Below are 72,089 nucleotides of genomic sequence, written 5' to 3' on the forward strand. Positions count from 1 at the left end.
TTGGGCTAGAACTTGGAACATTTGAGAAGGATTTATCACTCCACTAGTCTACTAATTACTAGATGACAAAAGAAATTTAAGTCTGGAATTGCAGAAGGTGGGCAATCATGAATCACGCATAAAAAAAATGGTGATTAGACTGGAAAAGGAAAATGCTAAGAAACTCTAAAGTAATGACTAAGACAAAATATTCAGCACAGTGGTGCTGTCCACAGCTCACAGGCAAAAAGGTTGAGGAACTAGAGTCAGATGTGAACTAGCAACAATTAATAAGGATTAACCAGTCCAATAATCTATTACATGACTAGAGAGTGAACCAGTAATAGCATTAAGTGGAAAATCAATCATCAATAATGACGATTAGATTAGAAAAGAGAACACTTACTACGACAAAAAAATACATCCACTAATCTCTTTTAGCAGTGGACTTGTCCACAACTTGCTGCCAAAATTGTTGAGCAACTTACATTATGTTGTCCGAAAGCTTACTGCCAAAATTGTACAGGAACTACATTATGTTTTTCAATGAGTCAGTATGAGAAGGAATTGGAAATTAATAAGAGGTGATCTAAGCTCCGCTGCGCCAGAGTTCCTTTACAGAAGAATCCGGCATTCATTTCATTTGAAATGCTGAAACTAAATAATAACTAAAAATAAATATGACTGATGTCAGTTATCCAAAATAAGTTTAATTCTAGCAGTCACGATAAAGCATCTCAATTAGCAGAGTCAGCCATTCACTTTAGGCCTAAGGCTTCACCCGTGACTTGGGGCAGAAATGACCACCGGCAGCCTATGGAAGAAATGTCGGTCTTAGGGGGAAAGGTAAAACTTTATAAGGGAAAAAACGATACTTTGAGGTTTAGCAACCGATCAAAGCTTCTAAATATCTTGGGTCGGTCCATGGAATTCGTCTTTACTTTTAGGGGCCGTTGGATATCAGTATTTTAAAATCTTGGATTTCCTCAAAATCCTAGAAGGGAGACGAGAGAAGGAGACTGTCCGTCGTTCTGATTTCTCGCCCTTCTTTTCATCTAGCGAGAGAGTAGGAAATCAGCCCGTGTTTCCAGGTTTAAGAAATCTCAGCATGGGGGAGATATTTCTAAAACCTGGATTTCTTACTTAAATCCAGGATAGTGGGTTGTAAAATTCAGAATTTTACACCGCTTTCAAACTAAAACCGGGATTCAAAAAACCACTTATATAAACAGCCCCTTAATCTTTCCAATATTCTCCATTTTTTTATGTTCTCATCTTCAACATTTTACTAGCCCATGTTGGGATCTCCATTTTTCTTCACTTGGATTCATTAGGGTTTACATCAAAACCACTGTTTTCAATACACAATGTCCAGAAAACACTCTTATGGGTCTAGGACTAGGACAAGACGACTGGGTCTAGACATTCAACTGAAAGATAGTTCAAGATAATGCGGAGACTGGCATAACAAAAAAAGCTTCTTTACTTACAAATATGCAGATAACACACGCACAAAAGAAAAAAAAAGAGAGAATGACCAAATATAATCAAAACATGATTAACCATTCAGAATAACATAGAAATTACAAGACACTGGAACTCGAGTTCTCCCCATTTTTCTGAATGAGATTACAAGACCTAGATGGTAGGAAAGAAAATGAACTTTCAGAAACTTCAAATGCTGGTGGAGGAAACTCAGGAATTCCGGCAAAGTTACATGCATCGAAGTTCATTGGTGAGAAATAACCATTATCATCATCGCTTTTCACGTTCAAAACAGGAGCTTCACTAGATGCATTCAAGCTGAAATCGAAACCCTTAAATCTCAAACTAGTTGTTGCTTCATTGTTCTGACCTTGATCTGATGCTCCTGAGCCTCTGATATCGTCCGTGGGAAGCACGGGAGTGTGACCTTGGAACAGTGCGACATGCCCAAATAACTTGTCCTTCCTCGAGAAAGTCGTACCACACGAACACAGCCACTTATCGCGGCCACAGTGTTTTTCATGAGTTTTCAGGTCAGCAATAACAGAGAACTTCTTGCAATTGCACCGACTGCAAGTATAGCTTTTATCACAGTGGCTTCTCTTGTAATGGTTTTTCACACACAGAATAGTCTTCAAAGGTTGAAATTTCTTGTGATCCTTGTTCCGCTTACAACCCACATAAGGACACGAATACCTTCTTATAACAACGGGCTCTGAATTTGATTCCTTACTAGGCTTTGCAAGGGCAGCTGGGGTCTTGTATTCATCACCATGGCCTCGCATATGCATCCGCAAATTCGCATCTCTCTTAAATCCCTTACCACAGATCGAACAAAAGTGGGTATGTGGTGCAAGAATTTCCTCCCTTTCAAGTTGTAAAACCTCATATGAACCAGGTGGGAGGTTTTCTCCTTCGGCCGCATCTTCATAGTCCTTCATATCATAGTCTTCAACATTGCCAAGAGGTTCCGACCCTTCAACAATGAAACTACACAGTTCAGATTGGTCAACATGATCAACATTTTTCTGTTCATCCTCACAATTATTCATAGCCTTGATATGATCCTCATAGTCAGAACCATTGCTTCCGCCCGTAACCGTATTCATACTCTGTTGAAAGCCGATGTTCATGCCTAAGCTAGTGGGACCACCAAAGAGGCTACCCAACTGCCCCACAAAAGGACTAGTTGCCGAGGGTGTATGTTTCGCAGATGGAAGTAGACTACCCGCGGTTGACATCAACTGAATTATGATCGATGTGAGATCGGCCGATACAATCTGTTGCTTAGCCAAAAGTTCACTAGAACGTCCCAAAATGCGACCTTCTTGACCAGCAATTGAACATACTACATCTTGAAGTTGGTGGATTTTTTGCTCCAAGAAAGAAAGGTTGCTTAACATCAATCGCGGGTCCCAATCTGGAGTAGGATTGTTAATTTGGGTTTTTGAATCTAGTTGAACAGGTCCTTCCCAATCTGGAGTAGTATTGTTAAGTTGGGTTTTTGAATCTAATTGAACTGGTCTTTTGATCTCAATTTCAGAATCTGAAGGTGGGTATAATTCAGGGAACGGTTGTTCGATCCTAACGCCATAAGCTAGACTTGAAGAAACATCCCATTTCTGAGTTTGATGTGAATCAAAATGATTGAACGATTGACCGACAATGAAATTTTTTGATGGGTCATTTGCCATGGAGGATCTAGTGAAAGTTTCAGAAGATTGCCTTTGTTTCAAATCCATTTTCAAGTTGGTTTCGAAGGCAACAAAGGCAAATGATGATAATCAAATCCAAAAAAAAAAACCCAAATATTAGTAGATATTTTTTCAGAGTTCCACCCTCCTCACCCAAATATCATATTTCATTTCATAAATACCATGAAACCTTAACTTTCATTATAAAACCCTAACCCTAAATTTCAGTCAAAACCATCTTTTAATCTCTAACTCTAAAACCACCCTAAAATCCAATTGTTAACCCCAAAAAATACCCAAAACTCCCCTACTTCATTTCAAAAAATACCCCAAAATCCTAACTTTCTCTTCAACAAATACCCCAATATCATATTTTTTCACAATACAACACAAAACCAAAAAAAAAAAAAATAAGAAGAAGAGAGAAACCCAACCTTTCTCTCAATCCCCACAAGCTAAAACCAAAACGGGTCCTAAAGAAAATGACATTTCTGACATGGGCTTTCTTCAGAAGCTCTGATTGATAACGTTTCAAAGATGAAATTTCAAAAAGAAGGGGAAGGAAACTTACAGATTGAACAGTGTGTTTGGCTATGTGGACTGGGTCTAGGGAAAAGAGAGAGGGAGCTCGAAAAGATAGACTCGACCCAAATCACAATTATATTGAGAATATAATATCAAGAAAAAACATGTGTTCACATCTATGGCCTCACTTTCCCATTGACTTCCTTTGTTTATATCCAAATTTGAAGAAAACTAGGGTTCGAGGAAGCTGCACAATGTTAACCCACGACTCTAGCATCCCACCGCCAAATCTCGACCGTCCACCTGGTGTGGGGACCCCTAATTTGGATGGGTTCGAGGAAGCTGCACGATTCTAGCATCCCACAGCCAAATCTCGACCGTCCACCTGGTGTGGGGACCCCCAATTTGGATGGCTGCTCTGTCCCATACTCTGGACTGTAATAGATATGATCTCAATGGTCGATTTTTAGAGGTTATGTGGGGCCCGCCTAGGACCTAGTCTGGCATGGAACAGGTCTAAAGGGCTTAGCCTAACGCGTTCCATAAGCTCATGAGTTTTTGGCATATTGGTTAAGTACCTAACATTTTGTATGAGAGCAGTCACCACGTTAAAAGGACGATATGTGCAGAGGGCTACCTAGGGAAAACAAAAAGGGGGGCCGAGTGAAAGTCCCAAGGACGGCAGATGTAGAAGTGTGGTGGAATTTTATGATCCTGCTACGTATGGGACTAGATGGGACTCAGTTTGGAGCCTGTCTAGGTATGGGACAAGGTGAGGCCCAAGTTGGTATGGAACAGGTTTAAAGGGCATAGCCTAATGCATTTCATCTGCTATCGAGCTTTTGGAGTATTGGTTAGGTCCCTAACATTTGGTATCACAGCAGCCACCACCAAGTTTTGTGTTCGAGTCACACAGGGGATGACCTGTGGTAAAGGTTACCTGGGGAAAAAATGCAACGGTGAAAAAAAAATCACAACGTAGGCCGGATAGGCGTGGCAAAATATTACGATTTTTGAGTGGGGACCTTCCTAGGTAAGGAACTAGGTGGGACTCCTGCATGAGGGCTTGCCTAGGTATGAGACTAGATGGGACCCAACCTGGTATCGGACAGGTTTAAAGGTCCTAGCCTTGCGTGTTCCATTACTTTTGGTGTATTGCCTCGGTATCTAACAATACAAGAGACGAAGAGATTACATAAGACCACTAATGTAAACGTGCGATTAAACAATAGTGGTGGAGTCATTAGTCAATGTCATTTTCACGCAGCCACAAGAGAAAAAGGAAAAAAGGTATCTTTATGTTGCTGTAATGTGTCGACATAGAAGAAGCGAATTTGGCCAAATAAAGACCATGCGAATAAGCAAAAGATGGAAGATATGAAGAAATAAGATCCTCTTTCCTCCTTTCTGGCATTGAAAGACAGAGAGAAGAGGCTCTACTCTTATTATCTTTTGATGCAAAGTTCTCTGCATTCTCTGACCATGTGGCCATAGTTGAATTTAAAAGGAGACAAAGTTATGATTGCTGTTTATTTTGCTATCTAGCCATTGGATGATGGAGAAATGGTGGGACCCAGCTGACTATCATGGTGATGCAATGGGCTTTAGATAGAAACTTTCTCTATGATGACGACAGAGATGATGATGTGGGCTGTGTTATTTTGTATGGGAAAAATCTCCTCTTAAGTGTTTCTTGATAGGATGGTGGAAAAAGATGAGTGGGTAATTGTACTTTTTTATGGAAGAAAAAGAAAAGTGGTATAAGGCACCATGATTAGGTCCCCCTCTAAGTTGTAGTGGGACTTACCTTGCAAATTTCATAACTTGAAAGGCACTCCCAATGGCAAAATGCTAAGCACTTTATTAGAGTATTTAAATGTGGAACAACTGCTTAATTTGTTCTTTCCATCTATTTAAGGGCCAGTGATTGAGTAGTTTGAATTGTCTTATCAAAAGAATGACTTATAGACCATAACATCAATATATTGGAGACCATGGAATGAAGAGTCTGCATCATGTTGAAGTTTCTGTTGAAAATAATAAGGCCATGTTTGTTTTGGCTTTTGAGAACTGATTGTGTCTAAAACTGATTATTGGACTCAAAATTAAGGCACTGCCCGTTGTAGATTTTGACAACCAATTGTGAGTCTGAAACCAGTTATCGGACTCAAAATCATGTTTAATTTTGTGTTCAATAATCGGTCTTGGACTCACAATCGGTTGTCAAAATCTATGAATAGGGCCTAAATGTAAATTTGAGTCCAATAATCAGTTTTGGACTCACAATCGGTTCTCAAAATCCAAAACAAACAGAGCCTTTGGATTTCGAGAATTGATTTTGAATCCAAGACTGATTATTGAACTCAAAATTCCGTGATTTTGTGTATGCAGTAACGACCACTAGGATTTTAGGTGGGTTTTGGATTACCGTCCACATCTTTTGTCCAGATTGTGGCTTGCATTATTGAATGAGGTTACATATGCCTTGAGTAAAAATTGAAAGAAAAACCAAATTAGGGGGCACGGACTGTGAAAATATAAATGAAAAAATTTAAAACGTTGAATGTAAATTACTCAAATAAAATAAAATGAATCCAACAAGGCTATAACATGTGAAGGAGCTGCATAGTAGTAACTACAATACTTAAGACAATCTCTTCTAATAATCTTGTTGGTGCGGGCTTACGTCTCTAAACCACTCTGGTCCACAGTGTTGGCGATTTTCAAAATAAAGTAGTTTAGAAAATAAAAGGTTTTAATTATGGAAAATGAGTGCTTTTGAAAGATGAGTGAAAGCCTTGTGAGAACAGAGGGCTAAAAGTTTAGCCATACATTGGAAGAAGTGAAAAGTAGAAAAGTAGAGAGGGGTTAATAAGTATCCTTCACTTTTGCCTCTTTTTTAAAATTCAACTATTTTGCAAATGGTGGATCAATGGAAGTGCAATACGAGCATGGCGTGAGCTGTGGGCGGTAGGGCACTAGTGACATTTTTTGACGCACTTTGCACTTCATAGATACACTTCATCGCAAAGAGTGATTGGAGTGCGGATGGGGTTTTTACTAAAGCCAAAAGTCACTCAAGAACTGATCTAGACCGTAGAATTATGATCGGGCGCGATATAATGGTCAGATAAGCAACCTATGTTGATAAGGTGCCTTGAAAGGTTGCATTTCAACTTGAAAAGACACCAGAAGGTCTACAAATAGACCAGAAACTCACCATTTGGGATGTAGTACGAGATTCCATTATGGAAATCACATTCTAGTGATTTCTAAAGCCTTCTTCTCCCTCTTTAGAGATTTCTAAATTCTCTTTTTCTGTTTTCATTTTCTTTCTCTCTGGTTATCTATTTTCTCTCGGAAACAGAAATCAGCATCTTATAGGCTTGCCAAAATTCAAGAATCTTTCAGGTCTGATTTTGTTTGTGCGTAACTTCAATAGACCTCGGCAGATTTGGTCTACTGGGCTTCAATGTATCTTGGAGGCAAATTCTTGGATCCCAACGCACATCAATCATTCAAGTGGTGGGGGCGAATATTGTCTTAAAGAAAGCAACATCAATAACGCGTCTTGAAGCATCAATCATGCTTTACATATCCACAAAAAGTTCATCATCCTCTACCAAGATTTTTTTCATCAACAGACAATGTGTATGCGCCATAGTGCCAAAACCAGTTGTAATTCAACGAGTTTGGTCATTTTCGACCCGTAGCACGAAACCAACATTGTAATCGATCATAGCTTAGGTCCGTCGACCGCTCATCACTTTTCCAAATGGAGTACAATCGACGGGGCAACCGTTTTAAGAAAGAGAGTAAATAGGCGGAGAGAAGAGTACAGCGAGAAAGAGAGAATGCAATGAAAAAAGTGGAGAACAAGCCTCTGTTTTCTCTTGGGTGGGGTGAGAGAGAGAGAGAGAGAGAAAGAGAGAGAGAAAGGTTTTGTCTCGGATTTTCTCTTGTGTTTTTTCTTTCGGGTACTCTTGTACTCTTGTGCACAGTCTTGGTTAACCAAGAGGACAAAGAAAGGATTGTGGTTTGCAGGTTTGCGGGTTAATCTGTTGTTCTTGCCTATGGACGTAGGCATCTTAGCCGAACCACATAAAATCTCGATGTGCATCTTGTGTTTTGCTTCTTGTTTTACGTTTTCGCTTATTTGTGCACAATCGAACTAATTTATCCGGGAGTGTTCTCAACAAGTCCCCATCCAATTTAATACCTGAATTAATAATGATGGATGGTGGGCAAATTGTCAATCCCACTTAATTATTCCCTTCATTTTCATTCCATTATGCATTTGATTGTAGCTTATGAAGTAAATGTTTTCATCTTTAGGAGCATCATTTTATTTACAAAAACAGAGTTCCATCTTATAAGTGTTTTAAGAAAGGAAAATGAAATCATGACCTAGAGTAAGACCAATGGGAGAGGCCCGCGATGAGAATGTGCTATGTGTGCGGAAAAAATCTACTTTATGTTGATTTTCCTAAACCTAATGGATGTCTTACCTCACTTGTAATGTTGTGGCAAGAACCCATTAGGATTCGGGCCCTGCTCGGTCTTACTCTCGGTCTCCCTAGCATTACTCATTAGGATTCGGGCCCTGCTCGGTCTTCCTCTCGGTCGGATTTGGCCCCTGCTCGGTCTTACTCTCGGTCTCCCTAGCAGTGAACCCATTAAGTTTTAAAGGCAAAGAAAAACATTACAGGGGGTGAATTTATCCTCAAGCAGTGAACCATTCTCACGGCACGGAAACCCGATAAAGGGGGGGATTTTATCCAACTGATCTTTGTTAAAGATACAATATAGTTGTCAACCCTAGGTCCCACAAAGAGCACGTGTGACTAAGACCATTGATTTGATGGATCCACAACCTAGTCCCATGCCACATGCGCGCCTTATCTGTAAGGTCAACACTGACAAAAATCAACGTGCATGAATCAATCCATGTGGTAGGCCCAACCGCACACCACATGCATGTCTTATCTGTAAGGTCAATGCAGACAAAAATCAACAGCTCAGGATCATCCATGTGGTGGGCCCAACCGCACTCCATTTGACTCAATCAACCAATTGAATGTATTTGATTATATGTACACGCTACATGCATCAATCTTAAAGCCGTTTTTCTTCTTTCTTCTCTTTATTTTTTTTTGGATTTAGTCAGAGGGTCAGTTAGGTTTATTAATATTTTTATTTTATTTTCATTTTACATAGCTATGTTTTCTTCTTAGTTGAATTTGCTGCCACGTGTCAGATTATTTACATATATTTAAAACTTCATTTAATTAAACAATATAAGAACGGAGGAAAGTGTTTCTAGTCGTATTATCGGCCAAAACACAGTGAGCCCACATTGTTTGGATGATCCGAAGCGAATCATTTGATAGGCCCTGACATGGATAGGGTGTGCCCAAAAAATCAGCTCCATAGGATCATCCTAACCGTTCGATTTGTGGAGCTAAAACATAGACAGATTTGTCGAGTTTTATACCAATCCGTTTTAACTACAAATCGTAGGGTTAGGATGATCCTATGGAGCTGATATTTTGGGCACACCCTATCATGTCAGGGCCTATCAAATGATTCGCTTCGGATCACCCCAAACAATGTGGACCCCACTGTGTTTTTGGCCGACGGACTAGATTACTTTTCTAGTCAGCCTACTAGAAACACTTGTCCCGAATAGAATATTCATTGATTCCTTCAATGTGGTTGTTTCTTATGTAAGGTTTTTAATATAAATAAAGAAATTTACAACCCTTACAAAATATGTAATAGCTATTAAGAAATTTACAATTATTACGTATTTAATAGTTAAAGTTGACTTATACAAGGTTTTAAATAACAATGGGGCTTGTCTACAGTCACCCAAGTGTTCCATAACCCTAGCACATGCCGTCAATAATATACATAACCAGCAAAGAGTTCTTTACCTTTTGAGCCATGCTGCAGGTAGAACATCTGTGAGCTTCTTTTTAAAGGCTATAAGAAGTGCGGGACCGACCATCGGCCAAGTTGTAACCACGGCAATGTATGCAAGTAACCACATTGATCTCTTGTTATGTCTCGTAAGCTGATTAATGCATTTTCTCATAGGGGTGGTTATATCACTGAGATCCTTTACATTCTGTTCCTTTTGTGTATTTTGTTTCGAGGATTGGGTGATCTCATGGCCGGAATCAGTGGCTGTTTCTGGTTCTTGTTCCCTCTGATCTGAATTTCCGGCATTCGGGTCTGGAATGATCTGGTCATTGGGCAAGTGTTCTAACTCATTGTTGACCATTTGATCATTACCAGTTGCCGTTACCATGCCATCTTCCATAACATTTACATATGGGGCCTTATCAATTGAAGACTCAAGCGTAGAATAATGGCCTGAATTCTGAATCTGCAATACAAGACAATGAACTTTAGATAAATCGTGGGTAAATACAGTCTGGCGTGCAGATTTAGACTTTAATGTTGTTTCCAATTGTTAATTTTCATTAAAATTGATAATGTATTGTTAATAAGACAAGTCATAAACAATTAAGGCACCTTCTTTTGTTTATGCATGAATGGACTAGAGTGCAGAGCAGTGAGGAATTCATCAGCAGCTCTTACCCACCTGCAACAGTAATCATTTTTATTGCAGATAAAAAGAATATCTAAATTATATCTTGCTACAAAATCTGTTGAAAAAAGCATGCTAATGAAATTAATGGGTGTCACATATGAGAACCCTACAGAAAAAGCAAAGTTGACCTTCTATACACTGTCTCACATATGCATGTAAATGCATGCACCCGCATAATGAATGCGAGTAGTTATGCACATACATATGCATATGTGCGTCTATGTTACATGTATTGTTTTGAAAGGCCAAAATATCCATGTTGGACACGTGTCAGGGTCCCATGGATTTGTTGCGGCATTTCTGGATCACTTTCATCTGTCTTTTTTTTTAAATATTCATGACACAAATTTATAGTTGCCACAAGTTTTGAGTTTATCCATTCTGATAATAAGCTTTTTTTTTTATGGTAAATATAATAATAAGCTCTTTATATGGAAATAAACACTAAATTTACTTAATATATTAAAGTTCCTTATATTGTTAAACAGTATTAAAATTTAAGTCGATTAAAATATATTTTCAAATCCGATCCATGTCATATTCTGACACTTGTACTCATACCCACTCAATATTTGATGTGCATGTGCATGCAAAAATGGAAAAATAAAAAACTAAACAACCTTCCATTTGTGCTCATATGAATCAACATGAAGCGTGGTGTAGGTATGCAAACAAGGCAGTTGACAAGGCACATTGGACACTAAGATATACAATTCCAGTCTCAGCATTTGCTTTCTTCACAAAGAATAAAATCTCAGCATTTGCATCTACTATAGAAAATGGAAAATGGATAATTAAATACCATAAGCTGTTTGCAGTTATCCCTTCAAAAAATGCCAGATGTCCTCCATGAGCTGTGGTCGCCAGAACAATGTTTTTGTTTGCCCTATGTAAAAAGTAAATATTAGGTATGATAAACACACGGAATTTTGAAGAAAGAAAAATTCCATAATTAAAACTACTTTTTGAAGAAAGTAAATATTTTTTTTCTACAAAAAAAGCTACATTTTTGTGGGTAGAACATAACAGGATGGCAGTCACCTGCACTCATCCAAAGGAATAGCTTCCCTTGTACAGAGTGGATCATCTAAAGCACTGATACAAAGCAATGGCACTGATACATTTTCCACAAAACTAGCACTGCTACAATGCCGGTAGTATGCATCAACAGTCTGAGAAAACAGGAATGCCCCTTTTCATAACCATAAGAAAAATCAAATAATATTAAATCAGAAGTATGTCATATATTGATACCTCAAACTTTCCAACTAGGCATGTGGCATAGTGGTCAAAATCCCGAACAGACCGTGACTGCCATAATACCAAAAAGGTGATCAAGTAAACAGGCCAGAAACGATATAAATCTGAATTTCTGATTGCACATCAAACTAAACAAATTATGGATCTTTCAGATTTTTAATGCAGATAAAGATGATCAAGTAAAATTGGCTAGAGAGATGCTCCAAACCTGAATTTTATCCAAAATTACACATTAATTTAAAAAGGGAAATGATAAATGCACCCCTTTTCATCACTTGGGACACCCAGCTGCACTTTATCTATGACTGCAAAAGGCTGGTGTTCATCACATGCGATGGATTTAAGGGAGACCTGATTGCATCATACACTGCAGTTTGGTGTCCCAAAAATAATGAAAAGGGGCGCACATTTCCCTTTAAAAACCCTATAATGAAATCCAAACCCAAAAAGGCAATGACTCTAAAGCCACTGAAGGAAAGAGAAGAAGTCCCTAGTCAGAGAGAAAGATTTGATATGAATGTGATAAGCACCCTCGTAGAACTTTTTTTCTCCCGAGGAGCATCTATGATATTTTCATTGACTCTTAAAAACATTTGGGTTCTCTTGGGTCAAGTAAAAAGCCCATTGAGACTTTAATCATACCATCTACCTCGCATTTGCTCTCACTTTTTATAAGGTAAATCAAGTTAATTACTCAACAACATTCCAAGAAATACTTATAAGCGCAAGGGTTCCCATGGGTTCAACTAATCATCTTTACCTTGTGGTTTTAATGCTAGCAAACCCAAATTGATTAGTCTTTATGGACTAATGTGTTGCTCTATAGTGTTGTGCCTTAGACAGGGAAGTCAAATGTCAAACCAAGTTCAGCACAATACAACTCAACACATGGCTTGCGGATCAACATGCACAAAGGAACCAAATGAGCTTGTACATACATTGGAGACATCATCATTGGAAGATGTTCAAGTTAAGAGCTCAAGTCAAAGATCCCACAAGCATGCATTGCAAAGTGCCAAAAGAAGCTTGGAGATGAACTAGCATTGGTGACCCCCCACGTACCATTGAAGACGTTCAAAGAATGGAGGAAGTCACAAGATCCAAAGAAAGTTGAAGATGTCCACTCACAAGTTGAAGATGTCCAAAAAAGTGCTAAGGAGCCAAGACAATCCAAGAAGACTCAAGATTCTACATTTTATAAATTGTATAGGAGTCCTCTTGTTAAATGATTTTGCACTTCAAAAAGGTTTTCAAATGGTTTTCATAACAAAATTGACATCTTTGAAAACCATCCACACACCCTAAAATGTGTTAGAAAACTTTGGACAAAAGCCCAAAGACCATGGCCCAAAGCCCTAAAGTTTCAATATGTAAAACCAAGTTTTCAAAATAGGGCCGGTCGACCGGAGTCTCCCGGGCGACCGCGGGAAGTCTGCTGGAACTCCAGCACCTACCCAAACTTAGAGGACCGGTCGACCGAGGCACCCAGGTCAACCGCGGATGGGCTTCTGGAAATCTAGAGGACATTCAATATGGTTGCGCTGGTCAACCGCCATAGGGTCGGGCAACCGCTGATAGGGTTCTAGACCAAATAAAATATCCAGATTGCTCACGGCGGGCGACTACGAGACCCCCGGTCGACCGCGGAGGTTTAAAAATTCAAAATAAAAAAAATGAGCGCCCAAAAGGGCGGGCGACCGGGGTGTGACTGCGACACCCCGGTCGACCGCTCCCATCTGGAAAAATAGTCGTTGGGGCTCGAGCGACTTTGATTTTCTTGACCAGTTATTTACGGTTTTGCCCTCAAACGGTCATATTACTACTTGGGCTATTTATACCCTATCATTGACCATCTAAACAACCTTTTGCAAGATCATTTCACATCTTTTTGAGCTTACACTTTCAAATCTAAGGTTTTTAGGTTTATCCTCTCTTATGCTTTGATTTGTGTATTTTACATTCAACAAGAGGATCTCCATAGGGCTTTATTGGTGTAATATTTTGGAGAGATTGTGAGCTATTGATTATTTGTATTAGCCTATCAAGAGACATTGAGTGAGCTTTCATCTTCTTCATATTCATTGTAATCGGAGTCTATGATTCGGCCCAACAACAAAGGTGAATCCGGCGCGAAGAGGAGCTTTTTCCTTTGAGGCGGTTTGCAAAGAGGGATCACTACCTTGGAGGCGGTTTGCAAAGAGGGATCACTACCTTGGAGGCGGTTTGCGAAGATGAGTGATTTCCTTGGAGGTTGTTTTGCGAAGAAGGATTGTTCCTTGGAGGCGGTTCGCAAAGAGAAGTGATTCCCTTGGAGGCGATATGCGGAGAGGGTTGATCTTCTTAGAGGCGCTTTTGCAAAGAGGGTTTGTTCCCTTGGAGGCAGTGTTCATTTTAAAGTTTGGGGATTCGGCATTTGAAGAATCCCATCATAATGAAGGAAAATCCTAAGGAAAGACCAAGTACTTGCGTAGTGGAGTAGGTCCGTTTGTGACTGAACCACTATAAATCTTTGTGTGGTCTCCTTGCTGTCCTTCTTGCCTCCTTTGGGTGTTTTGGTAATAAAACCTTTCCTTATGTTTATAATTATTTGAACAAGGGTTAGATTTAAATTTGTAATGCTTTCTAGATCTATAATTGCTAATTGTCAAAATTGGTTTTAACATTACACTTAAGTAGGGCAAAATTTTTAATTACCCAATGTACCCCCCCTCCCCCTCTCTCGGGTTGCCACTTGGGATTTCAATACTACTAAGACCTTTAGAGAGATTCTCTGAGGAAATATTGGAACAACCCAACGTACTACTTTCTCAAACATATGGCAAAGGTTAATCTAGGAAGACAACTCACAACATAACTGGACCCCACTTCGGATTCTGCTTATTACAGATACAATCTGTCATGTTACATTTTTTTTTGTTTTGTTTACTTTTTAACAACTTCACTATCTTGTCACGTCATTCCTTCAAGTGCTTTAAGCTGTGAGACAGAAGTCAATATCACCTAGTTTCTCTTTGATATGACACCTAGCATGTTGGTGAAGTTTTAAGCAATTCTTAGAAAAGTCTCTCTAAAGGTCTTAGAGAGACCATTAGAGAGACTTGCTAAGGAAATATTAGAACAGCCCAACATATTACTTTCTCAAACATATGACAAAGGCTAATCTTGGAAGACAACCCACAACATGACAGGACCCTACTGTGGATTCTCAAAAAAATTGAAGGGAAAAATACACTTAGACCCCCTGTGGTTTCTGACACATTCAACTTAACCCCTAATGTATAAAAAAGTTACAAATAGACTCAGTTGACAGTTCGTCCACAGATTGAAGGGTTAGGATGATCCTATGGAGCTGATTTTTTGGGCACAACCTATCTATGTCAGGGCCCATCAAATGAACGCTTTGGATCATCCAAACAATGTGGGCCCACTGTGTTTTTGGTAGTGTTTGGATTCGGGCCCACACTACTAAAAACACAGTGGGCCCACATTGTTTGGATGATCCAAAGCGTTCATTTGATGGGCCCTGTCATAGATAGGGTGTGCCCAAAAAATCAGCTCCATAGGATCATCCTAACCCTTCAATATGTGGACGAACCGTCAACTGAGGGGGTCTACCTTACACAAATTGAAACCACAGGGGGTCTATTTGTAACTTTTTAAACATTAGGGGTTAAGTTGAATGTGTCAGAAACCACAGGGGGTCTAAGTGTATTTTTCCCAAAATTGAAGCCCCCATTATTAATGAAGGATCTAATAAAAACAATGTTTCAAGGAGAAATGCTTGATAGAAACAATTGGATGAAAAACGCATCCTAAATAGTACAAGATACAATGGTTTATGAAGAGAGATGAGGTACTTGTTTTTTTTTTTTTCAAATGATGTGGTGAGGTACTTGTTACTAATTGCTTAGTTTTGTTTTCTAATGGAAAGAAATATAAAGAGACTGTGGTGTGGTATGAAGGATCTAATAAAAACAATGTTTCAAGGAGAGATGCTTGATAGAAACAATTGGATGAAAAACGCATCCTAAACAGTACAAGATACAATGGTTTATGAAGAGAGGTGAGGTATTTGTTTCTTTTTTTTTTGAATGATGTGGTGAGGTACTTGTTACTGGGTGCTTAGCTTTGTTTTCTAATGGAAAAAATAAAAATAAAAATATATATATATATATATATATATATATATAGAAAGAGAGAGAGAGAGAGAGAGAGAGAGAGAGAGAGAGAGAGAGGAAAAGGAGTGCGCGGTCGAGCGCACCTAAGCTTAGGTGCGGTCGAGGGCCCAAACACATGGGTCCCACATTTTTTGTGCTAGTCAAGACCATTCATTTGCAAGGCCCCATCATAGATAGGGTGTGTACAAAAAATCAGGTCCATTGGATCATCCTAACCCCTCCAAAAGTGGAGGGCAAAAATGGGCATATTGGTGGCAAACGGTGTTTGTCCATTTTGACCTCCACAAATGGATGGGTTAGGATGATCCTATAGAGCTGTTTTTTTTGTACATACCCCATCTATGTAAGGGCCTTTCAAATGAATGCTTTGGATCATCCTAACAAAGTGGGCCCACATGAGTTTGGGGCCCTCGACCGCACCTAAGCTTGGTGCGGTCGACCGCACAATCTTATTCCTCATATATATATATATATATATATATATATATATATATATATATATATATATATAAAGAGACTGTGGTGTGGTGTGGTGTGGTGTATTCCCAATGGATGTATGTCATATTGCTCGGGAAATAATGGTATTATGATCAGAATCAAACTCATAAAGATAAAAAAACACCAATTCTCTTGTGAAGGACGGAGAAAAAAAACACCAAAAGGAAGATTTTAAACCAAGCCTTGTAAGGAGGGGCCTAATATGGAAAGATAACAATGGATTGGGAATTATGTGTTGTATAATAAGGATTTTCAACCAACACTCATTCCTAACCCTCTAGTTTTATTCAAGAAGGATAGTTTCATAATCTTCAAGAATTTGGATTTTTCACGATTGGAGTTGGATACAATATCAAATATATATTCCTTGGTAAATCAAATTACAACAATTACTTTTTTTTTCAAGAATGGAAGATATTTTTCTAGAAAGAAGTGAATGGAAGTCTTCATTTTATAGCATTGTGTGAAAAAATAAACTTGAAGGAAAATTCAAGATCGATAACTTCCTCTTTATGCTTGGTCGAAGCAACCTTGAAAAATTGGTAACATAATTGCTTAAACTCTTCCATTGATAGTTGATTATCATGAATCAAGAGGCAAACATGGAAGCATAAGCCTAAGAGGAACTCTTCCAAAGATAGTTTGCGGTTTTCAAAGATGAGTTGTGAAGGTTGGAAGTAGTCAGCACATGAAGATGCAAGCTTTAGGGTGAGTTTTCTACAATCTAAGTGGAACAAATGCAATCAAAGCTTATGAACAAGACCATAACTCAGCAAAGATGATTAGAAAGAAGAAGAGGTACGACCAAGATCAAAAAGTACGCTCAAAGAAAACTGAAACATCATGTTGTAAGTCAATAGTAGGCTCTACGAAGTTTAGTACATCAAAAAATTGGCAAGTTAAGACATTATGATTTATGGAGACTTTTATTTAATTTTTTTGTATAGTTTAAATAGGTTTGGTGGTCCGTGCAAAAGGAAAGCGTGAGAGTGCTTTTAGGTCCGAAATTGGAGTCAAGTGTGAAAGTGGTGTTTTTCTGCTGATAATATATCTGTAAAAGGGGAAAGAGTCCAAAATTGAAGTTCGAAAGTCTAATTTTAGAATTCTAGTGGATCTAGAAATTGGTGTTCTAGGTTTTCATGGGTGCTAACATATGCACTTTCTATTTTTATCTTGGGCTCGTCTAAAATATCATCAATCTGAGTGCTTAAAGGAGGTTTATTTCTAGTGGATTGTTTGGGTGATTGTTCGATCTCTAGAAAGTTTTACACTTTTTTTGGATTCATAGTAACGTACTTGCATCAATGGGCCTGAAGAAAAAGGAATTATGAAGCGTCTTTGTAGAAATAGATATAATATGCCATCATGAATTATTGTTTATGAGAAAGAAAAAAAAATACTAAGGGTTTTTCATCCTTAAAAAACACTAAAATGCGGGGTGATTTGAAATGCATGTCAAGTTGTTAATGGCATAGTGGTAAGTGGAATAAAAAAGTGAAAAAAAAAAAGATGAGGTATGGCAAATCTAAAAATATATCCCAGGAGTAAGTTCAAAATGAAGGACCTTGATAAGCTGATGAATTTCATTGGTATTCAAGTTGCTATACTAAAGATGTTAATGATGCCTGAAAGGAACTATGCTCTCAATCATCTTGAGAAAGTTTCAACTCAAATGTAGTCTCCAAGTCTTACTCAGTTTATTTTCATATTTACATGGAACACTTCTTTTTGTTGTGAAGTGTAAAGTGGATTTAGTATGCAATCGTTCATCAAAAGAAGCATGGACATGTGGTTTTATAATTAAAGAGAAGGTATAGTCCTCACATGAGAGCATTTCGTCCTAGTAGTAGCCAAGCTCTGTAGCAATAAGTCCACACTTTTTTTTGATATGGAAGCCTGCACTTATCCTAATTAACATATTTCACGTTCCAGTCTAGTTATTTATTCTGTTTTTGCTTAATAGAATCTTTGCAATTATCAATTCATAATCACTTCCTGAAGTGCAAACTTAAATAGACTCTTAGGTCAGGTTAAGGGTATACATCCGAAGGAATCTATTACATCAATGCAGCAGGTATCAGGAATGAAATGTGAAGCACAAATTGATACGGTTATCTAAACATGTGAAACACACACTTCCCATTGGGAATAAATTATAAGAGAGCCAAAAAGGATATAGAAGTGTAATATGAACCAACAAAGAAGAGCGGATAATTAGCATGAATAAATACAACGATATCCAGTAAATAGAAGAATATTTATCCCAAAATCTCATCTAATGCTTGTTCATAATTGTAGATATCTGATATGGCCAACTTATACCTCAAAAACTATCATGTGGGAAAAAAGTTCAGAGAGTTAATGCACGGTAGTTTAACACTTATGCTTCGTTTGGTTGCTAGTAAAAAACAATTTTCGTGGAAAAAGGGAGGTGACATCAGCATTACCTTGGAAGCAAGGTTGCCAGAGTGGGAATCGAAACGGGAATCGAAGGCTCCCAGGGAAGAATCCTACTCAAGGTTGCTAGAGCGGGAATCGAAGGCTCTCAGGGAAGAATCTTGCTTCCTTGCTTGGAAGTCTCCCATGTAATTTTTTAGGGAATGGTGCTCTCTCTTTCTCTCTCTTCCCTCTCTCTCCACTCATAATGACACCCTTTGTCTAATAAATGCTTGTCCCCTCCCTTGTCTCCTCCCTTTTTCCACAAAAATTCAATGGGATTTTTTTTTACTTGCAACCAAACAAAGCACTAAAGTATTCAGAACTTTTCATTCCTTATTCTGCCATGGTACTTTTAGAGCCGAATCATATGTTACGCCTAGCTTTGGGATCAACAACAATTTAAACAGTACTAGATGCTCCCTCAAGCTCCTCTAACATGTGAGTTTTCACCTATGTTGGTTCCCTTAACAATAGTCTTTAATGGGTAAATCTTTGGCAACATCCAGAGAGGGAAAAAAGCAAACCTTTTTAATGCCCTCCCAATCAGCGAGTCGAGAATAGATGGGCTGATGTCTGCCAAGAAAGCAAGATATTACTATAAAAAACTGAAGATCGACTAAAAGCAACATAAAATTATGTCAGAAATGTTAAAGACCATAAAATAAAGGTGGAACGAGGTATGACCGTATGAGGATTATCACTTAGCTGAAATCACACACTCCAAGTGGACCAAAAGTTTTAATTCTAAGAACTTGTATAATAAGTTAGGAGGGACATGAACGTTCAAAAAAAGTTAGAAGGGACATACAATTGAGCGTAACCTTGAAGGCCATACGTGAGAATTCTGTCATAAAACTTTTGCACAACCTTGCGGTTTATGAACCTGTCACAAACCTGCCAGGCCGGCATAAAAGCATAGTTAATTCAGGTAGAGAATGTAAACAGGTACTGATATCAGTATCGCATGTATGCAATATTGAAACCGTGCCAGTTTTTTTAATGACCTGGGAGAGCATTAGTACCAAACAGCGAGCTAAAATCTGATCAGCTACAAAGAATAGTTATGCAAAACTTTCAAAAATTCAGGTCCCTGCACAGTTTGCAACTGTTGGAATATGTAATATAGCTAAGGGCATAATAAACTTTGTACCTTTTATTGCTTTAATATAAATATATGAATATATGAGTAGGGGGGAGATCTCTCTCCAACTTATTTATTTCTCTCTAACTCTTTCTCTCAACATGGTATCAGAGCCCAGGGACCTCCATTGAAGACTCCATGTCTTCTCCTTCTCCACGCCGCCACTCACGCCCATGCTCTCTCTCTCTCTCTCTCTCTCTCTCTCTCTCTCTCTCTCTCTCTCTCTCTCTCACCACCCGCCCGTCTCTCTTTCCCCTCAAGCCACCCCCACACCCCCTTGGGCCGCCCTCCCGCCCCTCCCTCTTTCCCACTGGGGCCACCCCGCGACCCCCCTGTTTCCTCCCTGTCTTCTCCTTCTTCAGGCCGTCACTCACCCCCATGCCCTAAACACCTCTCTCTCTCTCTCTCTCTCTCTCTCTCTCTCTCTCTCTCTCTCTCTCTCTCTCTCTCTCGCCACCCCTACACCCCTTTGGGCCACCCTCCCTCTTTCCCTCTCGGGCCACACCCCCCCCCCCCCCCGCGGCTCTACCCTCCCGCCCCTCCCTTTTTTCCTCTCTTAGGCCACCCCCAACCCTCGCCCCAACCCCGCACGACAGTCGCACCCCCCCCCCTCCATTTTCTCCCGTCCCTCTCTCTCCTAATCATTAATCTAACCCTAAACCTAACCCTAACCTTAATCCTAACCCTACTTTTAATCCTAGTGCGATTCCTACTTTGAGATTATCATTTCTCTTCTTCGAGGCTCCACCTCTGTGATTCCTGGATTCCGTCTAGCATTGTGACTTCGATGTATGCCCTCATTGGAGCCGTGTGTAGCACCCTAGCCTTGCCTTAGTTTGCCGGTCCTATCATTTCTCGTTGTTTTCTGCGCACCGCCGCTACAGGGTAGTCATTTCCTTTGTTGTTCGTCATTATGGATCCCGTTATTGAGAATCCATCGACAGGAGTGGTTCATGTAGTTAGTACGACACCCTCTTCGGCTTCTTCTTCTTCTATCTCTGTGGATGGTTCCTTCCCAACATGACTAATGTTAAGTTAGATAGGGCAAACTATATTACTTGGAAGGCAGCCGTTGAAACCTATCTTGTTGCTCGTAGCAAGGCCCACGTTATCCGTCGTGATCCCCCTCCAAAAATCGATTCCACATATGATCGATGGGAACATGAGGATGCTCTAGTTCGTACTCTACTTTGGCTAAGTATGGCTCCTCACATTGCTGGTCCTCTGATGCTTCTCCCTACGGCCAAGCAGATCTAGGATCATATTACTCTCCTTTACTCTAGCGTAGCCAATATTAGCCGTATGTTGCTCCACATACTCCGAGTGTATTCGCCTTCGACGTGATGATCTCTCTCTTGCCACTCACTACAGCCAGTTTGTGGCTCTTTGTCAGCAGCTTGATGTCTTCATGCCCCTCACGACAGATCTCATCGTTGCTGCTCCCCAGAGGGACCGATTCGTGTTGTTCAGTATCTAGAGAATTTGGATTCAGAGTATACGCATCTCCGTCAACAGATTATTGGATCTGGATCTATTCCTTCACTCACTGAGGTTTACTCCCAGGTCCAGTAGTGCTCTCTTGGTGATTCATTGCCACCCGTCCCTGTTGATGACTCAGCTCTAGCGGCCTATGATAACAGTAGTTGTCCCAGTCGTGGTGGTTCCTCCTTTGGCCGTGGTCGTAGCCGTAGCGACCGAGGCGGTGACGGTATTGGTGGTGGTCGTGGACGGTCATTTTGCACTCATTGTCAGCGAGAGGGCTATCGCATTGACATCTGCTACACTCTTCACCCCGAACTTCGTCATGCACGCTTGGCACACCCGGGTGCCACTAGTTCTTTCGAGACCTCTCAGCCCTCTGCCCTACTGCAGGTTTTGCCCAGCCAGGTAGCTCACTCACTACCCTTCGATCTAGCTCCGGGTCATGGATTATTGATTCTTGAGCCTCAAACCACATGACTGGTAACTCTTCTCAACTCGCATCGTTTAAGTCTTTTCCATCTGCATTTCAGTCCATCACTCTTGCTAATGGGTCCACTACTCCCATCACCGATGTTGGCACTATCTGTCCTCACCCTAGTCTTACCTTATCATCGGTTTTTTGTGTGCCTAGATCTCCATTTAGTTTGCTTTCGATTAGTCAAATTACTAAAACTTTCCATTGCTCTGTCTCATTTTACCCTTATTGCATTTTTCAAGATCTCTCGATTGGGAAGACGATTGGAACGGATCGTGAGGTGGATGGAATCTATCGTCTTGACTGTCGGCCGCCTACTGCTTTACATAGTTCTGTGGATGCCTTTCAGTGGCACTGTCGCCTCGGTCATCCCTCACTTCAGCGGCTTCAGCAGACACATCTGGTTCCAGGACCTATTTCCTCTTTTCAATGCGAGTCGTGTGAACTCGGGAAGCACCATCACGTGTCGTTTCCTTCCCGGGTCGTTAGTAGGGTGTCTATTCCGTTCCAGTTAGTTCATTCTGATGTATGGGGACCAACTAGGATTGCGTCTAGTACTGGCTTTAAGTATTTTATTGTCTTTAATGATGATTATTCTCTGATTATTCTCGCATGACATGGGTATATTTACTTAAAGACTGTTCTGAGTTGTTCTTTGCTTTTCGCACATTTCATTCTGAAATTAAAAGTCAACATACTTGCAACATTAAATGCCTTCGTACTGATAATGCTAGGGAATATTTTTCTGGCTCACATGGCTTTCAAGACTATTTGTTGAGCCATGGCATTCTACATCAGTCCTCTTGTGTGTACACCTCCCAACAAAACGATGTCGCTGAGAGGAAACTTTGTTATTTACTTGAGGTAGCATGTACCCTACTCTTTCAGATGCAAGTGCCTAAGATGTATTGGAGTGATGCAATCCTTACTGCATGCTTCTTATCCAATCGCCTTCCTTCTTCAGTTTTCGTGGTGACACGTCCTTTGTGGTTTTGAACCCAGGACAGGATCCCTTTCCTCTAATCCCCCGTGTGTTTGGTTGTGTCTGTTTTGTTTATCATCTAGGTCCAGACCGTGAAAAACTTGATCCTCGCTCCGAACGTTGTGTCTTCCTGGGATACTCTCGTATGCAGAAGGGGTATCGTTGCTACAGTCCTCGCCTGGTTTGTGTCCGTTGAAGTTTCTTTGAGTCTGAGACATTCTTTCCTCAGGGATTGGAGCCTCGCACTTCTCTTCTAGACTCGGAGGTATCCCTTCCTCTACCAGTCCTGCCGGACTCTATTGTGACACCATCTGTTCCTACACCGCCTCCAGTTATAGATCCTATCTCTGTTGTCCCTTCGGAGCAGTCACTTCATCCACCAACTACAAAGTAGTATCAAAGACGAAAGCAGAGCGATGGATCCAAGCCACCTCCTCTCGAACCGTCCTCTTCTCAGCCGGTGATCCCAGTCCCCTGTTCTCATGTATCATCTCTCCCATCCTCAGTTGTGGTTTCTGATTCTCATATTGCATCTCGTACATGTTCTCACTCTACTACGCATCCTATATCAAATTTTGTTTCCTATGATAATCTCACACCTGCCTTCAAAGGTTTTGTGTCTTCTTTGTCCTCTATGTCTTTACGACAGTTTGTGGCTGACACTCTTGCACATCCTGGCTGGCGCTAGGCCATGTACCTGGAAATGGGAGCTCTTGATACTAATGAGACTTGGGATTTACTTCCTCTACCATCAAGTGCTCGTCCTATTGGCTATAGGTGGGTATTCTCTATTAAATATCTACCTGATGGTATTGTTGAGTGCTTAAAGGCGTGGCTGGTAGCGAAAGGATACACTCAAACCTTCAACGTCTATTACACTGAGACCTTCTCCCCTGTTGTGAAGATCCCATCTGTTTGTGTACTTCTGTCTCTGACCGTGAATCATGGGTGGGCTTTGCATTAGTTGGATGTGAAGAATGTATTTCTTCATGGTGATCTCACTGAGAGGAGATGTCCTCCCATGTGTGTCGCCTACGCAAATTTCTTTATGGCCTCAAGCAATCTCAAAGCGCGTGCTTTGGGAGGTTCAGTGAGACAGTCATGCGCTTTAGAATGAAACAATGTGCAATAGACCACTCAGTCGGGTGCATTTTGTTGATTGTGAAGAATGCATTCACGAGGTATACCGCAATTAAAAGTCTTCTTGCAAAAAGAATTCTCCAATAAGGATTTGGGTCATCACAGGTACTTTTTTGGGATAGAGGTAGCCCGTTTTTCCAGAGGCTTATCTTTATCACAAAGAAAGTATGTTTTGGATTTGTTAGAAGAGACAAGCAATCTTGGGGTCAAACCAGCTTCTGTACCCATGGACCCTAATGTGAAGCATGTTCCAGAAGAAGGTGATTTGTTGAAAGACCCTGGCAAATACAGAAGACTGGTCGGTAAGCTCATATATCTTACGGTTACTAGTCCAGACATATCATACGTTGTAGGAGTAGTCAGTCAGTATATGAGCTCTCCACGTACCTCTCACTGGGTTGCAGTAGTCTCCAAATCGTCAGGTACTTGAAAGTTGCTCAAGGAAAGGGATTGTTGTTTAAAAGACATGATCATATGAAGATTGAAGGTTTCTCTGATGCGGATTGGGCTGGATCTCCAGCATATAGGAGATCAACCACTGAGTATTATACCTTTATAGGAGGTATCCTGGTATTATGAAGAAGCAAGAAGTAAGATGTCACAGCTAAGTCCAGTGTAGAAGCAGAATACAGAGCTATGGCACACACAAGCACTGAACTTATTTGGCTGTATTCACTTCTATCTGAGATTGGTTTTGCCTCCATCTTCTCCTTCGCAGCTGTATTGTGATAACAAAGCTGCAATACATATTGCTACCAATCCAGTCTTCCATGAGCACACTAACCACATTGAAGTGGATTGTCATTTTATTCGTCAGAGAATCCAGAAGAGAGATATGCACTGTGTTTACTCGGTCAGTTGATTAGTTAGCCAATATATTTACAAAGTCTTTAAGCAATGCTAAATTGAGCGATATATGTAACAAGCTAGGAATTTATGATATATACATTCCAGCTTGAGAGGGAGTGTTGGAATATGTAATATGCCTAAGGGTATAATAGACTTTGTACCTTTTATTGCTTTAATATAGATATATGAGTAAGGGGGAGATATCTCTCCAACTTATTCATTTTTCTCTATCTCTTTCTCTCAACAGCAACCACCAAGACCAAAAATATATAATCTAGATGATTGGTTTTGTGTGTATAGAGAGAGGGGGGTGTCATGGGGCAAATATTAGTATGTTCTCAGTATTCAAGATTTCACAAAAACTTGGAAGTTGATATTATATTTCAAAAGTTTACGATGTTCAAGAAATTCTACCTCTTAAATTGTGGGAAGAAATTCTGCCTCTTAAATTGTGGGAAGCCCACAATTTTTGAGCTACAAGTGATATGGAAATTTTTTTCGTGCTAGTTGTACAAAACATATACTTCGCAGGACCTGCATACTCATATTGGATGTGTATTTTGAACCAACATGAGTACAACAGTGTGAAACAACCAGTTACTCCAAAAGCTTAAGCTGTTGGAGAAAGTGTTACTAGATCTATTATACTTTAACAAACATATTGTACATTTTCATCCGGACAGTGTAATACACATAAAGTTAGTGCATTTTGACAAATACATGCATCGTCATACCACCGATATACAATGTATACCATATAGAATGTGCTAGATAATTGTACTTCTACTCTCATTACAAAGCACAATTTGAAGAATTAGCCACCGTAAGATTGGTTGGAGTGGACAAGAAGAAAAGCTACTAGCAAGCATGAATCTGGAAATTAATTTGTAAAAGGGATATAATTATCTGGTTTTAGTCAATACGGACAGTTGCATTTTAAAATGTAATTCTCCAGGCTTATCTCTTCTTTTGTTTCAGTAAAGCATTATGATGAAAAACAAGGCCAGAACAAAGTTCCCAAGAAGATAATAACAAAAGAAAGTATGAGAACTAAAATGTTACTTCTAAAATAGAGGGAAGACAAAGTTGGCAACATATCCCGGCCAACTCTATATCTAATAACCAATCAGAAATTAGATCTGCTTCTCAATGGGCTTGAGAGCATTTCAATTCGGAAACTTTTTCTCTCTCTTCCATGATCATGATTAGAACAAACATCAACACCGAAGAGACTTTACAGTGTAACTCTAAGTTATAAATTCCGTTCCGTTCCGCCCGGAATGGACCGGAATTCCGGTTTCGGTCTGGAATCCGGAACAGAACGACCATATATTCCGTTCTGGTCCATTTCGGTCATTTCGGTCGGAATTCCGGACAGGCGGAATGCCATGTTTCGTCCGAAATTCCCTATTTTTTGTGTTTTTTCATCTCCTCTAGTTTCCTCTTCTTGGTTCTGCTTTTTTCTTCCTTTTTCTTCTCAATACATTTACATAAGATTTACATGTAAATAAGGGAATACCCTCCATTTGGATCTATTAAAAATAGTTTCAAGACCCAAATTTAAAAGGATAAAAAGTCAACTTCTAGTTCTAGTACAAAATTCAAAAAAAAAAGGGTCGGGTCAAAATCTTAACTTCCATAACTTCCAAACAATGGGGTATTTTTCTAATTTTAAAAAATCCTAAATTCAATCATGTCCAAACAATATTAAATCCCAAAAAGTCCGGTAAAAAAATCTCATAATTTGGTCTCTAAAAAAATTTCATTTTGTCAGGCACTAGTCAACACACTTAAGATTTTCCTTTGTAAATGTTGGATCTTTTACATAGTTTGTTCATTTAATTGTTTCTTATATTTTTCTAACAATTTCTGTTTTTTGGATTTTTTCATATTTTTAACTATTAAAAAAAATTCCCCTCATCGTAGCGGAACGAAAAGTTTCGAACGAAACGGCGAATGAAACGAACGAAACGGCGAATGAAATGAACAAAACAGCGAATGAAACAGAATTTATAACTTAGGTGTAACTTAATACTTAAATTATTTTCCTGGGTCCACTCGTAGTGGAGGGGGTTTCGGCAAATGTCATTGCTTGGGCTTCGGGCCGCCGCCCCTAATCATGGAGACTGATGAGCACATTTATGTGTGAATTGTAGGTAGGAAAAGCATGCATATTTTATGCTTAGAGCGGTACTACTAAGGTATTTTGTATGTTTTTGGTGTTTCAGGGTTATTCTTGAATTTCCATGGAAAATGGAGCTAAGGTTGAAGATTAAAGAATTTTCCACCATTTTCCAAAGGGGTTTTCTTTATGGAAATATTAGTTCCAAGAGATGGGGTTCGGCCAATTAAAAATGTGGCCCATCATTTGAAGGATTTGGATCATCTTATGGCCCATCAATTGGTTGGCTTGGATAAGCCTTGGGAAATAATTTGTGGGGTACAACCGTACAACTACTTTGTATTTTGGCCCATCGATTGGGCGGCTCAGATCAGTCCACGAAAATGATTCAAGGGGTGCAACCATTGGTAAAGCCGAAATTCACACATCAACCCATTAATTTCGACGGTTCGGATCATCTCATTGGAATGGTTTAGGGGTGCAATTAATTACATGGTGGACTACCAAATGGATGGCTCGGATCGTTTCACGAAAATGATATAAAGGGGAGCGAATATATTTGTTCATGTTACAATGCATGGAGGGGTAGATTTGTCATTTGCGAATAATTGTGGCATTGTTGCAATTCATACAAAGGGTAAGGATAACTTGGTCGTTTCACAATACAAGCAAGAGAGAAAATAGGAAAGATGTCCCAGAGAAACAAGATTTGTACCTAGAGACCGTGATTCGATTCGAATCCCCGATTCTGGGGAACCCGGATTCCCAATTTATGAAAACCCCGATTCCCACTTTATAGGAACCCCGATTCTCAGGCGATTCCCTGCGAATCACCAGCGAATCCCAACTCCCCACGACTCTTAGCGATTCCCCGTCGAATCCCCGACGAATCCCCAACGATTCCCCGGCGAATCCCCGTCGACTCTCTGGCAAACCCACGATTCTCACTTCCCACCATCCCAGGAGCCTTCGATTCCCGCTTTCGATTCCCGCCTTGGCAACCTTGAGATGTCCAACCGACCCTCTCTCTCTCCTCACCCAATGATTTTCCTTCTCTCTCACTTCCTAATTCGTCTCCCTCTCCCCAACGATCTCTCTCTCTCTCTCTCTCTCTCTCTCTCTCTCTCTCTCTCTCTCTCTCTCTCCTTATTTCGTTTCCTATTTTCTCTCCCATCCCCCCAACGAAATAGCAATTCCCCCTAAAAGTTAGCCGCACCTACTATTTTGGAGATTTTTGCAATTTCGGCCAAGATTTCACACTCCCTATTTCGTTGGCAATAATAATGGAAAAAGAAAATATCCAATTGTAGCCCATCGTTTGAACGGTTTGGATTATTCCATGATGCCAATTCTCTTTATCTCATTTTAAAAAAACAAGAACGTGGGGTTTCTTAGAATAGACAAACGTCCAATATGGTTTGCATTGTGATGAGAGGGGCGTGACATCATGTAGTGAGGTGAACGAATTTCCATAAAAAGAAAAACTCGTTGGTTGGCCAAGTGTTGTTGCTATTTTTTTTTTGGGCAACACATAGCAAGATTTTCTTTATTTCCTTTGGAATGAACCTAGCTATGGCAAGTGATTAAAAAGGAAAGAATAAAAGAGAAAAAATAACAATTTTTTCTTGCTTCTCCATACAAAGCAAGTTTCGGCAATGGGATTCTTTCTATTTTTTTATACAGTTACGGCATCTCTTGGGAAACTTAGACATTTTTTTTTTAGAGGAGATATACAAAGCCCATTCAAGCTTTAATCTTGTCCTTTCATTTGTTCCATAAGATTGGCTTTTAATCTCCTCCCTACATCTTTTTCCATTCCCTAATTTAGCAATCTTTCTCACCCAAATCCTATATATTACTTTCTCCAATTTTCGCCCAACAATCTCTCCCCTCCTAATTTCATCCAACTCTCTTCTCTCCTCCTAATTTTCATTTTTTTTGGTGCTCTCTTGCTCTCTTTTGTCCTACAACTCTCCTCACTTCTCTCAATTCTCTCTCACTCTCTTTCACTTCTACAATTTTGGTTTCCTCTCTTCTCTCTTGTACTTTTCATCTCTTTCTACTCTCAACCAAGGACCAATCAACCATCCAAACCAAGGTGACATCAAGGATTGAAGGAGGATTTGGCCAAAGCTTGAGGAGAAGAATAAGACAAAGTTTTCTTTATTTTTGTTCTTTAATCAAGTACTTTTGCTTTCAATTTCAATTAAAAAAGAGTTCTCTTTGTTTATTTTCTTTTCTAAGTTCTTCAATGGCAATTCTTCTCTTTAATTTTGTTTCTTTCCCCTTCTCTATGAGTAACAAAATCCTATTTACTTAGGATTTAGTTGAAGCCATGGGGAAGGAGAAAAGTTGCTAATTAAAATCAATATACTTAATTGAATATTGAATAGGGTTTTGTATTTATAACATCCCAATCATTCATGCCATTGGCTTTCCCCTTTCGTATGAGTGATTGTCGATGAACAAATATAAATTCTTATATAATCTATAAAATTGGAGTGTATGATTATTCAATCCAATCCAAACTCATGGTGGATTCTAACCCTAATTAATCTTTTAATCGAATGAAGGCTTTTATACAATTTCCAATTACTGTTGCAATTGAATTCCCATTCGATTTAGAGTGCCATCGAATTTTTCAATTAATTTAGGCTTTTAGATTTTGGTTTTCTAATTAGGTTAAATAATTAATTAATATAAATCATTAGAATATTGGTTCACTTTGCCCAAATATAAGAGTGAAGTTGTAATCGTCTCTTCCCTGAGTTCGACCCGTATCTACACGTGATCCGTGCACTTGCAGTTATTTATAATATCACAATCAGAGACTATCACATGTCCTTGACGAGATTTGTGACCTTGTTCGGCTGCTTCGTCCCAAAATTGTGCACATGCGCCGTTCAGCTAACTCGGTAGCTGATGTTGCTAAAGAGGGCACCACTCTAGACGAAAACAGTGTCATTTTTAACGATCCGACGGTTGCTATCTTGTAGCTATTGCGAGCTGTATCGCTGTCATATTTTTGTTATTTTTCGGGGTCTTGCTCATGGATCTGTTTGCTAGGTTTTCGGGGACGTCTTGTCCCTGTCAATTGTAACCGGGTCATGATTCTCGGAATAAAATATTGTTATCTTTCAAAAAAATACTTAAATCCTTTAGTTGTGGCCTCCATACATATAAAAGCAAACCAATGAACACTCCCTCTGCCATATCCTAAACAATTCTGACCAAACTATTATGTGCTCTTGTGACCCAATAAAACCCAAAATGGTAACAAAGAAGAAAACTTGGACTGTCATGTCCTTGATCTCAATTAGGTCAATGAGTGCAGCCATATACTAAACAATGCAAACCAAACTGTTTTTTGACATCACGTTAAACCCAATAAAATTCAAAATGAAAAGAAAAAGAGAAAAGGAAGACAAGATTTTATGTTTTGTGTATTCCCTGTATGATGTGACTATAGTCAGAGATGTACCAATTGGCACTTGAATAAGAAAAAAGGGCTCAAGCCCATTAACATAAAATCATAAAAAGAGAAAGAAAATAAATCAACACAAAAACCTGCAAGTATAGACATCCACATCAATTGTTGTATACCAAAGAAGTGAAGATGTAATCAGAGAAAAAAGGATTAGAGATATCTACTACTACTTGCTAAAGATGCATTACACTTTGCTCAAAATAAAATCCTTTGCCACTTAAAGTGATTAAGGAGCTTATCACATCCATCTATGCTAAGCATGCTTACTCACCACAAGATCCCAAGGAGAGCAAATGGATGCAGCACCAGCAATAGGAGTATTCTCTCCCTCCTCTCCAAGATACTTAACCTGAAATAAGTCATATGTATCAAAAAGTAAAGAAACAACCAAATAATCCCTCCCTCCCACACATGAATTATGCATGCAATCAAATCTCTCATTTAAGTATGTGATGATGGATTTGGGGTTTAAGCATCAAGAACTGGTCTGCTTATTAGTGAATTTTCCCTAAAAAGCTGTCCCCTCCCACCTCCACCTCAGCCAAAGAATTAAAAAAACGCAACAAAGAAAATGCTGCCAATTTACATGTCACAAGCAAGTTTGACCTAAAACGCAGATGTAGTACACCTACTAGTTTTCCTGTAAATGCTTCAACAAATTAAGGTAAATCTGTTGAGAAAAAACCTCAATCAGCTTAGCTTCATGAAAGGAAAGTCCAGAAAGGCATGTTCTGCTAGTAACTCGCACGAAAACAATCTGGAAGATTGGACACCAGAAGATAACACATACAATTTTTGATAGAGATAAATTCTTGTGATAAACCTTACACTACAAAACCAATTTATTTAGTTACGAAAGGCTATAACAAGTTTGAGAAAAAAAAGGTGACTAAAGTTTTTGGAATATATAGGCCAACCTTACATGGAGTGATGACAGTTTTAAGCCAGACAAAATCGAATGGCGCATACAACTGACAGTCATTCAATAGTACATGGTGATGAAGACCATGGTTTTAAATTTCCACTGAAACCTACACGGAAGGACCGAAACACATATACCAAAACAAAAACACATATCGAAACAAAAACCATAAGTATATTAGTGGTATAATATATCAGTAATGAAGATATTAGGATTTATTTACATGTTATTTAGTTTCTAGGATTTTATTTCGATTTTATTTAGTTTCTAGGATTTTATTTTCCATGTTATTTAGAATTAGGAAATTTATTTATTATCTATGGAATTTTAGTTTAATTGCTTATATAAAGGCCTCATGTATTAGGGATTATTAAGTTTTGATGAATAAAGATTGATTGGCTTCTCCACTCTACAAACTTCTTCTCCTCCCTCTAATTTCCTCTCTTCTTCTCTCCCCGATTTCTTCTTCTATTCTCTTCTTCCCCTATTCTTCTTCTCTTCTATTCTTCTTTCCCTATTCTATCTCTTCTCCTCCTCTCCTATTCTTCTATTTCTCCCTAAATTCTTCTCTTCTACTTCTAATCTTCCCCTCCTCTTCTTCTTCTTTCTCCTGTTTCTTCTATTTCCCTTCCTGGTCCTACATCAGTTACATAATTATATTAACATTATCTACATATGAAATGTGGTGTATGTATTAGGTATAAATATTTATATCAATTACATGTGAAATATGGTAGGTAATGAATTATCAAACAACCGCAACAACACATGCCACTAGACGTTAGATGTTAAACCATTATGTATGGTTGCCTTGCTTGTGTCATGGTTTCGAAGTATTTATTTGTGCATATTCTGGCATTTCCTGAAGTACCATTTTAAAATTCTATCATTTGCACATGTTTTTATAAGTTTCCATAATTTAACAGGATTTCCATCAAAATTTTCAACTAAACCAAACAAAATGTTTCAGTTTTCATGGTGACAGAAACCGAAACCGAAGATTAAGACATTGATGAAGACATTGAAGTGGCTAGTTTGGAGCCCAACAGTCACAGTGACACCATTTTCTAAGACACGTGTCACTGTATTTGGTCTTTTGGAACAGTACATAAAAGTGGTCCCAACACTTGCTAATCACTCATAGATGTTAAAATTCAATGCTAAGAACTCCTTTTCCTATCAAACATTAAAAATTTGTTATTAAAACAAAGGAAATTGAATAGTGGTCTCCAGCCCAAAGCCAGCTACCTGAAGCATGAGACACTATAGGTGATTTATCTAGAGTCTAGACCCAAGAAATAAACAATTACAACATACACAGACTCGTCACATCAGAACCAAAGAGAGGATATGTTGGATCATCTAAATTTGTAATACAATAAGCAATGAGAAGCATCTCCTTTTATCCGCCTAAAGGAGTTAAATAGTCTCCTTGAATCCAAGTCAAATGAAGCTTAACTCCAATCCATAACCTTAGTCTGTCTAGCTCAGGGGTTTTCCCTTCTCTAATTGAACCAATGTAAACAAATATTAAGTGGGCATCTTTATTGGAGAGCACCCTCCTATTCTACCTGTCTTTCCAGTTTGCATCAAAATCTACGTCTCAAACGACCATTAGGGAAGCATCTCATGTAGTAACAGACTAGAAACTCCCCTAGTCAAAGAACATCTAAGCAAACGAGAAGGCATGGAAGAAATGTCGTTGGATAGACAATGGAGTGCTTAAAGACTTCAACAAAAATTCCTCTCAGCAAATCTGAGTATGAGAAAGAAATCCCAGAGAATATCATGCAATCGCATGCCCTCCCTGTGCTCTGATCTTGGGTAGCATGCCTTTGTTCGAATTCAACTCTGCCCTTTCTTTCCATCCATTATATACATATCTTAGGCCTTTAAAACCAAGGAATATTTCCCAAGCACAATTGTTGTTCCATTTCTATTTCCATACAGCAGCTTTTCTAGCAATGTGAACTCACGAGCATCATTGAACTTCATCATCCTATTATTACAACGTAGTTGAGGACAAAATTGTCAACTATGAGACCATGTTCCTTGCACAACAAAAATGAATAGGGATCAACCCACTATCTATAAGTAATGGCCTCTAACACGTTTGCTATGATACAAACATCTTGATATAAATAAGAAATGTTTGCAATAATATTCGAATTATGTGTATCGGCGAATAGGGTATAACCACGCAGTCTGATTCATATTAGACTTTCCATCCTAGCTCTACAACAAGCTATGGTTATCCTGATCTCTAGTGAAATTAGGACACTTTACCAAGGCCATGTGTTAGCCTCCCATAATACCTAGTCACACGAGTATTCGAAACATTGTGCAAGTAGCAGGCAACCCTTGGAAATTGTTAATTACACGATCAACCTCTAAAAGTTCCAGGATTGTCAAATGTATCATCCCAAGCATGCACTAATGAGCAAAAATAATATCTCATGAATATATAATGCATACAAAATCTGTATAGACCAAAATCTATCCAAACATTTGTATAAATGTGCAGAAAATCGAGAGATCGCTAATATCTCAAAATAGGATCAAACACGTTGTGCAGACAATGACAAGATGAGATGCAAGAAACACAAATACACAAAATAAGAACACAAGATTTACGTGGTTCGGTAGTGTGCTTATGTCCACGGGGGCAAGAGAGTTTCACTATTTCGATTAGGGTCACAAACTCTGCTTTGCTTTCCTCTCGGCCAAGAAATGCACAACCTCATGCTACGTAACCCCAATATGTGGCATATATATTAATGCCACTACATAAAGTCTTAACCTCACACCCAGCTCAACCCGTGTGTGTGTGTGTGTGTCGCGCACATTTGTCCATCAGGATGATTAATCACTGCCGAAATACAATACACGTGCACAACAAAATGATTGAAAGGATACGACGAAAGCCTAAAATGTATTGGGCCCATGTTCATGGATGCTCAAAATTCACCTTTTCCGCTTTTTAATAGGCAATACAAATTCATGAGAACACTGTGCAATTGACGTTTGACAGACAGAGTTGGTTTTGCATTAGAAATATTTGATAAGAATTCTGGTTGTCTACTGTATGCAACTACAAGCAACAAGTCATGATCGCAAATGTTAGGCCCCACCAAATCTGTCTAAATGTAATGTTAGATTGTCTAGGAAAAACACTTCAAGATTGACCAAACATGCAAGAATCAGTTGATAGCATTTTTAAATACCAGAATATTGGCACCAATGCTTGTCCCAACAGCAAACAAAGGAGCCTTCGGATGTTCTTGATGAAGATAGTTGACAACTTTCCGCAAATCCTCCGTCCATCCAGCATTATAAAAGCGGTCAGACTGCCCAAAATGGCATGAGAAAGTTTAGATTCTAAATGAAATGAAAAGAAGACATTCTAAATGAAATGAAAGGAAGACAATACAATTCAAACTCCGATCATCTAAAACAATCCTCATTGACTAACAAAAATCATAATTGAGTTGGAAAAAAACCCATGGAATTTTCATACATAAAAAGAGGTGGAAAACCAACCAGTACTAATAATGTGTTGCATGACATAAATAGGCATACCCTGGCAAGATAATGTGTACAGGAAATCAAAAATTGTAAGTTACTTTCACCACACATAAACAACATTGAGAAGCCTATGCAAATTGAAAAGTTTACCCTGTTTTTTTGGTCATAATGAATGTGCAAAGATGGAAGAGATAGATTGGTCAACTCTCATTCTTTGTAGCATTTAAGTAATAAGATGTACATTCTTTTTTAATGAATAATGAGCTGTAAATTTTGAATAGTAAAATCCCCTTGATCAGTGAAGCAAATATAAAAGCTTAAAAACCACATAGGTAGCCCATTTCCACTCTAATCTCCAACACCTTCAACAATACTCCCAACTGTGAAAATAACCAAGAATTATACATAAACAATAAGCATATTGTGCAGATACCTGAACACTCATGAAAACAACAATGCCCTCAAATTGGCAGTGACCATTGACAAATGGCAACTAAAAGATGCTTCAAACTAAAGAAGTGGAATATGGATATTGGATACAGAATCAAGCAACTAAAAGATGCTTCAAAATAAAGGGAAATCTGAGTTCCTCTGTGTCCTAATATTTTAACTAATCTTTTGTGACAGAATTATTTTTTGATAACCATAAACTAAATCAATCACGTTCTATGGCAAACCGTCTCCATACTCATTTGCTAGAAAGCATTTTCAGAACTCGTCAGAAGAAGCTTACAGTAATTGAAATGCCACCCAATCCTCGATGGTTGCTAACAACGACATTCCATCCTCGCTTCGCTATCTTGAAGGCAAGATGCTTTATATACTGAAATGCATATTCTTATGATATTAGAGTAAGGAACCAACTAGAATAATTCATAGTTCTCATTAAAGGACATATCATTACATTGGTTCAACACAATAAAAGGCTTAGAGTCGGGTAATGCAGGAGTCGAGCTATAGTCATAAACTAAGCAGCTATGTCAATCATTCAGCATCAAGTCAGCAAATGTAAAAAAATGGAGTGAACATTTAGGAAAGAAAATTTACCAATTACAACATTATTTTTATCTATGAACTTACACAAAATACTATAGGAACCACCGACAGGGACCATCGGGGATCTCAGTTTTGGAGATCACCGTGTGGACCTTCCATGTGGCAAATATATATGGTGGATCAGACTGTTGATCGGGTGGACCACCACGAGCCCGTATAGAACTCACTGCTCCCATCCAATCCCCCTATGGGATCTCATTTTGGCATGTAATCAGGGCCCCACCATACCAAAGACCACCTCAGCAAATGCGTCCCATGCGTATGAAGGGCCAAGGCAGTCTCCAAGAACTAGGACACTAAAGTCCCCTTTGCAATCCTCATTAACGTATCAAAATCAAACTCAACTCAACTCAACTAAGCCTTTGTCTCAAACTAGTTGGGGTCGGCTAATGAATCTCAACAACTCAACTAAGCCTTTGTCCCAAACTAGTCGGGGTCAGCTAATGAATCCTTTAGAAAATCTTCATGAAGAAGGTGAAAGGATCTACCTGGCTCAAATTGACTAAGTCTAATCCTGACAGTCTGACAGTAGTTGGGTTCGTCTACATGGATCATTTTCTTCCATTCTCTCCTATCCAACGTCATGTTCTCTGTTATGTTCCTAACCATCAAAAGTCTCTCCTCATTGTTTCTACCCAAGTTGTTTTAAGTCTACCCCTACCTCTTTTTACTCCATCAACTTGGCACGAGTCACTTCTTCTCACTGGAGCATCCAAAGGCCTACGTTGGATATGCCCAAACCACATTAAGCGGTGCTCTCTCATCTTCTCCTCAATTGGTGCAACCCCCACCTTTTTACGAATGTCTTCATTTTTAATTCTATCTAACCTTGTGGCCGCACATCCATCTAAGCATTCGCATCTCCGGTACACTCTCTTATACACATGCTGCTTCTTGGTGGCCCACCATTCTAAGCCGTATAGCATGGCTGGCCTCACAGCTGTCTTATAAAACTTTCCCTTCAACTTGGTAGGAAATTTACGGTCGCACTGAACTCCTGAAGCATGCTTCCACTTCAACCAACTTGCTCTTATTCTGTAGTTAACATCATCTTCAATCTCTCCTTCCTTACGTAGGATTGAACCAAGGTAGCGAAAGATATCTCTCTTATGTACCTCCTTTCAAGTCATATTTACTACATCCCCCCCTGCCTCCTTACATTAGTAAAGTTGCACTCCATATACTTTGTCTTAGTCCTACTCGGTCCAAAACCTTTGGATTCCAAAGTAGTTCTCCATAACTCTAACTTAGCATCAACTCCTGCTTTGGTTTCGTCAATTAATACTATGTCATCTGCAAATAACATACGCCAAGGCAACTCATCCTGGATACCCTCCGTAAGTTCATACATAACTAGCATAAAAAGATAAAGGCACATCATCCTGGATAGCATCCTGGATACCTCATAAACATATCAAAGTTTGATATTAAAGATATTACTTTTCTTATTTTTGAATGATAAAGAAAGATTGCATGTAAGGAGGATAGCCTTACAACAGCATCTTTATGTCTTCAATCTGTGACCTATGTGTTTAGTTTACTATGTCCACAGTCAAAATACAAAACCCTCGGTGATTTTAGTTCTCTTGGGATTAAACTGAATTTTTTGGTGAAAAACCGTGAAACATTTCTATCTATTACTCTAATTTTCTATAATTTTGAAAGAAACTAAAAGTTCTTCGCTCATTATTTTCTTGTGGTGCTAGAAGTGTCATACCCACGGTTTTAAATTTCCCACAAAACTAACACGAAACAATTCAAATGTTTCTATTTCCATCCCCACCGAAACACATACCAAAACTAAAACCGCAAGTGAATTAGTGGTATAATATACCAATGTTTCGTGTGTTACGTAATTATATTTCCATCACTTTCAAGCGAAATGTGGTGTATGCATCACGTATAAATACTCATATGAAATACATTTAAAATGTGGTATGTACTGAATTATAAGACATGCGTGATAACGCATGTCACCATATGTTCGATGTTGTTAAACCATCATGTGTAGTTGTTTTGCTTATTTGATTCTTTGTCGGTGTCTATTTGTGCTTATTCTAGCCCTTTCTGAAGTTTCATCTTAAATGTCCAAAAAAACTGCCCATCGAAAATCCTAGTTATCTAATCAGTGACAAATGAACAGAAGTTTAAACAAAAAAATGACCAATTGTTCATTTTCAACAAAAGGTTAAAAAATCCTATCGGTCAGGATTGTGTTTAAATGATGAAACTTTCAGGCAGTGGCCCATCCAAAATGGGCCCTAGTAGATGATAGGTTCCAATCACTATAAACACGCCATGTGTATTGTAGGATCAGGGTGGACTACCTGAATTGTAGTGTTATGGGTAGCTTCCATTTCCTCTTTAGTGAAAGCCGAATTAGGCTTTAACTAGAATTGATGAAGTTAATTCAAAGTTGTGAGCTTTTGGTGCAAGATGAAGCTTTTAAATCTAGATCTACAGCACCATAGAAGCGACTAATAATAGGTAGTTCTGAAGTCACTGGGGGATAAAATTACAAGGAATGATGATATAAAAGATATAACTTACAGCAGCAACAGAATCACTTGTCAACCCAGGTATCACTACCACAATAGGGGTTGTATCATCTTTAGAAAGGAAACCACCCCTTGAACTGATGCAATCTGCAAGTGCAGCAATTAGTGAAGCATTTTTATCTCAATTTTGCTTACTATACTTTTCAGATGGCAAAAAGGGAACTAGGCTCTATATTCACTACAGTAGAATATAATTAAAAATCAATAGATCCTCCAAAGAATCGAAATCATCATGGATTTACTAACAAGAGTTACATAAAATATGCTAAACACCAAGAACATAAAAGACCAAGTAACATCTAAAAACAATAAGCATGCCCACATCCACTAAAAATCAACAAAAAGAGACATTAAACAAGAATGAGCTGCAAACATCAGCATTCAACACTTTTAGCCTTTTAGGTGACGATAAAAGTGAAGGCCAATTCATCCAAAAGGACAAAATAACAAAAATTTGCTAGCATGTCATCCCTAGTTGTCACTCCTTGCCAAGAAAAAAACCAATGGAACCTAAAATAAACTTCTAAAAATATGAGAAATCAATATTAAATTTTCCACACATGAGAGCAGTGATACTCTCTTGGGTCCTGTATTACAGAATATTCAAAAACATGAGAGCCATGGATACATCAAAAAGGAGCATTTCAGCACATGAAAAGAAATAGAATCAAAATGCAGAAACGTAGCATGCAAAAAATCATAGACAAAGAAACCACTGTAACATACAAGTATGCTTCTCCAGCACAGACGCCTGCATTATTTGAGAATAGAAATAACATGTCATCTTGGAGCATAAAAGCAACCAAAATTGTCAAATTCTCATTGTTTGTGCGAATTTGAAAGCACCCAAACTCGGAAGTGGAGCAGACCAAGTGATGTAGCACTGTGAAGAAAAATTGAGGAAAGGGGAGAGAAATAGACGAAAGGGGATAGAATTAGACGAATAGGGGCAGAAGAGACGAAAATAACCAGAAGAATTGACGAATTTAGGGAGAGAAGAGAAGAAATCAGAAGAGAGAAGAAGAAAACCAGAATTAGAGGGAGAAGAATCTTTATTCAATATCAATAACCATCAAAAGTTACAAAATAAGCTGTAAAGAGGCTTATATATAGGCAAATAAACAACCTAAAAGATAGAAACCTACTAAAATAAGAATTCTTAAAACACTAAACTTCCTAATTCTAAATAACATGGAAAATAAAATTCTAGAAACTAATAACATGGAAATAAAAATACGAGAAAGTAAATAATACGGAAATAAATCCTAATATCAGCATCATTCTCTCCCGGCTGAAAAAGAACTCGCCCTCGAGTTCTAGTCCACCTGGGTCATAGATGTAAACAATCCACTGAAGTAGTAGAACGCGTAATCCGGCGGAAGCAATCATAATGTCTAACGCTCGAGACAATCGGGAGAAGCATTTGCAAGGTCGGCGGAAGAAGAGGGAAGAAAGTGCTCATGTAGACTCATGCGAACAGAATCTGCGCTGGAGAAGTAAACTAGCTAGGAAGAGATATACACAAATAGAGAATGCTTGTGAAGTAAGTTACCTGTGCAAGTAACTTGCTAAAAAAAAGGAAAGAGATTTCTTACCTGTTAACCAACTTTTAGCAAACGACTTTTACCTAGTAACCTATGGTTACAGGTAATAAGAGATGTACACAAAAAGAGAATGCTTGTGAAGTAAGTTACCTGTGCAAGTAACTTGCTAAAAAAAAGGAAAGAGATTTCTTACCTGTTAAGTTACCTTATATAAGGTCATTAACACCCCTCCCCCTTCCTTTCCTTGCACACCCCCTTTCTATTAACCAATACCAGTTTACCAACCCCTTTCTCCTAGGACAACCCCCCTAGCTTAAGCCTTAGTTAGTCACGTGAGGCTTTGAGAAAAAAAAGAAAATAAATAAATAGAGTTTCTTTTTCCCTCTCTACTTTCTCTCTCTACGCCATCTCATTTTCTCTCTCCTCACCTGAGTCGTTTCTGCTCAAAATTGGCCCTCGACCTCAATACGAAAGTTGTTCATGACAACTTTTAAAGTGCATCCAGCCTATTTCCAGCAGCGGACAGCAGTCTTCAGCACAGTTTCATGAGCCATCTCAGTCGTTGATCGCGCCCCTACTTCTGATCATCAGGTTTCACTCATCCGATTTCAAATCCACGACAGACGATGTGCTTCTTTCGACATGCCAGACAGATCAGACAGTTGATTTCCGTTTTCGACATTGATCCCTATGCCTTCACCATTTATTCCATATTTTGATGGGTACGACGAAAGCTATTGGAATGGACGCACTCCCTTTAGCTATTATGAGGATGCATGTTTACAGTGGATTGATGCTCTAGACGGATATCATGAGTACAATGGCCATGATCACCAAGCGAATATCTACTGAGCTAAAGAAATTGTGCGACGACAAGGCCGATGCTCATGGGACCACATGGAAACGTCCCGCCGTAGAAGAAGCGAGCCTCCAATCTGTCATTGGAAGGATGTTCGTGATTTTTTTTATGGCTCTTTATACGCTCCACTATCTACGGAGATTGAAGCGGGAAGAAGCAGCTCGCTAGGAACAAGAAGCAGCAGCCCGTTGTGCACGCGAAGCTAAAATTGAAGCTGAGAATTTAGAGCGTCGCATGCGTGAGTCAGATTTGCAGAGCCACTCCACTACTTCATCCGTCTTACCCGTTGCTGATATTCTTATGAGTCCATATGCTAATATTGATGAGATCATTGATGTTGAGCCATTGATTCCATCAGATTCAGACTCTGAGATGGACGATCCAGAGTTAGAGACTCAATTGATTGCTGATATCGACATTGTTGCGCATGATGCTTCAGAGATTTCTGCCGCACCGATTGCCGATCATATAGGGAGTGAGCTCACTCTTCTGAGGCAGATATTGTGGCAGATCCACGTGAGGCTGATCCATTGCCTGAGTCCGAGCCGAGTGACCAGATCGTCGAGGCATTACCAGAGCATACGGAGCACGAGCTGATCATTGAGGATGCCGATCCCATATCATTACATAAGCACACTGATAGCATTGCTTCTCCAGTAGATGCCACGATAGAGATGATTATGGAGGTCGAGCCCGCCGATTTCAGTGCACAAGATGACCATCTTGATGCTAATCATGGATTGATACTGCCCATAGCTGTTTTGCCGATCTAGGAGGAGTACGTTGCCATCTTCCCAGCTTATTTTGTAACTTTGATGATTATTGAATAAAGATTGATTGGCTTCTCCTCTCTACAAGTTTCTTCTCCTCCCTCTAATTTCCTCTCTTCTCCCCCAAGTCTTCTTCTTCTCTTTCTCCTCTATTCTTCTTCTTCTGCTCCCATTCTCTTCTAGTCTTCTCCTTCTATTCTCTTCTTTCCCTATTCTAATATATCCCACAATTGTGTACTCTAAATTTTGTTTTTGTCATAGCCAAATGTCGTTCTACTCCAAAAAAAATGAGATTCTTGGATGTGAGTTACCAAACATGATTACGTTGCCAGGAGCACTCCAGAAAATTCATTTTGATAAGGCAGATACACAATATTAATGTTAGAATAAGCTTATATAGCCTAAGGGCCTTATAGTCTTTTCATATATTCTTTTCATAATAAATATATACGTGTGTGTTAGGGCAAGTAGGCTAATACACAACATTTCATTCTCAAATCTCTTTGTTAACATGGTATCAAAGCCCTAGGGTTTCTCGATGCCCTAGGGACCTCCATTGAAGACCTCTTGTCTTCCTGCAACGCCTCAAAGATTTCCTTCAGAATGAATTCAGCACAAAAGATCTTGGTGTTCTGAGATATTTCTTAGGCATTGAAGTGGCACATTCACAAAGGGGGCTATCTTTGTCCCAAAGGAAGTATGCTCTTGATATTTTGGAAGAAACATGTCTTCTGGGGGCAAAACCTGCACAGACTCCTATGAATTCGAATGTCAAGCTGTCACCTGATCAGGGGGAGCCACTAGAAGATCCTGGTCGATACAGACGGTTAGTAGGACGGTTGATCTATCTCACAGTCAAGGTTTTAAATCTCGGTTTCGGTTTCGGTGTTCGGTACGAAATTTCGGACGAAATCTTGTAAAAATTTCACCGAAATTTCCGAAATTTCCGAAATTTCACCGAAATTTTGTACTTCACCGAAACGTTTCACCGAAATTTCCGAAATTTCCGAAATTTCACCGAAATTTTACCGAAACGAAACGTTTCGGCCGAAATTTCCGAAACGTTTCGGCGAAGTTTGGTACTTTTCCGACTCACAGTGAATTTCGTTTCGGTTTCCACCGAAACCGAAATATTTCGGCCGAAACGAAACATTTCGGCCGAAATTTAAAACTATGCTCACAGTTACTCGTCCGGGCATTGCATATGTTGTTGGTGTGGTTAGCCAGTATATGAGTGCGCCTCGGACATCACATTGGTCAGCTGTGATCCAGATAGTGAAGTATCTAAAGAAAGCTCCCGGGAAAGGTCTTCTCTTCAGGAAGCATAACCATTTGAGAATTGAGGGATACTCTGATGCAGACTGAGCCGGATCTCCTGCTGGCCGGCGATCTACTAATGGCTATTGTACCTTCATAGGTGGAAATCTAGTATCTTAGAAGAGTAAGAAGCAGGACGTTGTGTCACGATCCAGTGCAGAAGCATAATACAGGGCCATGGCTTACACAAGCTGTGAATTAATTAGGCTACGGTCGTTTATGTCAGAGATTGGATTCTCATACTCCTCACCTGCGTCCCTCTACTCTGACAACAAGTCAGCCATTCACATAGCTATGAATCCGGTATTTCACGAACGAACTAAGCATATAGAAGTGGATTGTCAGTTTATTCGTCACAGGATTTAGACAGGCCAAATTCAAACCGAGTTCACTCGAACGAATGATCAGATTGCAGACATGTTTACCAAGCCGTTGAATGGAGTTCGATTGAGTGATTTATGTAACAAGCTGGGCATGTATGACATTCATACTCCAGCTTGAGGGGGAGTGTTAGAATAAGCTTATGTAGCCTAAAGGCATTATAGTCTTTCCATATATTCTTTTCATAATAAATACATATGTGTGTGTTAGGGCAAGTAGGCTAACACACAACATTTCATTCTCAAATCTCTTTGTTAACAATTAATAATCCAGTTTTCGAGGACCAAACATATTAAATATCGATTACCATTTTGTTTGTGATAAAGTGATCAACAAGGAAGTGTCTAATCCTACGTTCTATCATAGTATCAGCTACATGATATTTTCATCAAAGCTATAAGCATTAGTAGATTAGATTTTATTTATTCCAAGGTGAGCATGCATGACACTTTACTCTAGCTTGAGGGGGAGTGGTACGAGTACTTTATGTTATGATAGGACCCATCATTTAAGTGGTTAACTTACACTTATGTTCACATTGGATGGGTCTCATGATCATTAAGAGTACTGATGGCATACTTGTAAAGAAATTATTCACATTATATATTTTCTCTTCTTTACGCTAGTAAAAGGGATCATCTCATCCCTTTGTTTTGTGTCCTATTTTCCTTTGTTTAATAAGGTTTTCTTTCAGCAAAAAACAATGATAATCAATATCACTATCATTAGTACCTTAAGCCAAGTCACTGTGTGGGCTAATGACAAATCCCCGGGTCCCTGGAGATTCTCCAATATAATCAACCAAATTTGGAATATCAGCTTCACCGGTTTGACATCATTTTTCCTCGTTCAGCCAATGCATAGGCTGATGATTTAGCTAAATTTGGAACTCACAAAGATAGTATGATTGTTTCAGATTTGTATCCCATATCTTGAAGGGGTTTTCTTTTCTAATCTTCTATGCCATTGTTATTGCTTTTCGCTCTTGTAGTTGTGAGCTCTTTGGAGACGCCTTGGCACCCAGCCTACTTTTTTCAGGTTTATATCGTACATTCAGTTTACCGATGGAATATGGTACATTTAGTTTACCCATGGAATATACAAAAATATGGAACATAAGCCATTCATTTCATTTGCATGAAACTATTTGTGTAAGGCCCATGCAACACCAATAATTTTTTAACAGCAAAACACTTGAGATTCTATACAAGAAGAATACATTTAAACTTTACCATCAGATAACACCAGCCAATCCAGAGCAATAGTTCCACCATCAGGCACATGGAATACTTGCCTGAGATACAATAAATACTCAGTACAGAGAAGATAGATGACCCACATCAATCTAAGGTACACAAGTAAACTATCTTAAATATATTATCATCATGAGGGAGATTGAAAAGCTGGTAGTAAAAAGCTGCATCACGTACAAACAGGTGAAGGGTAGGCCTCACACAATTAGAACAGAATAATATCTTTTCATCACTTAAATATCTGTCAACCAATGTGATGTGATGTGATTCAGACATCTTACATTACATTTAGTCATTTTTTTAGTGGACATGTATTTTACTTTTATGTAGAATTTACTTTGATTTAGAAATATTATTCATCCTAGATGTGGGGGAGGTCCATGTCAGCGTATGGCCCCCCACATCCCTTTTCCTATGGTACAACTTACGTTTATTAAAACCATATTTTATAACCTTTTACCCATGGCCCACTTTATTTCTTATTGGCTAATGGCTAAAACTCCTAATCCTAAAGTGAACCTAAAGCTATATCCTATTGATTAGTTATAAGGCCCGCGACTAAAACAAATACCCTCTCAATACCCCACAAAAAAAAAACCCTAATTTAGTCAATATAAAATATGAAGAAAAAAAGGGGACCCCTCTTGTGTCAAGATACCCATCTCAATCAACCCCACACTAAAAAAAAAAAAAAAAGAAATCTTCTACTCCTCTCTTTTCATCCGTCAATTTCCTCATCTCTCTCCCTATCCTTCTCCGTTCTACATCCGTTTTCCTTCTTCCCCTTTTCTCTCTTTCACCCCCCATGGTCACCCCTCAATTTCCTCACCTCTCCTTATCCTTCTCTTCTCCTCTCTCTCACCCCTCATGGCTGGGTTCATAAGCCACCCCCTTCTACTCCTCTATCTCACCCCCACTCCCCCTCCACCCCGATGATTGCGCTCAAAATCTCTCTCTCTCTCTCTCTCTCTCTCTCTCTCTCTCTCTCTCTCTCTCTCTCTCCACACACACCTACGGTTGATCTTTGTTAAAGTATAAAAGATTAAATACTGCCCTTCCCCAACAGCTTAAGCTTTTGGAGAAGTTGGTAAGTTAACATGGTATCAGAGCCAAAGGTCACGAGTTCAAACCTCCTCGATGTCAAAAATATTCACATGCAATGGTCGGCCCAAGGTGGGACCACATGTGCCACGTGTTTGCCAAGTGGGCCACACATGAGGGGGAGTGTTAAAGTATAAAAGATTAAATACTGCCCTTCTCCAACAGCTTAAGCATTTAGAGAAGTTGGTAAGTTAACAGTCTTGATTCCTTTTCTTAAACTTGATTTCTTTCTTGATCTTTGATTTCTTTCTTGACCTTGATTCCCTTTGTTTGGCTGTGAACAGCCCTTCTTCCCCTCTCTCCAGCTTGCTCTCTTCCACCTCTCGAACATCATGATCAAAGCAAGAAGTCTGGCATGCCCTCCCAGGTACCGATTATATTTTATTTTTTACTTTCTATAACATTTTTCCCCAAAAAAAACTCTTTTCTATTTTACTTTTGTTAACTAACCAACTTCTCCAAAAGCTTAAGCTGTTGGAGAAAGGCGTTATTTATCTTTTATACTTTAACACTCCCCCGCACGTGTGGCCCACTTGGCAAACACGTGGCACATGTGGTCCCACTTTGGGGCGACCATCACATGTGGATTTTTGCTTTTTGCTATCCAGGAGGTTTGAACTCGAGACCTTTGGCTCTGATACCATGTTAACTAACCAACTTCTCCAAAAGCTTAAGCTGTTGGAGAAAGGCGTTATTTATCTTTTATACTTTAACAACTTTATATAATCTTCGGAGACATCCGATAAAATTGGAACGATATAGAGAAGATTAGCATGGCCCCTGCGCAAGGATAACACGCACAAATCGAGAAATGGTCCAAAAAAAAATTTTCAAAAAAAACATATTTTCCTCACAGTCACACCCTTTGAACCTTCCCCCTTCTTTTCTACATAGCCAACCCTTTTTCATCAGTTCACTGATCTAACCCAATCAGCCTTGTGGGTCACCCATACACCCTAACAGTATCCTTTCATAACTTGCTTATTTCCTTTATCCTATTAGCATCTTTGTTGTAAATTCCGTTTCGTTTCGTCCAGAATGGACGAAACGAACCGGTTTCGTTCCAATTCCAGAACGAAATTCCAAAAATTTCGTTCCGGTGGAAATTTCGTTCCATTCTGGCCATTCCGGACGAAATTTTATGAAATCCGGAATTTCGTCCGGAATGGACGAAATTCTCCATTCCGGCCGGAATCGAGCAGAACGGCTAGTTTGACTGGATTTTGCAGATTTTACAACAATGCCCTTGGAACGGCTCTTTTTGGTTTTTGACCATTTTAACCTCAAAATGTGACCGTTTATAGCTGTTGGAAAGGATATTTTAGTCATTTTTAAATGCACAATCAATTAAAAACTCTATAAATAGCCTTTTCCCTACCTTCTTATCCTCCACCTTCACATAAGTGATTCTCCTTCTTTCTCTACTTTCACTTACATTATCTATTCTACTACATTTCCTACAAGTCTACCCCTTTGTTGTAAATTCCGTTTCGTTTCGCCCGGAATGGACAAAACGAACCGGTTTCGTTCCAATTCCGGAACGAAATTCCAAAAATTTCGTTCCGGTGGAAATTTCGTTCCATTCCGGACGAAATTTTCCGAAATTTCGTCCGGAATGGACGAAATTCTCCATTCTGGCCGGAATCGTGCATAACGGCTAGTTTGACTGGATTTTGCAGATTTTACAACAATGCCCCTGGAATGGCTCTTTTTGGTTTTTGACCATTTTAACCTCAAAATGTGACCGTTTATAGCTGTTGGGAAGGGTATTTTAGTCATTTTTAAATGCACAATCAATTAAAAACTCTATAAATAGTCTTTTCCCTACCTTCTTATCCTCCACCTTCACATAAGTGATTCTCCTTCTTTCTCTACTTTCACTTACATTATCTATTCTACTAAATTTCCTACAAGTCTACCCCTTTGTTGTAAATTCCGTTTCGTTTCGGTGGAAATTTTGTTCCATTCCGGACGAAATTTTCCGAAATCCGAAATTTCGTCCTGAATTGATGAAATTCTCCATTCCGGCCGGAATCGTGCATAACAGCTAGTTTGACTGGATTTTGCAGATTTTACAACAATGCCCATGGAACAGCTCTTTTGGTTTTTGACCATTTTAACCTCAAAATGTGACCGTTTATAGCTGTTGGGAAGGGTATTTTAGTCATTTTTAAATGCACAAACTCTATGAATAGCCTTTTCCCTACTTCTTATCCTCCACCTTCACATAAGTGATTCTCCTTCTTTCTCTACTTTCACTTACATTATCTATTCTACTAAATTTCCTACAAGTCTACCCTCTTCTTCAACTCAATCCAAGTCTATTTTGGAGCAAAGGGAAGGCATACATTCAACTTACCACTACAAGAAGTCAAGAACGATTTTCAAAGGCTTATTTCAAGTGAGTGAAGGCTAATTTTTTTCTTCTTCTCTTCAACTCAAATTCAACCTCAAGGTTCTCTTTATTTCTTTCCATTTCCTTTCTTTTATTTCTTACTTCATTTGTCCCATTCTACTTCATATTTTTGTAATTTGTTTCAATTTTCTTTCTTCTAATTCATTTTTCCCTTCTTCTACTTCATTTCAGAATGAGTGGGTCAGGCTCGGGACTTTCTGCAGGAGCGTCCTCTATTGGTTCGGCACCCGCTAGATCGGATGACCCGGCATGGGCTTATGGTACATTGGTTCCGGGTCAAAAAAATAAAGTAACTTGCATATTCTGTGGCAAAGTCATATCGGGTGGAGGTATAACCCGCTTGAAAGAACATTTAGCGGTTGTTCCTGGTGAAGTAGCATCATGCAAAAAAGTGACTGAAGATGTAAAATACGAATGAAGCAACTTTTAGATGCAAAGAGAAAAGAAAGGGCTAGGATGAGCCTATCCAGAGCAGAGGTTGGAGGTTTTTATGGCACACCAGACGAAGAAGAAGAGCAGGATGAAGAAGACATTGGCACACAATTGCCTCAACGAAGATGTAAGGAAGTTCTTGTAGAACCGAGTGGTACAAAAAGGAAGAAGGGAATCACAGGAGGGATCAGGAATTTCTTTGCACCACGAACAACCCTTGGAGCCTAGCCAAGCATTAAAAGTGCTTTGGCTACCAAAGAAACAATGGATAGAGCAGACATGGCGGTTGGCATGCTTTGCTACAATGTCAATCTCCCTTTCAACGTTGCCAATTCACCTTTCTGGCAACCTATGTTTGATGCTGTAAATGCCGTGGGTTCGGGTTATAAGGCACCTACTTATCATGCTTTAGGGGGTTCCATTTTGAAGAATACAATGGATGAGGTAAACAACTACTTGGAGGAGATTAAGATGTCATGGAGATACACTGGCTGTAGCATTATGGCAGATGGATGGACAAACACCAAACAACGTTCCCTAATCAACTTTTTGGTGTACTGCCCTAAAGGAGTCATATTCCTCAAATCTGTTAATGCATCTGGCATAGTGAAGAATGCCGATGAATTATACAATATCTTTGAAAAGATTGTCGGAGAGGTGAATCCGGAATATGTGGTGCAATTTGTAACTGACAGTGAGCCAAGTTACAAAGCTGCTGGGAAAAGACTAGAAGTCGCGTTTGGTACATTCTTCTGGACTCCGTGCGCAGCTCATTGCTTAGATCTCATCTTGGAGCATCTGTGCAAACCGACTGTATTTCCTCACATAGCAACCACAATTGAGAGGGCTCGGACGATTACAAAGTTCATCTACAACCATGGAAGCCTCTTGAATTTGATGAAGAAGAAGTTCACAGGTGGGAAGGAGTTGTGCCGCCCTGCTGCAACCAGATTTGCTACAAATTTCATTAGCATACAAAGTCTGGTGTTGAATCGGAAAGCACTTCAGCAGATGTTTGTGTCTGATGAGTATAGTACTAGTAGGTTTGTCCAACACCAACTGAGTGAAGGGGTAGTTAGCACTGTGTTGGATAAATCTTTTTGGGACCAATGCAAGTACATTCTAAACATCAGCGAGCCTTTAGTGAGAGTGCTGCGTTTGGTAGATCGGCAGGACAAACCGGCGATGGGTTACCTATATGAGGCCATGGATAAGGCCAAAGAGAACATCAAGGAGAGGTTGAAGAGAAAATCAGATTACATGCCCATCTGGAGGATCATCGACCAAAGATGGGATAGGCAACTCCACAGTCCCCTCCATGCAGCAGGATATTTTCTTAACCCTGCTCTCTTTTTCACTCCTACCTTCTCTAGGCACAGTGAAGTAACCAGAGGCTTGTTGGAATGCATCACTTGACCGGTACCTGATGAAGCTACACAAGACCTCATCACCAATCAGATTGAGGATTATCGAGAGGCTAAGGGTATGTTTGGAATGAAGCTTGCAATCCGCAATCGAACGAAGTTGGGAACAGGTATATTTGAGTTGTTTGTTTAATTAAGTATAATTCATTTTAACTTTCAGTTTCTCAACAAATAATGCTTTACTATTTGTTACTTTACAGTTGTATGGTGGAATCAATTCGGAAGTGACGTGGAAGAATTACAGACCTTTGCGATCAGAATCCTCAGTCAGACCTGCAGTGCGACTGGGTGTGAAAGGAATTGGAGCACCTTCGAACACATTCACTCTGCAAAGAGAAATAGGTTGGAGCACCAGAGATTAGATGACTTGGTGTTTGTCCATTACAATCTTAAGTTTCGAGAAAGGTATACAACGTAATATAATGTTTTCAACTCTCACCTCATCACTTTAAGCTTGTTTAACCTTTGACATTAAACTTAATGTTTTCCTTTTCAGGGACTTGTTAAGGAAATCATCTACCACTAGTGACCCTTTGAGCATAGACCATCTGGATGTCATGATGGATTGGGTTGCAGAAGAAGAAGATGTCATATTCACGCCGGAAGACATTGGGTGGGAAAATCTTGAAGCACCTACTGCTGTGGTTGGGGCCGGGGACGACGACGACTTTCTCATGCCTCTTGAAGAAGATGTCCCTACTAGTGGTCCAGGTGGTGATGACGGCGGCGACGACGACGACGAAGAAGACATTGAGTATGATCATCTGGGTTATGATGACTGAGAGTTGTTGCTACTAGCTATTGTCTATGTTTCACTTTCATGTATCTCTTTTTTTTTATGTTTTTCTATGTATCAGACTATCAGTTGGACTTGTGCAAGACTTTATGTGTTTAAGTAATGAATATGCCTTTTGGGACACATATTTTAGACTATTTATTAGTTTTTCATCTTTTTCTATTGATTTTTTATTTTTTTTGAATTTTTCTCATATTTTTTAATATATTTTTTGTGCGAACGAAAAGTTTCGACCGAAATGACCGAAATCCCACCGAAATTTTGTTTCGGTGGCCAAAACGAAATGGCGACCGAAACGGAATTTATAACTATGATTAGCATTATTTGGGTCTTGGTTTGTAGGACAGATTTGATTGAGATATGATTTTCATTTATTAGATAGTTGTTTACTAATAAATAGCTAATGAGTCACACCATGAAACTTTGGGAGAGGGTAATTGAGCATAGACTAAGAAAAGAGACTAAGGTGTCAGAGAATCAGTTTGGCTTCATGCATGGGAGAGGGTAATTGAGCATAGACTAAGAAAAGAGACTAAGATGTCAGAGAATCAGTTTGGCCTCATGCCCGAACGATCGACTATGGAAGCTATCTTCTTGATTAGGCGATTAATGGAGAGATTTAGAGAATATAAAAAGGACCTTCATATGGTTTTCATTGATTTGGAGAAAGAGTATGATAGGGTTCCCAAGAGTGTTATGTGGTGGGTCCTTGAAAGGAAAAAGGTGCCTACTAAATATGTTGATGTAATTAATGATATGTACGATGGAGCAGTAACTACTGTCAGAACTACGGATTGCACGTCTAGTGAGTTTCCAATGACAATAGGACTCCACCAAGGATTAGCTCTAAGCCCTTATCTTTTTACACTAGTTATGGATGAACTTACGGAAGTTATCCAGGATGCGGTGCCGTGGTGTATGTTATTTGCAGATGACATAGTATTAATTGACGAAACCAAAGCAGGAGTTAATGCTAAGTTAGAGTTATAGAGAACTACTTTGGAATCCAAAGGTTTTAGACTGAGTAGGACTAAGACAAAGTATATGGAGTGCGACTTTAGTAATGTAAGGAGGCGGGGCGAGGATGTAGTAAATATGACTGGACATGAGGTACCTAATAGGGAGATCTTTCGCTATCTTGGTTCAATCCTACATAAGGAAGGAAAGATTGACGAGGATATTAACCACAGAATAAGAGCAGGTTGGTTGAAGTGGGAGCATTCTTCAGGAGTTTTGTGCGACCGTTAAATACCTACAAAGTTGACGGGAAAGTTTTATAAGACAGCTGTGAGGCCAGTCATGTTGTACAGCTCAAAATGTTGGGCCGCCAAGAAGCAGCGTGTGCATAAGATGAGCGTAGTGGAGATGCGAATGTTTAAATGGATGTGCGGCCACACAAGGTTAGACAGAATTAAAAATTAAGACATCCATAAAAACGTGGGGGTGGCACCAATTGAGGAGAAGATGAGACAGCACCGCTTAAGATGGTTTGGGCATATCCAACGTAGGCCTTTGGATGCTCCAGTGAGAAGAAGTGGCTCGTGCCAAGTTGATGGAGTAAAAAGAGGAAGGGGTAGACCGTAAACAACAATAAATTGGGCAGAGACAGTGAGGAAAGAGTTGATGGCTAGGAACATAACAGAGAATATGACCTTGGATAGGAGAGAATGGATGAAAATGATCCATGTAGACGAACCCAACTAGTGTCAGGATTAGACTTAGACAATTTGAGCTGGGTAGACTCTTTCACCTTCTTCATGAAAATTTTCTAAAGGATTCATTAGTTGACCCCAACTAGTTTGGGACAAAGGCTTAGTTGAGTTGAGTTGAGTTGAGATAGTTGTTTTCTCATATTGAAATTATAATATAGAACACGATTTGGATGAATTTGGTTTCTTTAATGGTTGAACTAACCTTTGCATTTGTTTGAATAGACCTTGTTGGTATTTGATTATTTATGATCTATTTAGGCTGATTTAGGTCTGTATGTTTTAGCCGAAACGTTTCGTGCTGTTCGGAATTTCGGAATGGAACACCTCCCAATATTGTTTCACCCATGTTTTGCCCAAATTCGCCTCGGAACGGGGTGTTTCGGTGGAAACACACCAAAACACCCCTTTTGGTTTTTTTCCTCCTCTTCTTCTTGTCTCTTCTTAGTTCTCTTCTCTTCTTCTTATCTCTTCTTATAACTGAGTATTTACATTCAAAGTCATTTAAGTAACATTTACTTAAGATTTACAAGTAAATAGGAGAATACCCCATTTGGATTTATTAAAAACAGTTTCAAGATCCAAATCGAAAAGGATTAAAAAGTCAACTTTCCAGTTCAAGTATGAAATTCGACATTTTCGGTCATTTCGGGCCACGTCAAAATCTTAACTTCCAAATGATGGGGTATTTTTCCAATTTTAAAAATTCATAAATTATATCATGTCCAAACAGTATTTAAATCTCAAAGTAAGGTAAAAATCTCATAACTTAGTCTCTAAAAATTTTTTATTTCGTCAGGCACCGGTCAACACAGGCATTTCAGCTAACAGTGATTTTTCTTTAAGTGTATGTTGGATCTTTACAATCTTGATGTTATGGTGGCTTGGGTTGCATGGGATGACCTAGTTGTTCCAATTTTTAATAATTTCTGATTTTTTCAAATTTTTAAAATTTTTAACTACTAAATGGTAGCGTCTTTTCCGAAATGAAACGCCAAAGGATTCCGTTCCACTGGCCAAAACGAAATGGCGAACAAAACGGAATTGATAACTAAGGCAACAAGAATTAGGTATCATAACATGGTGCATTGGGAGATATGCAAAAGAGTTCTGGATCAATGTCACAACAGAGGCATGGCACAGACAACCAATAATACTTCACTGAGAATCATGCAAGATAACCCAAGAAGTTGGAAATGATGGAATGACAAGACTGTGCGGGCAGGAATGTTCAACATTAGGACCCCATTAGTATAAAGTGAAGCTCTACATCAGAAATATCTACTAGAACCTGGATAGGAATTGGTGTCATCATAATTTGACATAATAAGCAAGCTAAGAATTATAGACCCATAATCGATAGCTTGATCTCTCAGTACAGTGAAAAACAGTCCCTTCCAGAATCCCAATTGTTATATTAAAGGTCAAATTTAGCAGAATCCCTTAAGGAAAAAAAGATCAATTATACACATAACAATCACAAATAACACTTGAAATATAAATTCAAAACCTTCAAACAAATGCAATACTCACCTTCGGTAATCAAAATCGGGAGCTCGTCCAAATAAAGTCAGAAAAGCAGTTTGAAAATGTGGACTCGAAAGCCATGGCGTCGATAAAAACCTACATTGAATTGCCACAACATCAACAATCTACATTCTAAAAAATCAAAAGATGCTTCAAGAAATCAAAATTCAAAAAGAAAAAGAAACAAAAGAAAGGGGAAATCTGATGAATTCAGTAATTCACCTCCCGTGAAGAGTCCTACACTTGGAAACAACGCCATGGTAGATCTCGGAGGAGGGATTGAAAGTCAGAGAAACAAGATCTCCTCTAAATCCACGTATAAGATCTTTGAACAGATGGATTTCAAGAAAATTGTAAAGGAAAACAAGAAAGATGAAGAGAAACCCTAAGAAATAGTGGAATCTAGGTATCAATGAGGCTGCTTTGAGCAGGAGCTCGGAAACTGAAGAATAAGAATCAATAGGAGAGGGATTGGGGCACTCCATTGCAGAAATTATGATTGAATCGACGAATTTGGTACGCTGAAACCCTAGATGTTTGTTCTTCTTTGTAATCTTCTTTTTTTTTTTTTTTTTTTAAATGGGTGACGTGTTAGATTTGGTGGAGACGGAGAACACGAAGCGCGGAGAAAAAGGACGCAAAGCTATTGATGAATCGAGGCGTCACCATACATATGGCAGCCATGTGTTTTACGTGATGTGGGGGATGATTTTTTCGCCCCTCCGTTAGAATAATACAACCCCCTGTTCAGGTGATTTGACGTTAAAAAGCGCGTTTAAGTGTGCCAAAATTCACGTCAGTAAGAGAAGAGAATTGCTGGCGTCCATCGTTGAAGGCATTTCGCAGATGGTCTGTTGCATCTTACAGCAGCCACAGAGGCTCACTTTTCAGCAGATTTTGTCTTCATTCACGAGGTGGCTGCTGTCAGATGCAACAGACCGTCTGTAAAATGCCTTCTGCAATGGACACTAGCAAATTCCTTATTGTAATAGGCAGAACTAGTGGGCCTGGGCATGCTGGGTGGAGATTTCGCCCATTAGATCAAGACTGCAAAAATGAATGGTTTAGATCATCCATTCAAGTGGGTCTCGCTCCGTTTTGGCTGGACACGCGTGCACCGTATAAAACTTGTCCTTGTGCTTCTCCATTCGACATCTTTTTTCATTTGTTTATAACAAAATTACCCCCACCTTTTCATAAAAATATCCCAACTTACCGTAGAATGGAAAGTGGGAACCTTTCTACATTATTTGGTCACATGGTCATGTGAGATGACGAAGAAAAATGCTCACTTTCCACACTCTTCATGTGATCATGAGGATGAAAAATCCTCATCCATCGCCAATCCTAACAAATGAATCGTTTGAATCATTTCACAAGTGGGCTACACTTGCACTTCTATCCACTCATATTTCTTCAATGAAAAATGATTTGAAACATTTAACAAGTGGGCTACCCTTGTAATTCTATATGAACCAGTCTCTTGTGCATTCTCGATTGATGCTCCCGTTAATGCCAATGATAGACAATAACCCTCCTCCCTTCCCAACACAGCTTACAACTTCCATCGTATTGTGCTCTCCAAAGATCAACTCAAAATCACAGTTAGAAGCGTGTCAAGTTGGAATCCCATTATAATGATTCTTGTGGTTTCAAAAGATCTAGATACAAGAGAGCTAGGAGTGGGAAGCTCTGCTAATATTTCTCCATTGAAAAATGAATTTTGATGCATGGCTCATCCATCGTCATGCCTAATCTTAAGAAAATCAGTCAGGCAAACATGAGTCGATCATTCACAAATAAATGGAGCAGTAGAAACAAATACTAGCCACGAGATAAACACTGAGATTTTACGGGGTTCAACCAAATTGCCTACAACCACCAGCAAGAACACGATCCTACTGAGAAATCAAAATTACATGGATTCTAATGGATTAACATGAAACCCACATATCCGCAACCCTTTCCCTTGTTTCTCAACTAATATTGTACACAAGAGAAATCCGAGAGAAACTAGAGAAAAAAAATCAAAAGAACTCTCTTCTCTCTCTTCTTTCTCTCTCTATCTCCCTTTCTCTCTCCCACGCTTTTGCTTTGCAACTCCCACACAAGGAGAAAAAAAATTGTGTCACTTTTTGCCGCCACCCTCTCTTGCTTGTTTGAGGGAGGATATATACTTAGGTTTTTCAAAACCTAAACAATAAGCCTTTCCTATTTCTACTTTTCCACTAACCGTGAGAAATCAGACAACTTTCTCAACAATCTCCACCTTGGCTTGTTTCCTATCCACCTAAAGGTTTTCTGTTAATGTTGTCACTTGTTTGTTTTCGCCACGAAACCACCATTTGCCTTCTAAACTATTATCTGCACACTATTAAACCACCTTGGTTCAAACTTCACTTGACTCGTTTAGCAAGGCCAATGTACATGTGTAGGGTCTAAATCACTGACTCACCTAGTCAACATTAGAGAGGGATCTCAATCCATCCTCCCCATCTCATGTACCACTGTTCTCACCATCGTTTGCAAACTCGTCTCTGCACAGACTGTGAAAGAGACCTTAGGCGCACACTACCACCTTGTTTCCAACTACCCATCGAGATCTTAAGAGTACTAGTCATTGTGTCACAACCAGACGATATAATCCATCACACTTCTCTCATTTCATGAGAAGCATACAATCGCGTGTGATTTTCATGGCTCCACCTGTAGCTAAATACATGGAACCCCTGGAATCCAACCAACCAAGTGACACTCGATTCTTCGCTCTTATCTCCCGTAATGTATCGAAATGTCCCCTCCTTAGACATGCATGAACATAGCACCTTAAATCTATAATCTGTGAGAAGTGTAATTACCTATGGAGATTATGAGAACGTCTCCAACCTCTTCGTTCTGCTTGTTCGTTATGGCCACTACTGTATTTGTAGCACTATTTTCTAACGTGTCAGCTCGCTTCGAACAATCCCGCTTGATATGACCATATTCTCTGCAACGATAACATTACACCCCCTTTCTGTTGACCCTGAATCTTGACCTGTCTTTTCTTGATCCAGACAACCATCATCTTTCATTCCCACCATGAACAACCAGCTCATGCTATTAACTCCCATAAAAAACAAGTTTCTTCCGCATCTCATGATGGTTTTACAGAGTGAAATCTGAAATAATCAGAAAAGAAAAATGCAAGTGGAAATGATAATGGAGAGGAAAGAACTTTTAGATTCTTCCAATTAGAATCAATTGTGTGACAGTGGCAGAATGTTCTCAATCAATCGAATGAATCCATGACCATGGCTATTCACCATGACTCTTCCCACTCCCACCATTTCGTCCCAACGATCAATAACAATGGTTCATTCAGCTACATTTCATTCGATAAGAGTGATGGCGTGACTTTATCCAATTTCATTGTATCCTTGCCATACAATGAAAGTCGTCACTGGGTTGTCATACGAATCCGGAAGCAAAGTAAGAAGCAAAATTGCCATGTCCTATTCCTTCAACCTTTCATCAACCATGTGGAGCTGATCCACAAGCCCATTAAACACAAAAATGTGCTCTAAAAGATTCCTCGCTTCCTACATCTTCAGTTCGTACAACTGTCGCTTCATATACAATCAATTGGCCAAACTTTTTGACATATAAAGCTTTTCCAACTTATTTCATAATTTAAGTGCCTCTTCTTCTTCCATAACGTTAGACAAATACTATCTGCCATACATAACCGGATCGTATTGACCGCCTTCAACTCAATATTTCCCCACTTGACATCGGTCATTGTCTCCGGTTTCATATCCTTTCTCTTCAATGCTTTAGCCATACTCTGTTGAACTAGGATGTCACACCATCATCTGTCACAGGGTGAAACTACCCCTTTGCCAAGCTTGTCAGTGTTGAATTGAGTAGAACTTGATTTTACCGCTATTTTAGATCACTCTTTACTTCTCGTTATGTGGATCCACCTTGAACAAGAATGTCCCGAGTAATCTTCACACCCTTTAACGATCAGTATAACCGTGGTCCAATCAAAACACCCGCAATCACTTTCGCATGGCCTTAATGATCGTTCCAACCCGAGCCATCATACTACTTGTTGAGAAAATCCACCTGGCAAATCCAATTCATCACCACAAATAAACATAAAAGTAGAAACAAACACAAACCATGAAATGAACTTAGAGATTATACTTGGTTCAGCCAAAATGCCTACATCCATGGGATTTTTTTTATTCCCGGGTTTAAATTTGGATAAATGACCTAAAAAACTGTGCTTTATCTCTAGTAGACTAGTATGACAGTAGACCAAGGGCTTATTTTGAATTCACTTCATCATTCCTGTAAATAATTTTGCCCCAAAATGTTATCTCGTGAAAAATAACAAGAATACACCAGTCATTTAAATTTATCAAAGTATTCTCATCTTTTATTTGCCTCTACCTTGTAGCAGTTAGGGTATTTTGGTCATCTTCTATGAATCGGGACATTTTGATCTGCTTTTATAAGAGAGGTATTTTGATAATTTTTCATGAGATAGGAGATTTTGGTCATTTTTTATGGCACAGGGGCATTTTCACCCTTTTCAACAAGATAAAAGTATTTGGTCATTTTTAGAGGTAAAGTTGGTAACGTTTCATGTTAGGCTGTGGGCGGCCTTCACTTTGTCATTCCACTAAATAATTTTGCCCCGTAATGTTAATCATTGTCAAACAAAAATGAAGAATTTAAAATTCAAAAAATTTGAAGGACATGAATCAAGAAGTTAAAAACACTTTACAAAAAAATCAAACTCTATTTCTTTCGACGTAAAATGGGCATAAAACAAATTTGTTTTTCTGCCCTATTTGGATTGTAGGAATTTTTAGGAAAAGTATGGAAAAGAAAATATTTTAAAAAGTTCCTACTTTATTTACAAACAAAAAAAAGATAATTGCAACCTACACTAATCAATTTTTACTAAGAGGAACTTTCAATTTATAATAATATCCTTCCAAATTAACCATTATCACATCATTTCCATATAAATTGTGGAAATAAAAAAAAAAAGGGAAATGTTATCAGCACTACTGTATTTTGATGAGGGCACTTCTCACTTTATTAAAAGTACTGTATGACCCGCACCATAGGATGATCCAAACTGTCCATTAGATGGGCCACAACCTAAATAGGTTGTACCCCAAAAATTATTTCCATAGGTTGATCCTAACCCTCCAATCTATAGAGGGTTAGGATCAACCCATGGAAATGGTTTTTGAGAGTGAGGAGTGCCCTCATCAAAATACAGTAGTGCTGATAACATTTCCCTTTTTTTTCTTTCTTTCCACAATTTATATGGAAATAGGGGTGTAAATGAGCCGAGCCCAGCTCGGCTCGGCTCGTTAAGGGCAAAACTTGGGCTCGGGCTTGAACTTGGCTCGGCTCGGCCAGGCTCGCGAGCCTTAACGAGCTTGTTAGTGGACCTGGATCCAGTCTGATCTGTTTAATTTTTTCCCATAAATTAGAGCTCAATAATCAGTTTTGGACTCACAAATGGTTTTCTAAATTCAACAAACAATGACCCAAAACAGAGGCTTTTTAACTACACGTTTAGGCCCTGTTTGGATTGAAAGAATAACATTTCTAACAGACTTTTTTTCCTGGAAACTTTTTTCCTTTCCACGATTTAGATGAAAATGAAATGATTTTGGCTAAATTACCGAGATATTATCATAAATCGAAGATCCTTCAATGTAAAAATTGAGTAGTGTTTATTTGCGTTTTTTCTCTTGTAAAAACAACTACCAATTTTGAAAAACATTTTTCCATTCCAAAAAGAATCAAGCAGTTGAAATGGCAGAATCAAAATCTCCACTAAATTGGAGGACAAAACAAACTTTACTTAAGCAAATAAAGCCCTTTTTTCCACCGAATTTAGTGGTTTGATTAAAACCCTAAAAGGGAAGCAAAAGGAGAAAAAAAAAATCTAAAACCCTAAAAGGGCTTGATTGAAACCCTAAAAGAGAAGCAAAAGGAGATTTTTGTTTATGATAAAAAGGCCAAAATCTAAAGCTCGGTACCCATTTTCCCCTATTTGTTTTGTATTTTATGTATTTTTAGAAAAAAATACCTTCAACGACGAAGAAGATGCAGCGAGAATGGCAAGAGTGCCGCGGGTTTGGAGAAGACGCCGGAGGCCGGAGGCGTGGAGAGTGGAGAGTGGAGAGTGGAGAAGAGGCCGGAGGCTCAAAGTCGTAGAGAGGTGGAGTCAGATAAGAGAAGGAAGCGGCGCTAGGGTTTTGGAGTTCTCACTTCTCGTTCATTTTTGCAAATGAGCAATCCCAAAAAAAGTTAATGATTTTCCCATGATTTAAAAAGGGAAAATGATATATTCACTGCCTTTTTAAATTGGAACAGCCCCCTTTGGTGTAAAAGGGGGCTGCCCCAAGTGAAAAAGGGCGAATATATCCTTCCCAAATGATATATTCACTGCCCTTAGTGGAAAATCAGAAACTTTTTTTAATATTTGGTCCCACTTTGAAAGCCAATGGAAAGTTGCAAACCTCTTAATTAAATTAGAAATTTCTCAAATTACTAAACTAATAGTCTAATATAGTAATATCTAATTATCTATGGTTTTAGACTTTTAGCCCTAAACGAGCTTTTACGAGCCGAGCCGAGCCGAGCCAGGCCTAACTCGGGCTCGGCTCGTTAAGCTTCCGGCTCTGCTCGTTAAGGATTCGAGCTGAGCCCGAGCCAAAATTGACACCCTTATATGGAAATGATGTGATAATGGTTAATTAGGAAGGATATTATTATAAATTGAAGTTCCTCCTTTCTTTTTCAAGTAGCTTGTGAGAGATTTTTGGGAATTGTAATAACCTATTGACAAGTCTTTAAATAATAAAAAACATGGTTGTGCTAATAACATTTCTCATTTTTTTTGTCAGAAATGTTTTTCTTGAAATCCAAACAGGACTTTCCAAATAGCACTTTTCCAGGAAAAAAAAACACTCTCTGCTCTCTACAATTCCAAAATGCTCTCTTTTAATCCGAGTGTCCGGTTAGTCGCGCTGAACTTCGGAGAACTCTTCTTCCTCTTTGTTTTCTATATAAATTGAATGGATGCCCAAAACCCTAACATTATTCCTCAGTCTCCTCCTTGCAAGGTAAAAATCCTTCAACTTTTTTTACTGCATTCTAATTTGATTTTTCTTTCCGCCCATATGATTCATTTTCTAAAAGGGTTGCTTCTAATCTTCTCGAAATGAAAGGATTTGACTCTAACGGAGTGTAGTCTTGCTCCATTTTCGTGTTTTTATTGATTTTTCTCACCAGTTTCTGTTTTTAATGGTTTGAGATGCTGATATACTATATTCATTGCTGGCTCTGCTGTAATTTTAGGGTTTTTATTTGTGAAGCTTTTAGAGATGTAATGGCTTTGATTTGTACATATTTTGTTGATTCGTTCTTGTCTTTTTTGGGTCCTCATTTCATGTCTTTTGTTTCTCTATCGTTTCCCGTCCCTCGTTCTGCAGCACGGAATTACCCTGAAAATATTCTACGTTTCATTAAAGATAAGACAATATAAAAGTCTACAACGATCTCCACTTCCAGCACAACTTGGACTCTTCAACCAATTAGAAAAAAGTATAAACAAAAGACAATTAAAAGATAAATATGAAAGATAAACGTAACAAGCCAACGCCTATAGTTGGTTATTGAAATCTTAAAATCCGGGGATTCAACAAGTTGTTTAGAAATTTCAGATGTCATCTATCAAATGAAGACTTCTCAGATTTACATGGCTCTTGCCAAGCCATTTTTTTTTCTAAAAAAGAAAAATTGAGTTACCCGTTTGACACGACCAGACTCTCTATCAATTTGTGTAAACTCAGTATGTTATTCAAGTACTAAAACACTGATATGTGTGTGTGTGTGTGATGATTGGGTTTTGTGTTTATTTTCCTTCTTGAACTAATATGTCAAGATTTCGAATGATGATTGGGTTGTTTTTGTTGGGACACTTGTGCGTGTGCGTATGTGTGTGTGTGTGGAGCTCACCTTAGATGATTCAATGACCCAAAAAATGTTCTATTTTTATTTTTCTTCTGGGACTAATATGTTTAGACTTTGAATGATTTTTGGGTTGTTTGATTTTGAATAATGTTTGGGTTGTTTTCATCCTGATACTTTGACTTTAACCATGATTAGCCGTTTCTGGCATGAGCTTCATATCAATTTCACACAAGGCATATGTAAACATGCCAGTTGCCTCATGAGAAATGCTTAGCACGCTTTGGTGAGCTTCTACCAAATTTAACTGATTGTTGGTAACTTCATGTATGTTATGAATGCTGGTGCATCAATTATTTAAACTCCCATTTATAATAAAATTTAATCTATCTTTTATATAGGCACGATCGAATGCAATTAGCTACATAACTAAAGTATATGCTGCAGACTTTGAAGACTTGAGGATAGTAGTTGGCTTGAGGATCGAAGTCATTTCTAATTTATTACAGGTTTTACTAGTTTAAGTTACTTATAATGGAAGATGTAGGCAACGAGGATGATGACTTGGTTACAGAAGAAACTTCTCAGGGGTCGACCACATTCTCCAGCACATCTTCAACGCATAGACCTCCTGTGAACAACATTGATATAATACAAGGTCTCCTTGCTGACTTAGTCAGGGAAATGAAGGTCCTTAATTCGAGGAATGCCATTTGTGCAAACTGGTTGCAGGCATTGTATGAGATCCCAGACCTTGATCAGGAGCTGCGTTATAGGGCTCATGAGTTCTTGAACACACCAGAAGCTAAGGAAAGCTTTATTGCAATGGATGTGGAGACACGGAGGGGGTTTCTTAGATGGTATTGTGAAAGAAGGCACTGATGAGATCTCAATGATGATTTAGATTTTTTTTCTAGACTAGTGTTATATGGTATTGATGATGATACTTTTGTAGTTTGTAGAATTATGGTTTCATGACACTGATTGGATCATGTGATCATGTTTATACGTCTTTTCTCTTTCTTTGTTTCTTTTATTGTTGGGAATGTTGTTAGATTTTTCAACCATTGTTTCATAACATTGTTTAGATTGTGTGACCATATTCAGCCATCGTTTCTCTTAGTTTATTTCTTTGGTGTTTGGTTGCCAAACAAAACCTAAATGTCTTGTACTACTGGGATTGTCGGGCGTTGGTCTTCCCACGTGGCATCCCGAAAATTTACCCTCGAACAACTTAAAAAACCGGAGGTTTTTTACTTGTAAATTCTTGGCTTTACTGGGTAAACAATATTTCACTCTCACTCACTCTCTCTCTTTCATGAAAACTGTTACTTCACAAATTTGCTTTTCCGGTCTTCTGTAGAATCGAACAAACCTTGGGTGACTGGATCAAGAGAAGAGGCAGATCTAATGGAAGATCCAAAGTGTGTCAAAAATCCAGATTGAAAGGAGCTCTAGATTTGCGAGATGAACGCAATGCAGTGACCGGGAAGGAAGAAGAGGTCGCAAACCCAAAACTATAGAAGAAAGAACATCCAATTGGGAGGAAAGGAGGAATCTACATGTTGATTCTGAGCCAGAAGAGAACTGGGAAGTTGCTTGCAGCCGATAGCAATGAAGATTCTGAAAATTGGTGGAACAGAGGAGGAAAGGTGATGCAAACCTAGAGTTCTCAGATTCTTTAGAGACCCTTTTGTGGCATAAAGTGTCTACACCTTCAATTTAAGCAACAACATCAGTCCATAGTCAGATTAACACGCCCAAAAGAATGCCAATTAACAACTAAGGATCATGAAGATTAATAGCTTTTAAGTTACTTCACTAACATGTTAATTTCGTCCAAATTTAATTTGCGTACACATAGCCATGCCGAAGAAATCACGTATATAGATAAGATGGGATCATAATGCCAATATGTCCACAATATGAAATAATACGAAGATAAGCAAACTAGGGTCCAAGAGGAATTATAGCAAAGGTATGATGCTCAAGGTAAGAGGTATGGCAATAGGTGGGTTGATCAAGGGTGGAAAGACAACAAGACAGGTCTCAATAAAAGGAAAGTGGAGCAATCTCACCGGATCGAATTTGCCACAGTCTCAAACCCCGTCTGCAGGAAGTCTCAAGAACAGCTAGAGACAGAAGCAGTTGCGATCTGTCCAAGGGTAAAACCAGCCACTGGGGTCTTGTGAATCAGTGGGGAAAAGGGATTAAAATGAAATGGGGCAGCAAGGTGCAATAGGGGCAGTAGCCTGGGAGAGGAAAAATGATGCACTTCAACTGCTTAGATTGCAGCTTCAACAAGAGGAAGCAAGGAATCGGCAAAAGAATGGCCGAGGAGAAAATTATGACTGGATCTGCTGGAACTAGGTGCAGTACAGCAGTTAAAGAATGTTGTAGAACGGGACAACAGGGATAAATGCTTGGGGAAGCAGCTATAACAACACATTGCTCAAAAGAAAAGAAGTAATAGATCAAGAAGGGAAGGAGATGGACAGACTAGAAAATCCTGCCAATAACAGGTGTCTGGTTGTGATAAGCAAATAAGGAGCGTGAGGGGAGTCGACTGCACATCAAATGCATATCTGAGAACCAACTGGCGGGGATAAGAGAAAGGAAGCTTTCGGCTGTTGCCTATGGCAGAGATGCGGACTGGTAACAGGAAGGTTGGCAGGGGAGAGGGTGATGATGAATAGAGAGGGAGAAGAGGGCTGTCAGCTATGGATAACCGACAGGGGTTGTTGCCGACGGCACAGAAACAGGGAAGAGCAACAAAGGGAGAGAAAAGGAGAGAGAAAAGGAGAGAGAGAGAGAGAGAGAGAGAGAGAGAGAGAGATACTATGTGAGAAGGGGAGGGGCTGCTGCTGTATAGCAGATGCAAAGGGGTGCTATGTCAAAAAAACTCCTACCTTAGGGTTCTCTTTCTTAGTTTTACTAGGGCGACTTTAAGTGGTGGGCCCTGTTGGCCACTAATGAGGTTATAACAAACCTCTTAAGAGCTTGAGGCAACTATACCAAGTTCAAAAATGAACTTGCACAACCAGTCTGTCTCTTTAGAAGTCTTACATGCAGATATGCACTCTGCCTTGTTGCAGAAACAACTGCCGTATCATGTTGTCCAAAGTGAAGATGTAACCTAAAGATGACTTCTTGTCATCAACATAAGATTGAAGGTTTGAATTTGTACACCCACTACAATGAGAGCATCTTGAAAGTAGATGTCTAATCTTTCTCAAATACTTAAAAATGTGCTTAATTGCAGAGCTCTGGATCTAGGTTAGCTTGATATCTATTTATTACAAATAACTTGAATGATATCTGACCTAATACGCTATAATATTGCACACATTAAGCTTCCCCCAACTGAAGCATAGAGGCAATGCTTTATCTTCTCTTTTTCATTCAGTGCCTTGGGAGATATTTTCCTAGAGACATTGGTTACATGACTAAAGGGTGTGAGACCTTTCTTAGAATCGTACTTATTAAACTTAGCTAACTTCATATCAATATAATTTATCTATGAGATCCTAGTATTCTGCTCTTTATGTCTATAAATATTATTCTCAATAATTAGTATGCCATCAACACACAAGACTAGAAATGCGATTACACTCTCACTGATCTTCTTGTATACATAAGCCTCATCTATATTTTGCTATTTTGCAAGAAGCCACATGAGTTTCGCTTTATCAAAATAGATGTTCCCGTTGTGAGAAGCTTGTTTTAAGTATTGAATCTATCTCATTACACTCCTTTTTCTTATCATGTCAGTGAATTCAAAACCCTCTGACTAGTCTATATAGTTACCTTTTTCAATGTAACCACTTAAGAAGGTGGTCTCATCACCCATCAACTAGATCCCGTAATCATATGTATAACTATTGACAAAAAAAATTCTTAGACTTTCGATAACTGTTAGCGAAAAAGTTTCTTCATACCTTTTGACTATTTCATTTCGCCACCAGTCTTACTTTGTAAGTCTTTGCTGTTGAGTTCTTTCTTTCTCTTAAAGCCGCACTTTACATCCCATGGGTATAATGCCTTCAGCGATTCTACTATAGTCTAGACTCCACTAGAATGCATAGAGTCCATCTTCGATTTCATGGCTTTTAGTCACCTGCTTGCATCACTGTCTAACATTGCTTCTCTGTAGCAAAAGGATCAAATTTAGACTCTTTTAAAACCGTGGCTTCGCACATATGTCAAGAATCTAACTAGAAGTCTAATGATTCTATTACTATGTCAGGTTGGGAATGTACTAACAGGTTCAATAGGTAAGGTCTCTTTCCGTTCACATAATGCTCTTTCAGAATAATCATATCCCTTTTGCCACAATTGTGGATTAAATCCTATTCAAGGAAAGTGACATTCATACTAATAAATAGTTTTCTATTGGGGGTGATTGAAATAAAATCCCAATTTCTCCATGGCTAACCAACGAATAAGCATCTCTCAGTCTTGGTTTCCAACTTGTTCATGATCATCTTTCTAACATTTGTTGGATAACTGCAAGCTCTTAAATGTTTAAGACTTGGTTTCTTACCAGTCCTATCTCATGTGGTGTTTGTGTGGCAGATTTGGTTGGAACTCTTTTTTTGGTAGGTAAGCTAGGATTGAACCTGCGGCCTCTAGGTTGATTAGGTTGGAACTCTGTTGATTTAGATAGTAGTTTCTAAGGCGTAACCCTAAAAGCAAATCAGTAGACATATGAAGATCATGCCTGCTAAAAAAAAGATACATGAAGATCATCAATTATCAAAACCTATGTATTGATTCTATCTTTCTGCTACCCCATTATCATCATTGATCAAAACCTATGTATTGATGGCGACGGCCGGAAGGGAGATACCGGAGCCGGCAACTGATGCCGTCAGGCCTAAGGATGCGATCCAGCCCCGAAGGAAGACAGATCCCGCACCGTTGATTAATCTGAGTAATCAATCGGACCGTCCATTCAAATTGCTGGAAGCTGATTGGAGGAAGAATAAGGACAAAAGAGGCAAAGAGATAGCGGTTGATCTTCATCAGATGAGTGAAGATCATAATCCTTCCGTGTATTTGAATTTCAAGAAAACATGATCTGATGGGGGTCTTGATAAAGTAATCATGCCTAAAGGTGCTGGTAGTGGGACACGTGGAGCGGTGGGTTTGGGGCCTTTGGGCTGTGACAACGGTGCCGTCAGGAGTCACCTCGGGAGTGAAACCACGTGACCGGGTGGTGGAAAATGCTGTGGATAGGTGGCATCCATCGGACGATGTTTGTGAAACGAGTCGACACGCATCTCAGCATGCGGGTTTCCCTCCTACAGCTGTTAGACAACGGGTGACACGAGTCTCAGCATGCGGGTTTCCCTCGGTGCGAAAAGAGGAGGAGAATCCGGATGCTAATAGGCATTAGGCAGGCTCCTGAGGAAGTTTCGGCTGAAGATGCTCTAGACGCTGATTTGAGATGTAGGGCCCTTAACTGGGCGCTTTTGAAGAAAATAAAATCTAGTCTTTTTTGAAGCCAGGTTGATGAGGTTTCAGTGGATAAGGACTGGGATGATGAGCTTGTCGCCATGAATGCTATGTGGGTGACGATCTCAGTGATGATGTGTGCACCCGAAAGACTTTCATGAAGATCAAAAATAAAGATCGAGTCGGAGCCGGTAAACATAAATCAAAAAGCTTGAAAAAAGAAAAAAGAGAGCACAAAGCCTTACGACATGCAAAAATTAGAGGGTATTGTGGGAGGGGCACTCGTTTTCTTAAGGGTTTAGGGACAAAGAGGAAGAAGATGGTGGTAAAAGGGCATCTGCCATAGGAAAAAATATGACATTTTTTATATATTTTAATGGGGAGCCGCCAGTGTTCGGTGATGATCTTTTACATGTTTCAAAATTTAAAGGATGGTGGAAGGATTTGATATAATTTTAATGGGGAGCATACAGTGTCCGTTGGTGGTTCGAGATGGAGGCCGCCAGAGATCGGATGATGATTTAGGTGGTCGGCTATCATGCACGGTTAGGGGCGCTCAATTGCTTTGGGCTTTCGAGTGGGATTTTTGAAAATTGAATTAGCCAGCTGGATTGTGGTGGAGGAATCGGAATGATGTGGCAGGTCATGACCTTAACTTGGTGGGCCCCACAAATATGGCACGTTTTGCTAGATTCGGTTCAATTGAGGCTATTGGGTGATGTATGGGGTAATATGTCTTTTTTTTTGGGCCAAGGAGAATGCTCCTGGGCAATTCATACTATGTAAATCTGGTGGGACTACCGGTCCCAATCTACTTTTGCTAGTATGAATATATTTGTCAATTTCAAAAAAAAAAAAACCAATGTATTGATTCTATCTTTCTGCTACACATTATGTCGTGGTGTGCCAAGGACTGACCGTTAAGATAATATGCCAGTGCATTTCATGCAGTCTCTAAATTCATATGAGAGTATTATCCTTCTTTGTCTTAACGAAGAATCTTAATATTCCTATCTGATTATTTGTCTACTTTATTCCTGCACCATAACTGTAGATGCGATAATTCTCTTATGAAAGTTCAAAATGGAGAGTATTTGTTGATTCAAAAGATACTTTTATAACCTCCAAATTTCATCAATGAAGAAAAATGGTAATACTAAATATTGTTGAAAATATTAAGACAGTGTTTTGAAAATAGTTTATAAAATAAAAGGTTATTTTGGCAAATGGGTGTTTTTGAAAGATGTGTAAAAGTGCTTGTGGAAAACTAAGGCCGTGTTCTGTTGCATTCCTTGAGATGGAATCACTGAGAAATGACGTGGCAAAAAAGAAAAAGAAAAGAAAAAGAAAATTACAAACATGGAAAAAAGGGCGTTCTGTGGGAAGGAAAATAAAAATGAAAGTCTTGGATTGCTGTCTTTTTCTTCATCCAATAGCAACATTGAGCAACACAAAGGTCTCAAATCCAACACTCATTGTATCACCTCAATAATGGTGTCTCCTCATCTTCCTGACATGAAACTCCTTTGATGGGCATTAATCAAAACCCCTTTGCCATGAAACTCCCTTCTCATCTCCCTGCCATGAAAACCCTTTCATGGGCATCAATCAAAACCCCTTTGCCATGAAATCCCCACCTCATCTCCCTGCCATGAAACCCTTTGATGGGATTTAAGCAAACCCCCCTTTCCATGAAATCCCCTCTTCTCCCTACCATGAAACCCCCTACTATGAAACCCCCCTGCAATGAAACCTCTTTTATCTTGGCCAAACGAACTAGAGGTGCGGTCGAGGGAAGGGGTTTATGCTCTCCCTCTCCAGCTCTCTTCTTGGCTGAGCGAACCAGAGATGCGGCCGAGTGAAGTAGGGAAGAGAGAGAGAGAGAGAGACGAGTTAAGCGTTTCGATATTTTCGGGTCTCGACTCACGCAATTCCTCTGAGATTTTAGCCCTTTCCTTTGTTGTGGGACGAAATTTCAAGCATGGATTTTGACGTTACACATACAACAAAATGGAATCCACGTAGGATCCTCAGATTTTCAAAATATGGCAACAGAATGCTTGGAATTTCATCTTTTAGCAAAAAAAGAACTTTTTTCCATTTCCTTTCCCGACAGAGTGGTGCAATAGAACACGGCCTAAAGGTTTAAACCCACGTTGGAAAGGGAGAAGAGTAGGGACGGGTTAATGAATATCTCTCCACTCTTCCCTCCTGTTTTTAAAAGCACTTTTTCGAATGGTGGGCTTGCATCATTCGCACGAACGGTTGGGCCGGAGTTTTACATTAGACAACAGTCACAATATAATTTCAATTTGAAGAATCATGATTGGGTGTGGGTCAGATTTTAGTCCGCGTTAATCAAGTGCCTTTAAAATGTGCAATTCAAGTTCGAGAGGCACCAAAAAGTCTAAATAAATTAGAAATCCACCAGTTGCAGCAGAATCCGAAATTCTATCGTGAATACCAAGCTGTGGTGTTTCTAAATCCTTTCCAATAAAAGCATTGCTCTAAAGGAGATGATAGACAAATTAAAAATGGAAGAAGAAAAGCAAGCTCAACCATAAAAGATAAATCAATTCAATAAAAGATAAAGTAATTCAAGGAAGACTGAATACTTGTTACTACTCGTTAATTAGTTTTATTTTCTATTAAACCTATGTACAAAGAGAAAGTGTAATATAATGCAGTTTCAATTGATGTATGTATAGAGAAAGACGGATTTCACAACACCGGAAACGCCTCTTCTCAAATAGTGAAACCGAAGTTAACACTAGCCCAAAATCAACAACTAAAGTAGAAGAAGAACAATGTCCAAAAGAGATGTGCTTCAATATATGATAGAAAGAACAACACTACAAGATAAAGAACAATAAAAAAGAAGAAAGCTTGCACACAAGAGAGCTTCAATAGCTTCAATGGAGGTCTATGATGATAGTGGAGAATCTCTACCAAAAAGGAGTTAATAAGAATAGGCTTAGTCAATGAAAAGTAAAAAGAAAATAGCTTAAGTAAGTGATAGTGGGTATGGGAAAGTGGTGTCATTAATGCTTAGGGAAGTGGTGGGTTTAGAGTTTCAAGTAGGGTTTGAATTTGAAATAGGTGAGTAGTGGAAAAAGATGTAGCAAACATGTGTGGCTCACACATGTGCAAGCTAGGCCAACAAAAGACCAAAATGCCCATGGACACAAAATACATATTTCTCCTCACTACATCTCTCAAAATAAAATTAAAATAAAAGCTAACAAAAAAATACACTTTAAAATTAACATGTCACAATGTTCCGGAGATTATGATAGTATAATTTGTATGCAACTCATAGCAGAAGAAAATAAGTTATTTTTCTGAGGGATGGAGGGAGAATAGCCTTGGCATCCATTGATAGGTCCATTCATCATTCGATGAGACAGTCCATCAATCCATGATCTGCCTTATTGATTTTAGATTGCAGCTTTGAAATATAGATTTGCACCAAAATTCTATTTTGCTCCTTTGAATCTAAAAAATAGGGGTGCAACCGGGTCGAGGCCAACCCTAGCCCAACCAGAGATGGCATTCCCTCAACCCTAACCCAACTCAACCTGAGCCTCGGGTCGAGGAGGGTCAACCCTGACGCCACCCACCTCTAAATCTCGCAACACTCACCCAAGCCATCTTAACGTGTTTTCTCCACATTGGGTCGACTGGACTCGGGTTGGATTTGGGTTGGCCCAATGCAAAAACAGATAACATAAAAAATAACTGTATCCCTACGATTTTGAAAATAACAATAAAATTAGAGGACACGATCGGGTTCAGGTTGGGTTGACCAGGGCCCCAACCCTAACCTACCTGAAATTAAATTTGGTTTGCTTTCCCCAACCCTAACCCAACCAGACCTGAGGAAATGCCAATCCAACCTGAGCTGAAATTGAGTTAAACCCATCGGGTTTGCATTGAGCCCGACCCAAGTTGAATCCCTATGAAAATTTAAACAAAAGCACATGGCCAAAATGGATTTGGACTATTGTTTGCACCATCAAATTATAGCAATGAATTTGGACTATTGCTTGTTTTTTCTTAATCTTCCATTTGAAATTCATAGTTCAGACAATCGAGATAATTTATAAATGCAATTGTTTGGCCATGCTACCTCCACAATGGGATCCGCCAAATGAGGGTCTAGATCACATGGCAATACTTAGATGGGCCCAAATCAAATTTCTCAACCACCGCTGGTGCGATCGTTCTCCTACTTAAGCAAATAAAGTAATGAACATACACAAGGAAAAGAAATGAATAAAAGAAGTTAAAAATAGTATTTATACAAGGGGAAGTGATATATTCGCCCCCTTTTCTTCCCTGGGCCACCCCTCTTAGAGTAGTTACGATGATGGTTTTAAATTTTGGTTTCAGTACCCGTTTCAGACCCCACCGAAATCGAAATTGAAATTTCGACCGAAATTTTGGCCAAAATCCGGCGAAACAATAAAAACACTATTTTATTCGATACCAAATTTCGGCCAAAATTCCCGAAAATTCGGTAAAATATAAAATAAAAAAACAGGTATTTGGATGAAATCTTGGAAAAAAAAAGAAAAAGAAATGAAATAAAATACCATTTCGGGTTTATGTGATTTCGGTGTCGGTCTCGACCGAAATCCGAAATTTCGGCGAAATTTAAAACCATGGTATGGCTACTTTTTAACACTACAAGGT

At 39.1% G+C, this 72,089-nt stretch overlaps 3 protein-coding genes, 1 long non-coding RNA gene and 1 other non-coding gene across 5 annotated transcripts; 3 read left to right on the forward strand and 2 right to left on the reverse strand.

Moving 5' to 3' along the window:
- Positions 1 to 1,523: 1,523 nt before the first annotated feature.
- Positions 1,524 to 3,866, reverse strand: LOC143888302 (zinc finger protein STOP1 homolog). The gene has a single exon (XM_077392676.1). The coding sequence runs from the start codon at positions 3,204 to 3,206 to the stop codon at positions 1,563 to 1,565; it is 1,644 nt and encodes a 547-aa protein (XP_077248791.1). The 5' UTR covers positions 3,207 to 3,866; the 3' UTR covers positions 1,524 to 1,562.
- Positions 3,867 to 9,454: 5,588 nt separating this feature from the next.
- On the reverse strand, positions 9,455 to 54,615 carry LOC143888304 (uncharacterized). The gene is made up of 14 exons (XM_077392678.1): positions 54,168 to 54,615; positions 53,952 to 54,041; positions 44,520 to 44,581; positions 38,409 to 38,503; positions 35,536 to 35,625; positions 34,502 to 34,624; positions 30,627 to 30,704; positions 19,486 to 19,571; positions 19,202 to 19,250; positions 11,557 to 11,613; positions 11,344 to 11,474; positions 11,105 to 11,188; positions 10,224 to 10,293; positions 9,455 to 10,074 (listed from the first exon to the last, which is right to left on the reverse strand). The coding sequence occupies exons 1-14, from the start codon at positions 54,428 to 54,430 to the stop codon at positions 9,616 to 9,618; spliced, it is 1,737 nt and encodes a 578-aa protein (XP_077248793.1). The 5' UTR covers positions 54,431 to 54,615; the 3' UTR covers positions 9,455 to 9,615.
- LOC143889012 (U6 spliceosomal RNA) lies at positions 46,367 to 46,472 on the forward strand. The gene has a single exon (XR_013254639.1). It is a non-coding gene; the product is annotated as a U6 spliceosomal RNA (small nuclear RNA).
- On the forward strand, positions 49,984 to 50,931 carry LOC143887905 (uncharacterized). Its single transcript, XM_077392142.1, has 3 exons — positions 49,984 to 50,023; positions 50,114 to 50,318; positions 50,410 to 50,931. The coding sequence occupies exons 1-3, from the start codon at positions 49,984 to 49,986 to the stop codon at positions 50,693 to 50,695; spliced, it is 531 nt and encodes a 176-aa protein (XP_077248257.1). The 3' UTR covers positions 50,696 to 50,931.
- Positions 54,616 to 60,881: 6,266 nt separating the features above from the next.
- Positions 60,882 to 63,037, forward strand: LOC143888305 (uncharacterized). Its single transcript, XR_013254527.1, has 2 exons — positions 60,882 to 61,090; positions 62,339 to 63,037. It is a non-coding gene; the product is annotated as an uncharacterized LOC143888305 (long non-coding RNA).
- Positions 63,038 to 72,089: the final 9,052 nt, after the last annotated feature.

This window comes from Tasmannia lanceolata, unplaced genomic scaffold, assembly GCF_043159265.1.
Source record: "Tasmannia lanceolata isolate RefF3 unplaced genomic scaffold, GAP_Taslan_0.1 ptg000012l, whole genome shotgun sequence".
Taxonomy (NCBI): Eukaryota; Viridiplantae; Streptophyta; class Magnoliopsida; order Canellales; family Winteraceae; genus Tasmannia; species Tasmannia lanceolata.

Excerpts from the sequence above, each read along its gene's own strand:
- LOC143888302 (XM_077392676.1), bottom strand. The coding sequence starts at position 3,206 with ATGGATTTGAAACAAAGGCAATCTTCTGAAACTTTCACTAGATCCTCC.
- LOC143887905 (XM_077392142.1), top strand. The coding sequence starts at position 49,984 with ATGAAGCTTGCAATCCGCAATCGAACGAAGTTGGGAACAG. Across the intron at positions 50,024-50,113 it reads TCGAACGAAGTTGGGAACAG|TTGTATGGTGGAATCAATTC; the intron begins GTATATTTGAGT and ends GTTACTTTACAG. Across the intron at positions 50,319-50,409 it reads AATCTTAAGTTTCGAGAAAG|GGACTTGTTAAGGAAATCAT; the intron begins GTATACAACGTA and ends TTTCCTTTTCAG.
- LOC143888304 (XM_077392678.1), bottom strand. The coding sequence starts at position 54,430 with ATGGAGTGCCCCAATCCCTCTCCTATTGATTCTTATTCTTCAGTTTCC. Across the intron at positions 38,504-44,519 it reads TTGGCTGGTGTTATCTGATG|ATTGCATCAGTTCAAGGGGT; the intron begins GTAAAGTTTAAA and ends CTGCACTTGCAG. Across the intron at positions 10,294-11,104 it reads ATAACTGCAAACAGCTTATG|GTGGGTAAGAGCTGCTGATG; the intron begins GTATTTAATTAT and ends TTACTGTTGCAG.